Source organism: Protopterus annectens, chromosome 5.part0 (assembly GCF_019279795.1).
Source record: "Protopterus annectens isolate FY-2018-M chromosome 5.part0, PAN1.0, whole genome shotgun sequence".
Classification (NCBI taxonomy): Eukaryota; Metazoa; Chordata; order Ceratodontiformes; family Protopteridae; genus Protopterus; species Protopterus annectens.
This window is the reverse complement of record NC_056735.1, coordinates 1,608,943,769-1,609,015,857: the sequence shown is the minus strand read 5'-3', so window position 1 is coordinate 1,609,015,857 and position 72,089 is coordinate 1,608,943,769.

The following is a 72,089-nucleotide window of genomic DNA, read 5'->3' as shown; positions in this document are numbered from 1 at the left end:
AGCATCATTAAGTGGGGAATCACAGGACAGAGGGTGTAAACATACTTTGTTGTTTGACATAGCTCTATTAGCACAGGTAAACAAAACCCTGATTACAGACAAGAGCTCCATATGGTCACTGAAACTAAAAGAATGAGAGGAATGACAAAGCCTTCTCACTGCTGCAGAGGATAGAGGCATGTGCCACACACATTGTATAGTAGAATTCCCATTGAAGGCCAGGGATCACGCAGAAGAGCTGTTGGGAAGTGGAGAGAGCACTTTGATTACTTGTGTACAGAGGTGTATATCTACATCAAGACACCAGCCATACACCAACCCCTTACATAATTAGTTGTGCACAGACAGAGGTGTATATCTACATCAGGACACCTGCCACACACCAACCCTTTACATAGGTTCATAGGTTCATAGGTGTGTTCTAGGCTAATGGCCCTGGAGCCTTTACAAGCCTAGCCCATAGGATTTCCCTGGCACTGTGCACCTGACCTTAGTTACCAGTGCTTCTGTCGAGTACAGCCACTGGAGTGATACCCGGGGTGAATTTTCTATTTCCTATCCACTCATCAAGATTTCTCTTGAAGAAGGCCAGTGAGGTTCTCTGTTTGAAATGTATGTGAAGTCTATTCCATAGGATGGGCAGTCTCTGTGAGATGAACCTGTCCCTCCAGCACATTCTGTTGATTGTGGTAATGAGATTGAGGTCTCTGGCATGTGTAGTGCGGAGGGATTGGGATTTCTTTAGCTGTAGCATTTCTAACAGAGCTGGTTCAGACATGGCTTTGTAAGTCAAGCAGAGATCGCCTCTAAGTAGGTGATATGAGACAGAGAATAGTTGGAGTTTTTTGAGTCTGTCCATATAGGACAAGTGTTTAAGACCTAGGATCCTCTTTGTGAGGTACTTTTGTGGCCTCTACAGTTATTGCAGGTGTGTAGTGAAGTACATGCCAAATGGGGCATTGTACTCGATGACTGGCCTAATGAGGGAAGAGTAGAGAGAGACAATGACCTCTTTCTTCCTGGATGCAAAACCCTTAGTAATGAGATGTGCCACATAGAAGGACTTATGACCACAGTGGCAATGTGGTGGTTAAAAGAGAGGTTGCTGTCAACCTGTGTTCCCTGATCTCTCATAACACCTTCTGTGCTCAGTGGACTACCATCAATGTGGTAATTCATGGGAACCATTTTTTTCCCAAAGGGGATGACGATACATTTTTTGGAATTAAGCATAAGGCCATGGTTCTGATACCAGTCATTGGTCTCAGTGAGACCTTTCTGTAGGATGTCAATATCACTTGGGAAGTTAATAATAGCTCCCAACTTGCAATCATCTGTGAATTTTGTCAGCAGGAGTCCCTTCGTGTTGGCCTAGACTTCAGAGACATAGATACCAAACAGGAGAGGACCCAGGACTGAACCCTATGGGACTCCACTCTTGACTGGTCAGCAGTCTGACTTGGAGTCATCTACTTTCACACTGTGGGTTCTATCTGTGAGCCAGTTTGCAACCCCCCTGGTGATATAGGGGTTGAAGCCTAGCTTAGTGAGTTTTTCTATGATTCCTGAGTGAGGAATGGTATCAAAGGCCTTGGCCAGATCAAGGTAGGCTGTATGAAGCATCTTGCCTTCATCCACAGCTCTGGTGACTGACTCAAAGAAGTCGACCAAGTTGAGCAGGCATGATCTACCCTTCACAAAACCAAACTGTGTGTGATCCAGAGTTTGGAGATTCCCTATATCCTTGTTTATTAGGTCTATGATGATGCATTCCATAGCTTTGCATATCAGACTAATCAGGCTAATGGGGCGATAGTTCCCAGGGTCTATAGTCACTCCTCCTTTGTGGAGAGGGATGACTGTAGCAGTGCACCATTCAACAGGGACAAAGCCTGAGGTGAGGCTGTGATTGAACAGGTCACACAGGTGAGGTGCCAGCTCACTCTGTAGTTCATGTAGAAGACAGCCAGGGATATTGTCAGGTCCCATATTAGCTGTATTCTTGGCCTTGGACAGTGCTGTTTTAACCTGTGCAGCAGTAATACTGGGTGCCTGGCAATCTACTGGTATTGTGATTGGTCCTTTCAGGGGGGAGAGAGGGGTAAAATTGGCACTGAATCTGTCGGCCACTATACTGACAATATCTGTTGGCTCGGTATAGGGGGTACCATTGCATTGCGCAGTAGCTCACAGCACATCTGGGTACTGCCATGGAGATTCTTTACATAACTATAGAAGGCCTTGTGGTTGTCTATACTATCTGCTGCAATTCTGTTTTAATAGCTAGCTTTAGAGGATTTGATGAGGGATCTCAATTTTTTTGTTGAGGCTAAGAGAGTTTTTCCAGTCTTGGGACTTCACCTTATTCCGCATTAGTTTCCTTCTTTTGTTGTAGAGTTTGTTTATGGCAGGGGACCACCAGATTGGCTTCTTTTTTTTTGGAGGAGAGCGTCTTGCTTGTATTGGGTATGGCGAAATCCATATATTTGTGTACGTGTTCATATAGTGCACTGGTGTATGATGTGGCAGTCATGCAACTATTCTCCATTTGCGTGGGTCCCATGAAGTTAGCCACCTCTGTTTTTAGGAACCCAAAGTTAGCTTTGGAAAAGTTTTTCATAATGGTTACCTTTGTGGGGATGGGTGGGGTGGAGGTGAGGATGTGGATTTTCAAGGTGATTAGTATGTGGTCAGATCTAACCAGGGAGGAGGTGACTATTGGTGTAGAGCAACGGTTGCCCATGTTAGTAATGACCAGGTCAAGGATGTTGCTACCTCTAGTGGGGGTAAGAACGAGCTGGTTCAGGGCACTGGAATTATTGAATTCCAGGAAACGTTGGGCAAGTGTATTGGTACATGAGTAGTTTTCCCAGTTAATGGAGGGGTAGTTGAAGTCACCCAGTATGAGAGTGCTAGGTTGGACCCTAATATTCTGCAGGGTGCTTAGGAATGTGGAGTGTGAGTCATGGGACATGGTTGGGGACCTATAGCAGGCTATGACCTGATCGCTGTCTTACCCAATGTTAGGTGCACCTGAAGTATCTCTGATGCATTATGTTGGGCCACCAGTCTGGAGGTGTGTGCATCCTATATGAATATGGAAACACCACCCCCTTTGGAGCTTTGGTCCAAGTTCTGGGGCCAAAAGGTTTGGAATGAGTTATAGCCTGGTAGTGCAGGGGTTCTTTCTGCTGCCTTGAACCAGGTATCTGTTACAGCACAGATGTCGATGTTCTCCATTTTAAGGCTTGCTTCGAGCGAGTGCATTTTGAGATTTAGACTTCTAGCATTGAGCAGCATGACCCTCAGGGGTGGCAAGAGCCTTGGCTAATATCCGGAAGCCCAGGGATGACAGATGCAGTCCATCTCTGGCAAAGCATCGAGGTCTGTCAGTCATGTCATCCCAGGTAGACAGATACTAGATCACCTTAGAATGACACCAGAAACTTATCCAATTGTTGAAATCAATCATTTTCTGCTTATACTGTGGTATCATTCTGGGTGATGGTAGGATGCTGCTCAGGGCTAGGGTCATACCCGCCTGGGCTACATAATCTGAGAGTTCTTCCATTTCTCTTTTCATGTAGTCCAGAGAGGTGCATCTCAGGTCATTCATGCCCACATGTACAATGACAGAGTCATATTTGTACCTGTTGTTGAGGGACCTGAGTGCATGCATTATGTGGCGGATCCTGGCACCTAATTTAGATGTGCACAGACAGAGGTGTATATCTACATCAGGACACCTGCTGCACACCAAGCCTTTACATAATTTAGGTGTGCACAGACAGAGGTATATATCTATATCAAGACACCTGCCTCACACCAACCCCTTACATAATTTGGTGTGCACAGGGGTTGTTAGGACTTAATATAGAAGTTCCCAATCACTAGGATGATTGCTCCCTTCCTGGCTGGTTTGACTCTTGCCCCCAGGGAATGAATGGTCATGGGGTTGCTGTCTTTATAGAGCAGATGGGTGGGTAAATCTCAATGTTTAGTACAGGATAAAACATAAAAGCTCTTTTAATATTCTGTTTTTTTTTTAAGTGACAGTTAATTTTTCTCAGTTCTTCATGCTTTTTCTAAATTCCTGTAAATATACTGCCACTGTTTTTGCTATGAACTTCTTGAAATGGGAAGATAGCTAAAACACAGCAAAGATCAGTGATGCTATCTATTGTCTGCTAAACTTTGCAAAAACAAAGTTTGCCTTCATCTTAAAATGAGTCAGGACCAACCTGGCCATTCTATACATCAAATCGTAAATAAATGTCAGCTCCGTTGATAAAGCCCTGATTATGAAACAGGCAAGCCTACTTTGATTGGTCTGGAGTGCCTGCTGAAGCTGATATAGGGAGAGGAGAGGAATAACAAGCCTAAGGCATCTTGTTTTCAGAGGAGAGGGGAAGGGGAGTGTCTTACTGCAGTACAATCTCCAGCACAGATCAGGGAGCACACAGAGGTGCATTCTTCAACACAGCAATACAATTTGATTAAATATGCACAGAAGCGTGTATGCACAACGTGGCAGTCCATTGTGCAGGCCAACACCATGTGGATGTGCAAGAGATGCTAGAACCTAATGAAAAACCTTAATTCCTTGTACCCAGCACTAACGATAGCAACACTCTCAGACGGCTTGATCTTCACCTTCACAGAAGCAAATGGGCCATAGGGCTCTCACAAGAATGGAAGCTAGTGGCACAGAAAGTATGGAATAGCAATGAGATTTGAGTGTATAGAGGTACACACACTGGAACACATAATCTTTCCTGTTTCAAATTTATATGCAAAGTGTTTGCTATAAAGGTGAATGAGGGAGGGGAGGTGGTAGAGGATAAACAAAGGGTGTGACTCTACAATATGAGAGCTTAGGTTCTGGCCACTTCAGTGGAAGGGGAAAAAAACAAGAGATTATTATCAGAGAGACTGACGTCTGTGAGCAGGAAATGTAGGATAAAAATGAAACAGAATGGGTCTTAATGGAGGGCTTTACCTATCCAATACTGCCACATCCTCACTTAATTTATACAACTGGAAGTAAGGTCACAACAGATTAAAGAAAAAAAAACTTTATAATTTAACTCTTACTCATTTGATTTAATTCCTTAATTTACAAGAGTTCATATTTTGGATATCTAACTGCAAATTATTTGCTCCCAGGATAGAAAAACATATTAATAAAACTTCACCAAACAAATATCCATTTCCTTCCAGTTTGTTTCAGTGGCATTGCACATTTTTTCAGTAATGAATTAACTAGGCTATATTAGTAAATAATTCAGCATACAGTCTGAAAATCCAAATATCAAAAATTCCTACTTACATTTTTGGTTACACTGAAGATAAACTGCAGAGTTGTTCAAACATTGATCACTAGAGTCAGGAAAAGCACATTGTTAGTTCAGTAATAATTTGCTTATTATTGCAATCCATTGTTTTGCTTTGTAAATATTGTATTTCAACACTGTTTACATTAATTTTTATATCCCCAATTGACAACAGTGAGTGTACCATAACCAAGATGATCAGTAAAACAGTTATAGCATACACACGCCTAATAGCAGCAATAAAATGCATGCTATCCAATGAACACAGTGTTTTTTTTGCATTTTTCTACTATTTTGGTCATTTCAGGTGAATCGCAAATAGTTGTCGTTGTGAGTTCTCCTGCAGACCTTTGACCAAAAGCTTGCTATGTAGGATTCACTTTCTCCTTCCACTTCCTGGCCCACAGATCTGGCTTACCACCAGACTGCGACCATTCCTAAAAGGGATCTAAGAGCAATGATGTCATGCAGGCTGGTCAGCAGGGGACAATATGAATGCCTTGGTGCAATGCCATCTTGGGATGACTGCTGGGGAATGTTGTTTTCCTATTTTTTTCTCATCCATAGTGCCTGTAGCTAGTAATTATGACCATTCCTTTTGACCTCTTTGCCCCGAGTAAAGTGTTTTCCCTTTCATGACAGACAGCATCCTCAGATCTCATAACTTAATGCTATTTCCAGCTGCCCTCTTGCAGCAATCTGGCAGCAGTCTTGCCACTGTTCTTATTTCCAGGTTCCTCTATTCTTCTTCTACCATCCAGGCCCACTGTCTGAACTTGGGGTACTATCAGAATTCTATTGTACTACACACAGAGCTTGCAGGAGAAAAAAAAGTATGTGTGTGTGTGTGTGTGTGTGTGTGTGTGTGTGTGTGTGTGTGTGTGTGTGTGTGTGTGTGCGTGCATGTGACTGTTTAATTCATGCTGATTGTAGTCCTGTTCTACATACATATCCTAGACTCTAGACTTGCCCCGGGATTCATGAAGTTTGCGCCAGGCGCAGGCATAGCGTAGGCGGTATAATGCCAAATATGGCCGTCGAGCGATTCAGGTACGATCCAATTCCACGTGCACTACCGGCGTACACCAGAACTGCGCAGCCCCCGGTGTAGGTATGCTAATCACCCCATGTGCTGTGTCGCACCATGCAAATGAAGGCATATAGCGATTCATGAAGTGGTGCAGGTGTAGCGTAAGCCCACGGAAATGTAAACCAAAAAACACGGTTTACATTTTCCCAAACAGAACATCGGAGCTATGGAAGAGGGCCAGACCCAGGTATCACAACGTTAACATATGCCAATGGCGAAATACACAGCCAATGGCATAAGAAAAGATGCACAACATGTAAATAATAACATTTAATGTCATGTCCACAGTAACGCATAGCACAACTGCAGGGCATGTGTGCGGAAGCTGTAACATAAAGAAATAATATAAAAATGTCATAAAATCGCAACGTAATAGAAATCAGGTTTAGAGCATAGTACACAATGGTAGGCATGGAACACCACAACCGAGGTGCAAGGGTTGCTAAGGGCCTGCAATAGTGTTTGGCACGGTAAATATGAATTAGTAGTCAATGCCATGCAAATGAGGCAGATAATACTGAATCGCAAATGTCCCGCCAGATGAAGGTTATACCATACGGCGCAGCGGTATAACACTGAGGAGTGGCTCAGAGGAGATACATGACATCAGCAGAGGGGTGTGTCACCGTAGCAGTAAGCACATTGGAGCATTGCAAATCTGGCCTGTCCATTGCTAAGCAAAGCTGCAGGACAGAGGTGGGGAGGAATCATTTAGCTGAGAGCACACATGGTGCCCAAAAGCGCATGTGTATGAGGATGAAAACGTGCCCGAAACCCAGTAATCGGACGCACGTGCCGCAAACAATAGCAGAAACAGGAAGGTCAGGGGAAGAAAAGAAGGAAATGCGGAAGTAGGGTAATTGGAGTACTAATGAGCAATCAACACCAATCAACCCACGAAGGCCAGTCGACGGCAGCTGACAAGTCTGCTTGCAGAAACCTGCAAAACAGGATAGGGGAGGCATTGGAATGCAAAGAAAGGAGGCGAGGTATTGGATTGCAAAGATAGGAGACCTGACATAGCAGAGCAAAGCAAACCAACAGCAGACTGGCAGTAGCACACAACACAAAATACACCAGGTCCAGGAAAGTACAAATGAAAGTAGGCTGCAGGATGCACGCCAGAAAATGGCAGGTGCAACGTGCAGAAATGTAAAGGGAAGGTCAAGAGGTAATCCACGGCAGGCAAATGTAATTCAACACCAAAGGCACCACAATAGTAGTTCCGGCAGTAAAACACATAAGATAACCTGTAGCTACGATCGTACATACACACCATATGACATCATCGGTGTTCACAGCACAATAGTATAAAGTGTGAAAGCACCTAACACACACCTTTGTATTCCCAAACACCGCACCATAGGTGTAAACACATGGGGAACTTTTAAAATGTACATGTTGGGAGCTGCCATAGCTGTGATTCATCAGCATGCGTTAGAGACTGACGGTGTTGTGGAGGATGATGCCGACAACCACCGCAGGCCTCGGAGGAGAAGGAGAGTGTTCAGACCAAGGGTAACCTACCAGGGGCTACATGACTTGGAGATAGTAGAGCGTTACAGGGTGGACAGGGACATCTTGCAGCAAATAGTGGAGCTGTGCCAGCCACGCCTGAGAACCAGAAACAACAGAGGGGAACCCATCCCAGTGGACACGAAGGTATGTGTAAGCCTGCGAATACTGGCTACAGGTACCTTTCAAAGGCCAACTGGAGATATAATGGGTATCTCACAGGCATCAGCATCCAGGGTACTACACCAGTTCCTGGATGCCATGTTACCACATGCCAATGAGCAGATATACTTCCACAGAACTCAGGAGGAGTTGGCCAGCAATATACGCCACTTCCACCATGTGGCACAATACCCAGAGGTACTGGGTGCGATAGACTGCACGCACATACAAATCAAGTCACCACCCAGTGAGCAGGGTAGGCGCTACATAAACTGCAAGGGATTCCACTCCATCAACTGCCAGGTCATGTGCAATGCCCAGGGCATTATCATGGATGTGTGTGCTGGCAGCCCTGGAAGCTACCATGACTCCCACATCTGGCATGCCTCACAGCTGTATCAGGTATTTGTCAGGGGGGACATCCCACATGGCCATCTCGTGGGGGATGCTGGCTATGCACTGGAGCCATGGATGATGACTCCCATCAGAAATGCACAAACACCCATGCAAGAATGCAATAATGAGACACACGCACAAACCAGATTCATCATAGAGCGTGTGTTCGGGATGCTGAAATCATGGTTCCGGTGCTTGGATACATCTGGTGGAGCCTTGTAGTACTCTCCAGGCACATGTGCCTACATCGTCATAGTATGTGCCATGCTACATAATATGATCCTGCGGAAGCAGCTGCAGCAGGGACAAAATGGTGAAGGCCCTCATAGCCCACCGCAATTGCCAAGGCCATTACAGGCACAGAGGGATTCAGACCATGAACACACTGTGCCAGCCCCAGTAGGCAGACGGAGGCATGCCCAATATGCCTACGCCTTGGCAAAGAGGGAACGTATAGCACATACTCTGACAGTGTAGGCCCCTACGGACTGACACCTCTCCACCTGCACACACAGTAAAATGGATGGCACACAAACATGACCACCTGTAAATTGTAATGTATAGGTGGCCCAATGTGTGACTCCTACATAGGCAGCCCTCAAACATTGTAAACACAACAGCCAGTGGAACACGGAATGCCAACACCTGAACAGTACATGAGCCTTACAGCATATGGTGGTGCTGTGTGCCTGTCACGTTCCCCGCCAGATATATATATATATATATATATATATATATATATATATATATATATATATATATATATATATGTACACATATGCATATATATAATACAGATAGAAAGGGCAATAGAGGGATATATGGTGATATAGATGGATTCAGCAATATCTGCAAATATAATAGATAGTTCAACGACATTCATAACATCTTGGAGGTACAAATAAATAGGATACCGCCAACCATGGAATGTGTAACATACCGACATGCGTAACCACGAGGCTGAAAGACCGATAGAACACAGTACCGGAACAGTACATCTGCGAGTAATAGTATGATGATATGAAGGGACAGTTAGTCACCGCTGCCGGTGTCACGGTCCACGTAGGTACTGTGTTCAACTGTGTCTGTGAGTGCCGTAGTCTATGTAAGTGTGCATTGAGGGTGCCGTGTGAGTCTCTGTGTGACTGTAATGTGTGTGTGTGTCCGCAACATGTTTGTTAGTGCCAAGTCAGAGGCAGATCAGTATGGTAGGTGTGGGTATAGCTAGCCGTAGGCATACGGTTACTACCTGTCCCACAGTAGGAGGGACAGCCCCACCCTGGGCAGGTGTGTCCTGACATAAAACAGTACAAAGGGCAAATGTCCGAGATGGTAGGACATAAATATGTCCCATATATAATGTAACAGTCGTATTTAATAGTTATGCCTGTATGTAAGAAACTTAAATGTTATATGCAATATAAGTAGCCAAAGTCACACAACAATAGGTATGTAGTGAGGATAAAAGTATGTGCTAACCTGTGTACTGACCGTGGCTACGTGTTGGCCTGTAAACACCGCTTTGTGTCCCGCAAGTGTCCAACAATGACCATATGAAAAGGTGGTAACCCATGGCAAACAGGCTCTCTTAACAACACAACCACAATGACTGCAAATATCTGGGACAGAAATACAAGGGATAGCTGTCACTTACACATATCCCCTGATATATCGCTGCAATTACGGAGGTATACAAGTAGCAAGCTCACCTGCAGATGATATAGAAACCAATTAACAATGGCCCAACGTACAATCCCGTAACATAAGTCTACTAACTGTTAGCTCTCTAATTAGGGACGGAGCCCACACACATATATACGGATTATGTAGAAATGCAAGGCCCACAAACCTGTATATGTTACGTACAACCACCGACACCCCCCACACTAGAAACTAAAGCAATACAGACTGTAATAGCAGCACAAACATCCAGTCAGTCAATTACATCTGCAGAACCCTCAACATACCGTGTGAGAGACACAATTAAAGGCGTCTTGCAAAATTGCAGGCATTGTATAATGGAACAAACAGCCATGTTACAGGTTTTGATTGCAATACTCCGTTATCAGATGTTGGGATGACAGGTACACCCACATGTTGAACCAAATACTCTACCTGTCACACACAATCCACGGGGGACATGAATCCAAACTATACTTGTCTCCATGCATAGCAGTTGCAGTTACACATAACAAAACACAATACAGACCGTCTCCCCGAAGGTAGGGCAAATAGGCAACGCCCAAGTGGAGAATCCAATTATACCCCACTGTCACAGTGTAATTGGCGAATGGAGTAGCTGCACAGCTGATATGCAAGTAATTAGTCACTCAGGAACACCAATTTGTGGGATGAATCCACATGTTTCAGGTATCGACGTATATAAGGATGACTTGCCAGAAATTCAAACCGTATGCTCATACCAAATAACAGTTGAAACACTGTGAGAGAGATAGAAACGAAATGCCATAATGACAACAAGGTATGTAGAACACCCGATATGTAAGGTTATGTATAGCATGATCTGTATTAATTAGTTTTACTGTATGTATAGCCTGGTTTGCATTAATTAAACATGTCCGCAATGCATACAGTGGGGAAAGGTATTTATGTAGTGATGTCTTGCTGAGCATACTAATGCTTGTAGAAACTGTGCGTCCAGCAGTGGGACACAAGGTACACAGCACAGACACCACAAGGGATGCTACATGAGGGCGTTAAACAGAACAATGCCATACAACCCGCTGTCAGTGGTAGGGTATGTCCAACAAGGACGTGCCATAGCAGGGGATAGTATATGTTGATATACTGTCACAGCACGCATGTGTATGGGCATATAACATTAATGACATATGTAAGGTGGTCCCGCTGTGCAAGTATGCTTTGCATTATGGGATACTATGTGAAATATGTGTAATGTATAGTATTATAGGTAGATATAACAGATATTCTACACAGCATAACAGGCATATCATGCATACCACAGGTATCGTCTATTGGTATGTACAATAACAGGATACATATGGCCTGTAGGTATGGGACATAGTAATAGCATGATAGCTAATCTAAATGGAAGGGCTACCAAGTAACCATGCACAAAGGACATGTAATAGCTTCACAGGTGCATAGTGGGGTACTATGCAGTCTGGCAAGTCCATGTGTAAGCACAACTACAGTGTTCACACTAGTGGCACCTCTCTAGGGTAGTGTCCTGTGAACAGCAGAGCCAGGTGTCACCTGCACCTCTACACAGTACAGCCACTGCAGTGATCCCAGGCCTACATGTGTCTCCTAACCACCAAGGGAGGTATCACATGAACAGTACTACTGAGTGTCCCTGCGTGATGTACATAGGACTTATGTTCCACAGCATGGTGAGTGTCTGGTTTGGGAATGTAACCCAGAAGCACATCCCACTCATTGTGGCGTGTGTGCACATATCCATGAGCATGTTGCTCACAGTGGCCTCTGCTTATGTCGTGTATGAGGAGTATATCCAGCAATAATGTTGTGGACATGGGCCTTGTCTGATCAGCAGAGGTCACCCCTGAGTATGTAGTTTGCAAAGGTGTACAGATGTGGTGTCCGTAGTGCAGCCACATATTTAAACTGTTGGAGCTCAGTAAACGTCATGGCGTGTTAATGTTGTGGCATGTAAAGCTGTAGCTGTTGTGTAAGGTACACCCTAAATGGGGTGGTGTACCCTTGAATGTGTGTAGATGTCTTGAGTTCAGAGGTACAATGGGTGCCTATGTACAGATAGGTGTGGCCATGTAGAAGGATATCCATGCCACAGTGGCAATACGGTAACCACAGGAGTGGGTGCGACATTTGTGTGTACTGCAAACATGTACAATGTGAAATGTATGTAGGGGACTACCATCCATGTGATAGTCAGTGGGTGAATGGTGTAATGCAAAGGTGATGTGCATGCACCTTGTGTCATGCATCTTGATGCCATGATAGTCATATTATGTATCTGTCACAGCGACACCCATATGGTTGGAGTCAGTATCAGCTGGAGGAGCAATTATGGCACTTGGTATATAGGGGTTTGAAAGCTAGGCAGGGAAAGTCCCCTGTGCTAGCCTGTTCCACAGGGAAGCATATACTGAACATGAGGGGCCCTATGACTGAGGACCGTGGTATGCCAAATGTACCTGACATGTAGTAGGTACTATGGTATGCTGGCCTCACTGTGTGTCCTGTCCATGAGCCACATAGCATAACATCCTGAGACACAGGGTACGATGTGCAGGTGGATGTGTATATTGTCAATACCAGAATGGGGAATGGTGATGAAAGGCAATGAGAGGACAATGTAGGATGTGTGGACTCCCGTACCATCAGCAACTGCCGTGGTAACTGTATGAAATGAGTCCACCATGTGTAGGGGCCATGCTCTGGCCTTAACAAGCCCAACCCGGGTGGCAGCAAAGGACGGGAGCCCAACAATGTCTCTGTGAATGACGTCCTTGATGATGTGCCCCATAGCCATGCAGAACAGTCCAGTCAGGTGTGTAGGACTATAGTCCCACTCGTGCAATGCGATGCCAACTGTGTGTAGTGTGAGAAATGCTGCTGTGTGCCATTCAGGGGCTACAATGTCTGAAACAAGGCTATTACTGAATATGATGGCCTAGTGGGGAGACATGTAATTCAGAGGTTGGTGGACATCACAGCCTGGGACGTTGGAAGGTGACAATGGGCCAGTGTCCCAGGACATATAGAGTGTAGGTCAGTACTGTGTAGGTGTGACCACAGGGACACCACAATGTTCAGGTATGGATTGCGGCCCTGTAGTGAGTGAGAGGGTGTAATGTCAGCATTGAATCCATCCTCCAGCATGTTGCCAACAACACCTGGGTCTGCAATGTTCCTGAGTGACTGTTGTATGTGACAGCAGATGTGGGTGTTGCCATCGAATACTGACATACCACCATAATGCCAGGTGGTACACCCCAGAATGTGTGGCAGTCATGTTTGCGTAGCTAGTCTTGGAGTATGTGATGAGGGACCCTGTGGCCCCACCACGGCTGACCAGTGAGCCACCCCACACATGGAAATGTACACCACTGTGCAACAGCCTACACCTGTTGTTGTACATCATATGTCCATGGAACATGACCACCAGAGTGGCGTCTGTTATCTGGTGTGTAACATCATGGCTCTGTGTGGAATAGCATGATCCATGCAGTTGTGTACATGCTAATGAAGTGCACTGGGGTATGTGCCAGCATTTGTATGTGCATTGTCCATCTGCATGGGTGTCATGATGTTAACAACCGCTGTCAGCAGACGTCTGTAGTAGGTGTTGTAGTACACATGTACTGTGTATGCTGTGATGGGTGTGTTGCCGGGATGTGGCTAACAAGGTTGATTAGCATATGTTCGGAATCCACCAATGAGGGGATAACCCCAGGTGTGTAACACCAGTCACATGGTGGTAGTGTTCATGCCAAGGGTAGTGTAGGTCTTGGAGGTGGTGTGTATGGGTTGATCCAGCAGAGCGGAGGGTATGACTCATGGATGTGTCGGTACATGAGTGGCTATCCCAGTGAAGTGTGGGGTAGTGTCAGTCACACATCAGTAGTAGCTGTCTGAGGCCCACTGTCCACTATACCAACATAGAAGATATGTTACCCATGGGGTATGATGTTGACTCTGTCGCTTGTTATAGCGGTCCTGGACACAGTTAGTTGCACGTGGAGCACCTCTGATGCATTGTGCTAAGTAACTTGCCAGGATGTGTGCAAAACATAGTGGGATATGGGAACCCCTCAGCTGTGGGTGTGCCGGTCCAGGTATGTGCCTGACAGGTATGGTCTGTCTATAACCTGTCATTGCAGGTGTGCTCTGCAGAGCCTAGAGGCAGGTCCTAGTCACTGCAGAGATGTTTGAGTGGTGCATTATAAGGTGTGCCTTGCCTGCGTGCGTCACAGAGGAAGATGCAAGCTTTGTGTCACATGACCCCATGTCATGCCTGCCAGTTACCGCCCTGCCAGTGACAGTTATTGGAAACTGTGCAAGACAGGCAGTATAGAAGCAGCAAGAGCCTTACATGTGAGCTGTACTCCCAGGGCTGACAGGTGCAAGTCATCTGTGCCTCAGCATTGTGTTTGACCAGGACAGTCATAGCAGACAGATACCACATACCTGTGGAATGACAATAGGAGCATAGGCAACTGTTGAAGTGACACAGTCAGTCATTGTATAGTGGTGTCGTGTCTGGACGAATGCAAAATGCTCCCCAGGGCTAGGCCCACACCCTCAGGGCTATAAGAATGGTGAGCCATTGCATGTCCCTGCACACATAGTCTGTGACGTGGCATCACAGGGCAGTCACACTAACATGGAGAATGACAGTCATATCGTACCTGGTGAGGTGTGGCATGGGTGCATAGGTTATGTTGCAGAAGTAGTTACCCGACAGCAAGATGTAAGCAACTAACGCCTTGTGTAGCCTGCTGTGTGGAACTGCAGTGTGTCTCCCTACAGAGTCAGCTATGACTGGTGTGTTGTGAATGTTATAACTCACTATTGGCTGTATGTGATGGGCACACATGAGTCTGTGGGCTATAAGCTGGTGATGTTGTCTTCCATGCTGGGGGCTACCTCTGGTGACTACAGTGAGTATGGAGACGTACTGCACAAGTTGTCCTCGTAGGTGTGGCTAGTGGTGTAGATCATGTGAGACTATGTGATGGGTGGGGTGTGTTGCGAATGTTACACATCCCCAAATGACTGTCAGGTGCAGTCAGGGTTGGTGACAGCATTACCCCCAGCCATAGCTGTCAACCTCCTGTCCCCAAACTGAGGAACATTAGTCCTCATACTGTGTGACAAATGGGCAAAACGTGGAACACTTACAACTGGCTTACTAACAGCGCCAACTAGGAAGGGCATATGATGGCTAAAATAGGCTGGTCTTACGTATAAAAAAGATATCCCAATGAATTAATATGATTCCCATCTATTTAGCCATGGCTAGCAGGTAAATTATTTACAACAATGAATGTGTGACAGACCCTTCCAATGCGGAACCTTGAGGAACATGCACCTTTTAGAACCCCAAATGAGGTACATTCCTCGTAATGAGGTATACCTGACAGCTATGCCCCCAGCACGGCTGCAGAAGTGCATCCCCCACAGGCTGTAGTGCCGTATGTTGGGAGGTGAGCATTGCATGTGTACATGAGACAATTGCTCTATTGCCACATGTACGACATATCCCTCATATAGACAGGCAGTAGCACTGGTACGTGACAGTTGGACATGCCTGTATATACAACCATGTCCCACAGGATATGTGCGTTACGTGTGTACAACAGCTGTCGTACCTTAAGCAAGCTGGGAAGTGTAGGACAGCCAGTGTACCTGTGGGAAATGGTGTGGAATGGGCGCTATAGTAATCAGTAGCTTATGACATGCTCACAAGTTCTGAACAAGTGCCTAGCATGACCATACAATACAGTTAGGGTGTTGGATAATAACAACCCACAAGTGGTAATGACAATCATTTAGGGTGGCACCGCACTATAACCCTGCTGAGTATGGTGTGCATGTCCATGAACCATTAGTACTGTAGATGTTAGCAGTATAGATGTACAAGACAGCATGGATATTTAATTACAAATACCTTTGCATGTCACAGGAGTGTTCCACCAGTGGCCTGTTGACAGACTCACAACTACAAAAGGTGCAAGAGTGACATGTGCACAGCACACCAGTGCCAGCTACAGTAGAACAGGGTTAATGTGTTGTACCCCACCCTCATTGTAGCCCATACCACACAGACAAATGTTAGGCATCTGTGTATGTAAGGCTGTGAATGGCCATGACCTATCAGTATAGCTGTGTCAGTGTTGTGAACAACATACAGAATGGGCTGAGTGGGTGAGGTGTGTGACATATGTGCACAGTCTGATGGATGATACCAGCAGCGTCACCGCTAGGTTAACATCCCTGTACCCATAAACTACTACCTAGGCTGTGGTCAACATTATGGACACTGTGTAAGGGATGGTGCTGTGCAGTGCACCCCCTGACATGGTGACATCTCCAGGCCCCTTAGGTAGTCATATGAGGTACCCATGTCATGTCAGGGTGCCATCCATGAGCACGGAGATCACTGGACAGGCATATACAGCACTGTGGTGACCAATATTGGATCACATACCACCTGTAAGGGGTAATGGCTATGCATGGATTTGCGATACCAGCCTTTACAATCCACACCTCCACTATGCAGCATGCTGTCTACCTTGCAGAAGGACATTTGCTACACCATGATGATGGACATGTCCATATCCTGATCTATATGACATATGTCATGGACAGCCACCATCCTAATACTAGGATCGCCACAGGCTGGACAGATCCCTGTGTCATATATGTGACATACTCCCACCTACCATGCAACCTTGTCCATCAAAGCTACACATGTCATCCCAGTCATACATGGTGTGATGGCCGCATGGTAGATGTACTATCAACTGACTGGATCAGTAATGTGGCACTGATGCACCTTGCGGTGGCACAATGGCTTCTGTTACAGCTTGGAAACTGTGCCCGCACATGCTATGGTTGATAACCATCCCTGCGAATGTCATCTGACTAGCCATTGTCCCATGTCTATCACATGTGCAATACAGGCGATCCGTGGCAGGATGTTGAACAGTTGTACAGTGCTGTGTAGATGTATATGGCAAAACACATGTATGTACTGGTGTCCATGCGTATGTGTGCATTGTCACTGCTCAAGTCCATTACGGCTGTGTCTGTGTTGATATGTGACATATACACAGCATCCAGGTCAACAGTAGTACCGTGGACACATCGAGGCATGTGCAGATAGGTAAGAATGCAAGTGCAGCCAAATAGACATGCCCACAGCAAGACAGCATTTATATGGAGTATGAACACTGTAATGACGTGACACACATATATGGTGATGATATCCAATGCATAATGGGTGTGACGTGTGACACAAACACGTCAGTCATGTCAGTGTCATGATGCTTTGCAAAGATTACTGTGCAGATGTAGTAGATGTCATAGAAATGTATGTGCAGCAGTATCTCTGTACATCTCTGAAACTGTGACCTGTCACCATCATTATGTCTTACAGATAATGCCCCGTACATGCCTCCCAGCATACACCTGCCAGGAGGATGATGTCCTCATCCCACAGCTCCATGACAACTATGACTTGTTGTTCAGCCATGTGCCACAGCATGACCAGCAGTGGTATGACCTGTGGCAGGATCTACGCAGGAGGGTGAACGATGTGGGTGGCCAAAACCGCACCTACCAGCAGGTGTGCAGACACTGCACAGACCTGATACGACATGCAAAACAGCGTGCCACTGCAATCACCAGGGAACAAGGTGGAACAGGTGGTGGGCCACCAACCCAGCCCATCGTGGAGGTGGGTGTCTCCCAACCAATGAGCCTGGAGTTGCCTGGTAAGTCAGTACTGCACATATGGCTATTATATCCCATGTAGTTGCATGTGTCACTGTACATTATGTAAAGTAACAACACATGCAAGGTGTGTGGACACACATGCTGCATACTACAGTATGCTATGTTGTGTATGCACACATGTACATACTATATGCTATTACACAGGTGAATGTGTTCACATGCACAGTGCAACCTGTGGCTGTCATACAGTCATGGATAATGTTCATACTGGTGTGTCACCCCTATACAGGTACCTGTGGCATGCCGCACAGACATGGGTCAGTTGCAGGTGAGACTGTCATCAGTATCAGGCATGTTACAGTGTAGATCTATTTGCCATGTGGCCAGTTAACACTTGCACACCTGATGTTTGTTCCAGTCACGATATGCAGGTCACACCACCCTTCATTCACACACGCCACCCATGTGCAATATATACAAAAGTAATGATACACCGACTGGAAACCACAGTACTTGTCATTGCAACATGTGTGGTCAGCTGTGCATACAACGGTGGAGGTGTTCTACAATTGAGGCATATGTAGTATGCATTGGAACAACATGTGTGGTACGCACACAGTACCACACAGTGAGCTGTCATATGGGCAGCCCACAGGTGTAACCATTGTGTCATATGACCCTGCATTAGGTGCACACATTGTGATGTGCCACCTGACATGTCCCAGACATGTGGTGTTCTGTCTGCAATATTGTCACACTATCACATGACCTATACCCCACATACCAAACATACAACCCATTGTCTGCATAGCCCTGTGGATTGTGACATATCTGACATCTATGGGTTTATGTCATATGGGACAACACAGACATGTGGAAAAGATGCCCATCACACACAATTGGCCAACATATGTGCACACATGGCCATGGGGGATGGCCAGAGACATGTAGCCACACAGTACTTGGGATGTGTATACACCCTGTTGCACATTGTCCACACATGGTCCAATTATAGCCTTAGTTGACCGACTATACAGTTGATGTGGTACACTGGCCAACCTAAAACCCTGTGCACAGCTACTGGAGGTGTCACCGAAGTCTACTATATATGATCTGTTGAACATCACGACTGTGTTGCAGTTATGGCTATGCAATGTGTACATATTATGCATTCTACAGCAACATAGATGCCTCATGTTGACATGCAATGGCACAGTGTCAGTACTTCACACTGTATAGCAATGTAGATGGCTCACACTACCCTCCCATGCTCATGCACATTTGCTAAACATGCATTCTATCTGTAGGGCATACACACAATACTGCAATGTGAAGCCCATTATGATGCTGTACATGTGTCAGGACACCATTGTGTCAAACATGTATGCATGTTAATGCACATGTCAGCAGATTACATGTCAAGGTCACATCAGCCATGTGTACTGTTATCCTGTTCTGGGCCACATGGTGTATCACTGGGATGCATGCATACTACCATGATTGTGTGAACTGCATGGCTACTGATATGACACCTGCTTGCTGTAGTGAGCACCCCAGGGAGGTATGCCTACTAACACTATAAATGTCTGAGCTGCATGCCCTCTGCTGTATCGCAGGCATGCTGCATGCCATCTAAAAAATCACATGCATGGTGTGTCTGTGTGTGTGTCTGTGTTTGTGTGTCTGTGTCTGTGTGTGTGTGTCTGCGTGTGTCTGTGTGTGTGTGTGTGTCTGTGTGTGTGTGTGTCTGTCTGTGTGTGTCTGTGTGTGTGTGTGTGTGTGTGTGTGTGTGTGTGTGTGTGTGTGTGTCTGTGTCTATTGTAGTTTACAGTATTTCTTTGCATTCACAGGTGATGTAGGTGTGTTACCCTCCTGCGGTCCATCTGATGTTAGTGTCCCCACAGATACTAGCGGTGAGGAACACATGCATGAGGTACAGGCAGGGTTATCAGGGGCTGAATCTGTGCCAATGGTTACCATCCCAGCTATGTCCCCCTCTTCCCCACACACAGTTCAGCTGCCAACACATACCTTATCACCAGTGGCCATAGAGGAAGGACAGTCAGCGCCTGTTAGCGTGGAACAGGAATGTGTGGTGGCTACAGAAGGTGTGTCTACACACCATGGTGTCAGTGTAATGACTGCAGATGTGCCACACAGGCATGTGACCGGTGCTGCCCGTAGGAGGACCTCTGGCAGACATGCACCTGCAGGACAGAGCGCAGCAGCTGGTATCACCAGACGCATGTTCCAGACTGTAATGGCAGCACAGGCACGTGCTGAACGGCAGAACAGAGAAGGGCAGAGGCTGCAGAGGGCTGCTATCCATACCCTAAATGACAAGATCCAGGCATTGGCAAATGCTCAACAGCAGATTGCTAATGTTCTGGATAGGCGATTAGGTAAAATGGTCGGAATCCTTGACCGAGGCATGGCAATCCGCAAGCGGGAGCTGTCTGTGCTGGAACACCTGGTACGAGTGAGGCGTAGGCCACATGGATGTAGGCCAGCAACACCACCTAGTGTAGGTCAACGTGAGCATGCCACCTCACATGCCCGCTCCCATAGTGCCGGTAGCAGTTCCACCTGGTAGTGCCCGTGCAACCCCAGGCAGGCACAGGTTACATGGCCGTGGACGGACACAGTGAGCTGTACAACCTGCTCTGTACAATCTGGGACTGTCAATTATACCCCGTGTAGGCCTCAGAAATGGCAGAACTATGTACACACATACACGCACACAGCAAACACAACTGTAGGGCTCCACAACATCCACATGCATTTTGCACAGACATGTCCATTCAACTCACCGGCCCTTACACACACACATGATGTTATCTATTGGTGCAGCCTATGCCCCTGGCAAACATATCACCCTGTGCATATGATGAAGCCTGTGCCACATCCCTGTCATCCACACCATCGGTGCAGGGTTATGCACAAATATTCTGATGCACAGGGTGAACAGCATAGTGAGAGGTGTATGTAATATTACCTGTGTATGCATAGTGAGGGATGTGTATGTTGCAGTGTTTGTGTGTGAATACTGAGTAAAGTGTATGTGACATAGGTTGTGTACTGTCGACATGCACCAGTCATACCATGTAGTGCAGGTGCAGCATGCATTGTGATGTGTTCACGGTATGTGTCTCGGTTACATCTGTAGCACCATGTTGGTTGTGATACCCTGGTTCCCTCCTATGGTGTACTTGCATGTGCCTACAGGTAGCAGTGTTTGCAGTCCCCCACGTGTAACTGTGGATTACTCACAGGCACGTCTGGCAATATCAGCATGCTACATGTACCCTCAACCTGACTGTTGGACACACCAACATGACACAGATGTCCGCACATATACTGCACTTGACGCACGTGGTCGGTGCCACAGGCTACACTGGACAAAGACATGACATACATAGCAGGACACATTACAGGTATGGTGACATGGTGCAGGGGTTGTACACAGCGGCCTGGCCAATGATGATGTGAGGTGTCACTTGGTAGCTGGAGGCCACACTGTGTAGCAGTAGGACCCTGTAACAGTACGGGAACATGGCCGCATTCACAGGGTGTACACCACTATAACGCACACCCCATAGTGTGCAGGTGGGGACCCTTGCCTGTGTGGTCATCACCCTCACAGTACTATGCACCCACACAACGTGTCACAGAGAAGGGACAGGCACAGGTAGCCAGTATGGCTGGGACCTATGGCGTCAACAGGGTTGTGGAATGTATCACCATTATGGGTTAGTCACCACGTGGGGTTAGTGATCATTTCCCACCGTATATTAGCATACACCCACACACCAAGCCCCAGACATACATACAGACACACACACACACACTGTGGTGACCACACATGTGTATACGGACAGTCGACGTGTGTGATGCACCTCACCGGCCAACGTCATGCTTCTCACACTGATGTATGTACAGATCTCTACAATGGTGTACAGGGATGTGTAGCAACTGGGACATATTCCCTGCGATATGTGGCATCCCTGGTCACACATTCAGACACACATGGTAGTGCTGGGAATGATACACCTGCCATGTGATGACACGTTTGATAGACATGCAGCGGTATTGATTGCATTATGTGTAACAATGCTATATCTGACAAATGTGCTGCTATATGCACACGGGAGGTTGTAGGTGTTACAGGTGCCATGTGACATATAGTTGTTAACACCTGACCGCTGTGTATGCATTATGTCAGCACCGTCACGTAACAGCGACATACAGTACTGTTTGCACATGGCATGATAGGATGGTGTGTGACACAACTGTGAGCCACCTCCTGCACACATACATCTAGACAGGTGGTTCACCATGTTATGTACACACATCCCTCCATACGTGCTGTTTGTATGTCACCGTATACAGGTGTCAATGATGGGTCTGCATTGCGTCTGCATGTTGTAGGTAGGTGCAACTATGTTACGGACATCGGCCACTGCACATGCATGGTTGCTCCATGCACAGTACAGATGTCACATGTGTCTCCTGTTGCCATGCTTGTATGCATTGCTATTGTTGGACATGTGTGTTGACATATATAACACATGGACTGTGGTATGATATCACGGGTGTCACAGGTGACCAGTACACGGGTATGTGTCCGGGTCAACACTGCTACCCCCTGTAGTGTGAGCATTCAACAGACATGGGCCCACCTTCCATTCGCGTATGTAGCATTGATTAGGCCAGTATTATGTGCGAGGTACATCAATGGCTATGTATGTATGTGTTGTGTGTGCAATCCATGCACACATCCACACAATCACATGTATGACATACCCAGACGTGTGTTCATTGGTGTACAGCAACAGTCAGGTGTCACAGCTGTGTAAGGGCCATGGTATGTCTTGAGCCAACCTGTTCATGTATAGTGGTATCATTGCAATGCATAACACCTGTTGGATCCCTGTTGTTACATGTGTACTCTGCACAGCTGTGTAAGGGCCATGGTATGTCTTGAGACGACCTGTTCATGTATACTGGTATCATTGCAATGCCTAACACCTGTTGGATCCCTGTTGGTACATGTGTACTCTGCACAGCTGGTGTACACCGCTGTACAGTCCAGTGGTCATGTGTCACATGGTGTTGTGGGACCGTAAGACTGTGTAGTGCTGCACCGACAACATGGTGCTGACTTGACAGCTACAGTGTACACTGCAGTGTGTACGTGTGTGACCTGCACCTGTGACAGCTGTGGTAGCAGCTGTGTGTGTACAGGTCACTGCATGTGTGACCGCCTTGTGCGTGAGGACAGTTATACCTTATTGTGCCCTTCTGTGTGTACACTCCATCTGCATGCAAGATGGCCCTTTGCAACAGCTGTGTGAGCATGCCCAGTACGCCGTTGTGTAGATGGACACACAGTACATTCCACACTGCGCCCTTCTGTGATTAGACTCCGTGTGCATGCAAGATGGCCCTTTGCAACTGCTAAGTGTGTGAGCATGCCCAGTACGCCGTTGTGTAGATGGACACACAGTACATTCGACACTGCGCCCTTCCATGATTAGACTCCGTGTGCATGCAAGATGGCCCTTTGCAACAGCTAAGTGTGTGAGCATGCCCAGTACGCCGTTGTGTAGATGGACACACAGTACATTCCACACTGTGTCCTTCCATGATTAGACTCCGTGTGCATGCAAGATGGCCCTTTGCAACTGCTAAGTGTGTGAGCATGCCCAGTACGCCGTTGTGTAGATGGACACACAGTACATTGGACACTGTGCCCTTCCATGATTAGACTCCGTGTGCATGCAAGATGGCCCTTTGCAACTGCTAAGTATGTGAGCATGCCCAGTACGCCGTTGTGTAGATGGACACACAGTACATTCCACACTGTGCCCTTCCGTGATTAGACTCCGTGTGCATGCAAGATGGCCCTTTGCAACTGCTAAGTGTGTGAGCATGCCCAGTATGCCGTTGTGTAGATGGACACACAGTACATTCCACACTGCGCCCTTCCGTGATTAGACTCCGTGTGCATGCAAGATGGCCCTTTGCAACTGCTAAGTGTGTGAGCATGCCCAGTATGCCGTTGTGTAGATGGACACACAGTACATTCGACACTGCGCCCTTCCGTGATTAGACTCCGTGTGCATGCAAGATGGCCCTTTGCAACTGCTAAGTGTGTGAGAATGCCCAGTACACCATTGTGTAGATGGACACACAGTACATTCCACACTGCGCCCTTCCCTGATTAGACTCCATGTGCATGCAAGATGGCCCTATGCAACTGCTAAGTGTGTGAGCATGCCCAGTATGCCGTTGTGTCGATGGACACACAGTACATTCCAAACAGACGTGTGATACTAAGCGTGTGGGCATGGCCATTGACATCCTGTATAGCCATGGTGGTCATCCAGGCAACAGATGTCCAATTTCAATGTCACAATGGATGCCTACATTGAACACACTGGTTGCTCTCTCGAAGGGTGTACTGTCTGTGGCGCATCCCATATCTAGTTAGTGTTGTAGTGCTCCGTAGATATATAGTTGGCCCGATGACAGCATTGCCGTGTTTGTGTACGTCTACCTTGGGACAGTAATATGCTTTCAGACCGCTCACTCTCTAAACATTCCCTATCGGCATCTTTGCCTTTGCGGATGATGTCACCCACCTAGAAGTATGCCTCTGGGAGTGCTGTGTTCAGTAATCTCGGTAGCGCGTTCTGTAAATGCATAATGCTGTAGTGTGTTAAATTAGGCAGGTGTATGTTCAACTCCCGGCCCTTCCAAGTGTGTGTGTGTGTGTGTGTGTGTGTGTGTGTGTGTGTGTGTGTGTTTCCAGCTGCCTGGGGACACAGTAATGCTTTTAGATGCTTCACAACACATACATTCCCTATCGGCGTCTTTGCCTTTACGGATGATGTCACCCACCTAGAAATATGCCTCTGGGAGTGCTGTGTTCAGTAATCTTGGTAGCGCGTTCTGAAAATGCATAATGCTGTAGTGTGTTAGAGTAGGTAGGTGTATGTTCAAATCCCTGCCCTTCCAAGTGTGTGTGTGTGTGTGTGTGTGTGTGTGTGTGTGTGTGTGTCTGTGTGTGTGTTTCCAGCTGCCTGGGGACACAGTAATGCTTTTAGATGCCTCACAACACATACATTCCCTATCGTGTGTTTGCCTTTGCGGATGATGTCACCCACCTAGAAGTATGCCTCTGGGAGTGCTGTGTTCAGTAATCTCGGTAGCGCATTCTGTAAATGCGCAATGCTGTAGTGTGTTAGAGTAGGTAGGTGTATGTTCAACTCCCGGCCCTTCCAAGTGTGTGTGTGTGTGTGTGTGTGTGTTTCCAGCTGCCTGGGGACACAGTAATGCTTTTAGATGCCTCACAACACATACATTCCCTATCGGCATCTTTGCCTTTGCGGATGATGTCACCCACCTAGAAGTATGCCTCTGGGAGTGCTGTGTTCAGTAATCTCGGTAGCGTGTTCTGTAAATGCGTAATGCTGTAGTGTGTTAGAGTAGTAGGTGTATGTTCAACTCCCGGCCCTTCCAAGTGTGTGTGTGTGTGTGTGTGTGTGTTTCCAGCTGCCTGGAGACACAGTAATGCTTTTAGATGCCTCACCACATACATTCCCTATCGGCGTCTTTGCCTTTGCGGATGATGTCACCCACCTAGAAGTATGCCTCTGGGGGTGCTGTGTTCAGTAATCTCGGTAGCGCGTTCTGTAAATGCGTCATGCTGTAGTGTGATAGGGTAGTTAGGTGTAAGTTCAATTCCCAGGCCTGCCAAGTGGGTGTGTGTGTGTGCATGCTCCCGTCCACCTGGGGACTCAGGTTATGCTTTTAGATGCTTCACACCACGGATATATCCTGCTGACGTCTTTGCGGATGTTGACACAAACCTAGTAGAATGCCTGTGGGTCTGCTGTGTTTAGTAATCTCGGTAGCGCATTCTGTGGATGCGTCATGCTGTAGTGTGATAGGGTAGTAATGTGTAAGTTCGATTACCAGCCCTGCCACGTGTGTGTGTCTGTGTGTGTATGTCTGTATCTCTCTCTCTCTCTCTCTATACATATATATATATATATATATATATATATATATATATAAAATCTATTTTCTGCCCATAACTCTGCTCTTGCATGGACAGCTGACTGTTTCATGTATCGCATATTTGCATAGCTTTCACATACCAATGGGGTAGGTTGCAAATCCCAACATTGTCCATGCAACGTCCGTGTTACGGGTGGTGTTATACGCCCCTACAGGCGTTTGCTATATATCTTGGCAGACATCTATCCTTGCTGTACTCTCACTGTACTCGTACACGCCGGAGGCTTCATGTATCATGGCCTAGTTTTGCTGTGTGTATGTCTATTTGTGCTGTGTGCATGGCTGTGGGCATGTCCCACTATCATCATTTGTAAAGGTGACAGCCCTATAGGTACTTCATGTAGACTGCTGTGTCATTTGACATGTCAGCACATACCTGCGGACAGTACTGAACGTCCTACTGCAGCGCATTTCATACCTTCTGCGTTATCTTGCAGTCGATAATGCTGTTTCCTCACACATGTATCTGTTTCTGATCATACCACTCCACCTCCTAGAGCAAACTTCTGGACAAGGCCTTATCTGATAGTGGGACACATAGGGGCAGTATTGACATGTTGCTCTTACAAACGTAGATAGTTGACACAATAATAGGTTTTGCATTAGTATGGCTTTTCTGACAGATTTGGTGTCTTAATCACATGTTTGTCATTATTTCATGTCTTCAGTTATCAGGAATGTGCCAGAATGGTACTGATTTTACGTGGAACACACCAAACATATGAGGCAGAACTCTACACATTCTGCGTAGAACTGTACAGTTGCGGAGAATGTGTCTGATACAAGATATCAACTTTCTGACACCAATACACACACTGTACGACGGCATCACAGGCCACATGCCATTACATTTATATTGCAGGACACACCCACCCAGAGAGTTGTATTCCTCACACAGGCCAACAGCTGCTTATCCACACTAATTAGTCTATCATGTACCGTATGTGTGCGCCAGTATTTGCGCTTTCCATCAGTGGCAGAGCTCACGTACGAGTATGGGGGACTGGACATTGTTACGGTGACACTGCATGACACCCTGAGGGACACATTACTTTTGTGTCTATTAACCTTCCACATTGATATTCACAGGGCATACGTTGTCATTCACATTTGTCGGAGTACATGCGTATGACTTGTACATGTTTTCTCATTTGTCCTGATGTCTTTCTTCACACCTGTCCACCTAGTATCACTAGTTCTGTACATGTATTTTGGACAGGTTACCTTCATACCCCTAACCTGTATACATTATGGGTAGATGCCCTGACGTTTGACCTTTGCCCTTGTTACATTTGTCATAGTAATGTGCCTTTCTGGTAAATTGCTGGCAAGGCATTACGAACTGTGCGGTTAGATAATAGTGACTGACATTTCCATTACATGATTAGTAACACTCATAACATTCATATTCCTGGCTACGCCAGTATTCTCACAACGTTCTGACTTTGTCTGGGGTATATCTAATATAGTCCCTATTTGTATTTCATGTACTATGCCTTAGTGCAGCTGTCTTATACTGACAGTTTGCCAGTTATGGTTACCATCTTGGTCGTACGCATGTCCATCCATGATAATCGCCTACATGACACTGATATAGGGCCCTACATATTCCCAAAATGGTTTACGCAATATCCAGTGGATGGTTTGCCCCATTATTGATAATATAGGTGTGTGCTATACCCACATCACTCCCACGGGGCGGGTCTACGAAATCTCTGCCAAACAACACCTAGGCCCATTTCTGCATACCCATGATTCCCATACCTGACAACCCTCTACAGTACCCATTACACATGTTTAATGTGAGCGGTACTGAGGTGTGGAGACACTTATATGCACTCCCCACTCTCCGGATATCAGTTCGTACGTCATACATTCTATCGACACGTGTCATCACCCTTGCACCTGCTACTGTTGCATGTACGGCTATATCGTATTTGCTGAGGTCACTTATTTTGCGTCAATGTCGGTTGACACTACGTATGGATCAATTTTTGGGTCCTGCAAAGGACACCTATATGCATGTTTAAAGTGTAGAACTTGCTGGACTGTCACTTTCTGGCCAATGGTTTGGAAGGCAGCGGTTTATTCACCTTTCGTGCATGTCTGTTTGTCTACCCATATTGGCTATAACGTGGCCTATTTATGTACATATGTCATATCTACGGGACATATGTCTGTTGTGTATACATATATACATGTACAATCCTCATTTCATAACTTGCTTTGGTTTACGTCTGTGGACTATGTGTATACACATATATCTATATCCATACCATACCTTTCCACTGTACAGATTGTCGCAGAGTGTACAGCTAGTTGCCTCTTTATCTTCGGTATATTTTACATAAACCTGTGTCTATCTGGCAATGTAGTGGCATTTCATTTGAGACTTACGGTGGGAAATACTGGCACGCAGTTCAGGTTACGACTGCATACCCTTCAGAGAATCCATGCTACTGACACACCCGTTATTCTATCCACTTTCTATGTTTGTTCTGGCACATATCTGAGGTTTGTCCCTATTTGTACCGGTAGTTTGCATGCCTTTGTCCGGTTTCATACTTTACGGGGTTAAGAGGTTTGAGAAATGTATATCTAACGTGGGGGAAACAGCATTCATTTACTATGCTGTGAGCGGATCACACACGCACAGGCGCACTTGCATTTCCTTATTGTGGGTTACGTGCAGGCACACATGCATATCCTTATTGTGGGTTACATATGTTTACTTAGTCTTTGTGCTTACGTGGGCTTTATTACTTGTGACAGTACCAGTAAATTATCTGTAATCCGGTTAATGGACGTATGCGAAACACACGTTCACCTTTACATATTTAACTGTCTGTACAGCACAGACGCATTCATTACACTTTCACATTATATGTGCTGTAGTTGTAGTTGAACAGGGACTGCATTCACATTGGCCGGATGCTGTAACCACTATACTTTTGGTGTTCTGACTCATTTATATGCATACCCATAGTACATATCTACATTAACATATCCCTCACCGCTTCACTTATGACACAGGCATCCATTCTCCTGCTGGGAAAAATGCGGTACTACATGTTACACATTCCCTATTCCCTACTGCTCTGGACCCAAGCTGCATATTTAATCACTGCAGGGATATTCAGAACCCCAAGGCTTATAGTCCTGACACATACAGGTCTTTAATCGTCAGGGTGTTCATGTGGTGATCTGGGTTTAGGCTTGTCCGCCTGGTGAACGGAACTGCCCTGACTGTGTTCATATGTCAGACAAAGCACATGGACAGGGTTTGTCCATTTTAAACATTTTATCTGTGTTTACATTCACAGGTGTTTGGGCACCTGTCAGCAGCTTTTAATGTTGGCAATACATAATATGGGTGGGGGTGGTTACAATACATAATTCACGGTGAGTGGTGTTCCCATTCACATTTGACTATTTCCTGTATTCATTCATACAAGGATTATTATTTTGCACATGACTTAACTATGAATTAACTACAGGTATGCAGTAGTACAGTCAACATATGTGAAGGTTTGTTACAGTATAAATGTATGGACCTCTGTAATACTCGGAGACTACCCCACATCCTTCACAACATTTCATGCTAATGTACATACTATTATTCTGTGAACTTTTGAAGTTTGTGAGAGCAGTAATTACATCTGTCCCTATTTGTCCACCCATCCTTTTAGGCTTTGTCCAGATTTTGTTGCTGTAATAGGTTGAGAGGTGGTGTCGGTATGTGATTGAGTTGAATATATACTGTCGATAATTCAGTGGGGAGTAGGGTTACCACCTGTTCCTCTTTGCGAAGGGAAGTCCCACTTTGGACAGTTGTGTCCTGCAACGAAACCTAAGACATGGCAAATGTCCTGTGATTTTAAGACAACACTATATTTCTTATTTTCTTTACTAGTTGCATGATACAGGTATTTTGTATCTGGAACACATAACTATTATTTGGGATAGCATAAGCTATTCAAATGCTATGAAATAAGCTTTTATCTTGGCATACAAGTGTAATTCTTTCCTTTGCACTGGCCGGGGGTATGTTTTATCCTGCAAATTCTCACTTTTCTACAACGGATGTCCCACCCTGGGCATCTGAACAGGTGGCAACCCTTGTGGGGAGACCTGCATGGTGGACAGCTGTTCCATCCTGCGTAGTATGTTTTGCATGTCTGTCTAGAAACTGAACTGTACCATGACTATACATACATGTTTTGTCCAGATGTGTACAGTCCTAGACACCGTGGCGTGTAAACAACTTTGAGGTTTCAACAGGTTACTTATCCCACGCGGGATGTACACACATTTGGCCGAAACTTGAACGCGTGGGCATTTGGATTTACATGACTGTGATGGGATGTTTACAAAAGTGGGATACATATTTGCAATCCTGACACTGCCTAGGACGATACTTCCTACTACATATGGGGAATACTCGCTATGTGTAGGTGTACGGATGTGCAAGGCTGGTAGCTGGATTTGGTGGACATTCGGACATGGGTGCGGGTTATGTGCTATACAGGGGTTGTTGTGTATTGCATTTGCATGCATGGGTTCTGCTTTTGGATATCCCAGTTCCGCATATAGCATCCTATGTGTATGTGCCAGTTACGTTCCTGTTCATGTGTATAGCACATTTTAATATACATATGTTTGTGTGTGTTTGGTATACAATTTGGACTGTCAGGTTTCTTTACGGTTGTTTTATAGCCACAACTGCCCAGCTGTGTACTATCACTACCACTGTGGGACTGCTGGTGACCCTGCCCATGGGGCTAGACGTGTGTATTGGCGGCGCGATGACATGATGTGCTTCACTTCCACTGGGTATACCTACTTACAGTGCAGTACATTATGGACACACGATTTTAAATATCATTTGTTCCATGGACGGGAACTCATATTGTGTTGCGTGCATTTCTGTTTGGTTCTCCATTTTGTGTGGCCGGGAACTGTCTTGCATGCTTTGCATACGTTTCATTATCCACGAACATTGATAGGTGCGATTACTATTGCAGGCGGACTATAATATTCAGCAGTTTAGGTTGCTCATCGACAGCCGACATTGACACGCCTCCGGGCGCAGCTTAGTAATGCCCCATGCACTTGCGCACGTGTCCTATGCACGTGGATGTGGTGGCAGCGCACCTTCATTAATATGCATATGGTGCTACTACACCATATATATGCCACACGGCCGGCGCAGGCCTTACGCCGGCCTTGCGCCGAGTTTCATGAATCCGGGGGTTGATTTATACTCAGGCTATGCTAGTTAACTTGTGTTTGAAGTCATATTGTCAGCATATTATCTAAAAATTGCATATATGATAACCTATTCAACTCCAGCATAAGAATGAATATTGAAGATATTCTTCCATTAAAACATACATATGCAAGAAAAAGTTTTTAAAAAATCTGTGAAACATAAAAAGATGTAGACCAAAACATGAAAACTCGTAAATAAAAAAACAACGGTCAGCTTCCCCAAATGTCACCAAAAACACAATGTATAGAAGCCAGGAAGGATAAGGAACAAACGTATCCAGTATTTTTGTCTGTATGAACGCTTTATTGAAAACTGCGTTTTCGTCTAGTAATAGACTTCGTCAGATAAAACAACCTTAGTCACCACTTTCCTTTTCTTTTTATACTGATTAATTATTCTAAATCCAATCATAGCTCTCCATCCTTTTAAAAATTGACAAATCAAATTCCAAGTTTCTTAAAACCTCATTAATATATCTATACATAAAAACACATGTTCCTTAGTTTGAATGAATCTGATAAAAGACATTTTCTCCATGAACACTTTAAAAACAATATTACATAGATATTATCCATTGGTTTTAAATGTGTTTTTAACCATTTATACTTTCAATACAGATGCATATATTGAATTTGACTCCATGATGTTATGTGGAAACATGAATATCCATTCTTGTGGGGTTGGCGCCATCTATTGGTCATTTGTAATAACACTTTTACTATTTTACTCTGGCTGCTTTGAGTTTTAACAGTGGTAGGATAGAGATGTATTCATTCAAAACATTTCAAAACATGAAAACTACTTTTCTTTTTGTTGTATATAATCACTTAACATATTTTTCTACAGCACAAACTTCTGTGAAGAGGATTTTTCTTAAAACAGAGCTCCATTTTGTGCAACCACTTTTTGTGTGGTAGTTTGCATGGGATATATGGCTGCTTTAATTTTTTAGCCTTTAATGGGGGTTTTGTAGTCATAGCTGCTTTGAGGAGTAGTTAGCTATGTAGTTATTTTAGTGCCTGGTGCCATCTTCCAATCTGTTGTGCCCTCAGTAGTAAGCTCCTCCAGAGTTAGGGAGAAAAAAAAACACTTCTTTTTCTTTTAAACATTTGCAGCAAGCAGCTGGCACAGTTTATGACATGCAAGGAACAATAAGAGCTTCCTTTCCTTTTAAATTGTAATAAACTTCTTACTACATTTGCATCAAACAGCTACATAGTTTATCTTACACATAGAACAGTAAAACTTTTCAGTTCTAACAGAAAAAAAAATTCTATTATTTTAAACTGTAGCAAGCAGCTGCCACGGTTTATGTGACACATGGAGCACTAAGTGCTTCAGTTCTCACCACAAATGTAATATCAGCATATAAATGCCAGTAATGTAACACTTTGTACCTGGGACGGCTGCTCTCTTTGCACCACCTTAGTTATACTAAACTACTCATTGTTTCAAACTTGATTTTGGACAGTTTTTCAAGAATGAGCAATTACTGTCAGTGTAGAACAAATTAATAAAACAGATCAGAAGAGTGAAGAGAAAAAAAAAATCTCTGATACAAGACATTCTCTAAGTTTTGTTTGGGTGTGAATGATGTTCATTTAATTGCATTGCTTTTTAATATGATATCTGGAATGTATAATACCAGAACAATATTTTTTCTTTCTACTGGTGCCCAAGAGTCATTAGTAACCACACAAAATTCTTCATTCTTGTTATACAAAGTGAGTGTAAATATCTTCTTGTATTGCTTACACTTTGATTAGTAGTGCTTCTGTTCATAGAGTACCATAAGATGTAGATGGTTCATTAATGTGGTATTTTATTGATTTTAAGAATGAGTAGAAAGATAGCACCAGTTGCATTGCATAAAATGAATAATGTTTTTAGAACTTTTCTTAAACAGACTTTAGAAAAGCAATGCTATTTTTTACACTTATCTTTATGCCCTCACATATCAGGGATCATGAGAATGTTGGCCAAGTCTGTCTTATTCAAAAATGTAGGCATTCACAAATAGTATGACAATAAATGATGACCTCAGTGCCCGAAATAATCATGTACTGGCAGCAGTAGCATCACAGAGGTGTTAGTGTGCAAACCTCCCAGTGCCTTGTATTATTTGATACATCAGACATGGAAACATACAGAAGCATACTCACAGTGAAACAGACACAGAGACATGCAGATACACAGACACTTACACACATACACACACACACACACACACACACACACACACACACACACACACACACACACACACTCACACACACACACACACACACATGCTTCATCTACAACTTTGCAGATGTAGCCATTACAAAAGGAAAATGCTGTGAAAAGCACTGGAAGTGTCATGCTGATATACATCAAAGCACTGCTTGTGGGGCTTCCATATTTTATATGCTTGTGCATCTATGTGAATTATACTATCTAAAATATAAGCAATGAAATAGAGACAGCACTATCCTAAAAGGAACATGAAAGAATAGTCAGCATGTGAGCTGCTGGTGGAGTGCAGACAAGTAGTAGCACAGATCATTAGATGTTTGTGTTGATTATTTCTGCTCATGTTTATTGGCATCCTATAGGGTGCCATAGGCAATCTGCATGCAGCAGAGATACCTCCCCCCAGGATAAATCCATGGAGACATATTTTATGGTCCTTAAAACAGTAGAAGGCAGCACAATATCATACTATACACATTACATGCATCATACAGTATGTTGGAGAAGCACCTCTCAGGCACATTCAAACCGACAACTTTAAGATGCACACAGATGTGTGCAGTGCCATTACTGGATCCTATACAGGCTGAGATAACATGCACTCTGGGGGGCTAAGTTAAAGTATGTTTAAAGGCTGAAGTTATACTTCCTGAAATCAAAATGTCTAAGAAATGAACAAGAGGGCAGTTGCAGGCTGTAGATGTGCTGAGCACATACAGTGATTGTTAGAAAAATATGAAGTTACAATGCACCTCATCATAAAGGCAATACCGCCTAATTATCCAAATGCAGCAATACTGGCATACTGTGCTGTGACATACAGTATAACTGAGCATAAGGGTTCATTTCATATGTATAATAACAGACAACTGATACAAATGGAAAGGGTGCAGAGAGCATTTACTAGAAGAAAAGACAGGATGACATGGAAAGATTATGACTCTAGAAGGGGAGACATGGAAAGGTTATGACTCTAGCCTGAGAACCTGAGCTTAGTTCTCAGTAAGATACCATCAGTTGTGCAGTGATCTGTGCACTGCATATAAAATGACCACAGACTGGGAAACAATGTAGCCTATAAATAGTAGGACTAGGTGCACTGAACTCTACTGTCAAAAGATATATTTTTTTTTTGACCGGACTACTTATTCAAATGAATCATTTCACTTTAAAAGTACAATGAAGCTCAATACTGATATTGTTTAAGTTAGTTCTGGTCAAATAAAAGGATGCATGAAAGAATATGAAGGGAACAATGGAAGCCAGGATCTTAGATGGCAAATGCTATCAGGATATCAGTTTCTATGGATGTAGAAATATCAGCATCTGTTTATATCAATAGAGGTGTGGACTTTATAATGGTTATTTTTAACAATATGGAATTGTTTACTGTTTTAAAATAACTGCTTCCTATCAGCAGATGCATTCCTCATCTTGGAATGGAACACTCTGAATTTTCAAATACCCGGCTTTAAAACATAGATTATTTTGTTTGCTTTTGAAGTAAAACTAACCACCTAGTAATACTAAACTAGGGTTGTTGTTTGGATTTGAGATACTTCTATTTTCCAAAGAAAACTGAATCAAGAGTCCTGCATTTTTCTTCTCCATTCTTGACTATGGACTTAATGAACTCATTTTCAAACCTGAGTAGCAAATAATTTTTACAAGGACTAGACAATGGAAAATGTAGGCTCCTTTCATAAATATTGCAAGCTAAACAAGTGATAACTTGCTTGCGAGTCATTTGCAGTCACTGGATATTTGTTACCGACATATTAGTAGTTAGACAACAGTCTTTCTGCCTGGCCCCTGGAACATAGGGCTGGAAACCTTACTCCAACCCAGATGACAAGGGTTCACATAGTGTCTCTGGCTCTGGAGGAGCCAAGCAGAGAGGGAGAGAAATGATCCATGGTGGATGAGGAGGGTTGCTGCCACTTGGAGAGCACATAGGGAATATGTCCATTAAAACGACAAAACAAGTCATGGGCATTTAGATTCGCCAATTAGCTGAAACACCTGATGTCCATAGGGGTCATTTGCATATATCCCATGTGCCTCTGATACAAGAGGTTTGGGAGGATGCTCAGTGGAAGTTCTAGTTTTGCTGGAGTTTTCATTTTATTTTTACTGATTGATTTTTCAGTGACCTTCTCACTCATTGTTTTAGTTTGTTGTTTGGGATATTTTTGCAGTGACCCCAATGATAATGGACATCAGCTGGGTATAACAGCCCTGTGTTTCTTATGCTTAGTCAATCATTCTACTTCTGCTTTGCTGATGAGGTCCTAACAGAGCAGAAATATGCATATGCACAGCTAGTGGGGTTTGGCTTTATTGGCTTGAATATATCCATTAAAACAGTGAAACAAGTAATGGGCATTCAGATTTGCAAGTTAGCTGAAACACCTGATGTTCATAAGGGTCATTTGTATATATCCCATGTGCCTCTGATACAAGAGGTTTGGGAGGTCACTCAGTGGAAGTTCTAGCTTTGCTGGAGTTTTCATTTTGGTTTGACTGATTGATTTTCTCCAAGATAAGGCAATCCTAGAGTTGGTATATTTATTTTATTTAACATTTGTTAACCGGGAAAGTCCAACTTGGAACAAAGTCAATTTTCAGCGGAGGCCCAGAGAGAAATGCTCCAGATGCATTTCTTTGTAACATGCATATATGTAAGTTTGGGGGGAAGGTGCAAAAAGAAGTTTTATGGAGAAGAGCTATTTTCAAAATTCACTATTCTCCCTTGTTTTCAGTCTTTTTTTTGCTTTTTGGCACTCAGCATTCAGAGTGCCGCATCTCAATATGGAGCCATTGTTATGTCATCATTTATCTGTCCTTGATTTCTTTTCTAAGCAGTTAGTTTTTTATTATTTTTTTTTCTTTCACTTGATTTTTTTTTTGTTACATAAAGTGATTTCATTCATTGATTTACAAAATATTTCTGATTCATTATGTCTTATTTATTATTTTAAAAACAGTAACCTCAAAGCATTGCTGTCATTGTTGGTAGTACACTGTTTTTGAATAGAGTCTGGTCAGTGTCCTTAATATCAGACTGGTCTATTTGGTAGAAGCATATACCATGGCCATAGGAAATAGTTGCTGTCACTGATGAGGTATCTATAGCCCCTTCTATGAAATATTATGTGTAATTAAAAATAGTTTAACTAAGTTTCATTACATCGGCAAGATTAAACTAAAACGCACTGGGCTGAGGCTGAGTGAAATTCTTTGGGAACTAGTGATTATAACCTTGTTCTGTTGCAATACAGTGTACATCTCATTTGGATGTGGCAGGTGTCTTTCATAACCAGATTTAGTAGTGTGTGTATTTGTCATAAGCGCTAAAGGTTAATATCCTCCTTGCATTTGGTATTGGGGGCAGTGGTATAGGACTGAAGGTCTACACTCCCTGCATCTTTCATATTTAGTATTTAGTGACAGTGGTGTGAATGTAAATTCCATAACTCTATCACACTGTAGCATTATTTGGTGACAGTGATGTATCATTTATCATTCTAATCATTGTGCAGCTGACAGAAGCCATTAGATTTTGCTTGGTGAGAGAATGTAGGAAATACAATAGCATGGAAAAGACTGGAAGCAAGACTTGCAGGCATGCAGGATGATGTGTGAGGCACCAAGAGCTTTAGCCCAGATGATGCATTTCATGCAAGTCTATACTACTGTCTAACACTAAATGACTCCTTTAAATGCACTGTACTGTACATCGTATCTTTCAGAGAAAACAATGTGTAATTGTATATGACTTTGCCACAAGCACAGATCCCTACCGAGCTGTATAGTCAAGTTCAGCTTCAACTTTTACTTTATTAAACTGTCCTAGAACAAATCACTTGTTCACTATTAGGTAATCTTCTTCTTTCGGCTTTTTCCCGGTTAGGGGTCGCCACAGCAGATCACCTGTCTGCTCATGATTGGCAGTGGAGTTTTACGGTGTCGAGTTGCCAGCCCGGCACCCAACCTTCCACAGAAGGCACACACATGCACCCATGTCTAGGGCCAATTTAAAGTGTCCAGTCCACCTACAGCATGTCTTTGTGATGTGGGAGGTAACCGGAGCACCCAGAGAAAACCAACGCGACCACAGGGAGGACATGCAGACTCTGCAGAGAAGGCACCCTAGTACCTGTTCACTATTGGGTAATAAACAAACAAAAAATGCACATACAAGGCAAAAAGACAAATAGTAAAAACATGAAAAGAACCATTCAGAAGGGGTGCCACTGTCCTACCATTCCTGATAGTTTGGAAGATTTTCCATAGCTGGATAACAATACACCCAGGCACAGTTTTAGCATATTTGAAAAGTGGATTAATGTCTATAGTGTGTTCGAGGTGTTCTCTATAGGTTTAGTATCTAGGCTGTATAGTGTGTTCTGCTTTTTATTGAGATAAACATGAACTCCTTCCAGTTTCTGACACATGTCATAGTATGCTAGATCTTTTCCCAAAGCAGAGTGTGCTTCTGAGGTAATTACTGAATCATAAGTAAAACTTATGTGAAGGCATTTGTGGAATAAATAAGGGAGAGCATATCTGCACCATGGGCAGACCCGTAGACTAGCCTCCCTTAACCCAAACTTGAGGAAAGCTTATTTAACGTTTCATATTTTCAGCCGGGGCAGAATAAATGAATTTAAATGAATGCATGGCGATATTGCTAATGAATAATTACTAAACCATGTGGGCAGTTTTAAGGCTGAAGTATATAATAACATTAGCCAGTAGGTTAACAGTGGTTGCTTACCATCATAGTGGTTCTTAATGCTATAGGGAAAAGCTGGTGGCTGTGGTTCATATCCAGCTGAATTTCTTTTAATACTGTTACTTTATGTGCAATCCTATTCAATATCATACCAGACTAAGGCCTCTATTTATTCACTTAACCAGGATATTTATTTATTTTGTTTAGTGCCAGACTTTGGTGTTCAATAAAGGCTTCCTGCACTGAATCCCTCACCTAATGAATCCTTTCCCAAGCTGCATAGTGCAGCCGTTATGTACTCCACCATTTCTTTTGATGTTCTGTCTTTTACAATTTTGTAGAGTCATTGATTTGGATAGTCAGCATACTCTATATGAACAAAAGCCAACTAAAGTTAAATGCTTTGATCTAAAGTTAGGAAATCTATATATTCATACACATAATGTCATGACACTGATATTACACACTCTCCTTACAAATATATTGTCTCTCAGATGTTGTACAGCTTTGAAGTAAAGGGGAATACATGGGTGTCTAAACTCATGTATTATGCCTTTTTCCATGAATGTGTGAACACAAAGAAAAAAAATACAACTATATGGTGGAGATAGGGCAGAAGGTATGTGGCTGAAGGTGCTTGACGTAATACAAAAATATGTCAAATTTACATTATTGTGAATTTTCAAAAAAATGTATTTTCTGTCATTTGGCATCCAGCCATCTGTCATTCAACATTGTGACATGAATCCACTAGACTATTAGCAAGGTATTTATTTTACGAATTAATTTTACTAGCTATTTGCTGTTAATTTTCATTGCATATGTTTATAATGCTAATTTTAAAACATGTTGTATCACTTGGCACCTAGAACTTCTAAGAATGCATTCATTCATTAAGCTTTATTTTTATTTTTCTTACACTGAAACAATCATTGTAAGATTAAAAAACAGGCACTGTATGGATTATTTCAGTTATTTAGACAATATTGGTAATCAGCCAGTAATGGAGAACAGTGAATAAACAGATTGTAGTGTTTAGAATTTCAAATAATACATAACACATGACAACAAATATTTTCTACAAGATAACATGCAGAATGTACAGACTGATGTTCATATATTTACAGAGAATGTGTTAGTTTCATTATGAAACAAAATGCATACCCTCTAGACTTGATATAAAAGAAATATAGAGTTGCCTCTTGGAAAATAATTAAGTAAATGAATTCATACAATTTCCCCAAACAGATCAAAAAGCCAGTAGCTTTCCATTAGTTTTTTTGTCTGTACAGTATTCTCTGGTTGAAGCTAGGGATAACATGAAAATTAAACATATTGCAGCCAAAGTGACAGATTTGTGCAGCGGGCCATGTGCTTGAGCCTGCAGTAACGTCACTGAATGCACTGCATGTCATATATTAGGTGTGCTACAATGCAATTTGTGTCAGATAAAATATCTAATTCCCAGAAAAGTATCTAAGTCATTGTACATGATAAGATGCCTGAAGTCATCAAAAGAAACTCACATGACCCCCCCCCCAAAAAAAAACAAATTGTCTTTCATTTTTCTGTAATCAAATATTTTATGTTTTGAATATTTTAAAGGTTACCATCATTTTATAACAAGTATTTATTTAATGTTTTGAAAATTTCGATAGTTACCTTTGGATAAGTTTCAAAGTCCCATTGTTCGTTTCTTCAACCTTAACAAATGGGCCATGTCCTTCAGAAACGGAGACAAGTGTTGTCATGTTGCTCCTACAAATGAAGCCAAGCGTTCATTGAATAAGTAATGCAAGAAATCAGATTACCTAATTAACTAAAAAGATCTGAAATGTTTAACAGTGGCCTTAAGCTATTAAACTTTTTTTTAGTCACAATTATGGGGACAGTCATGTCCATTCCTTCAGAAACATGTTCCTGTGACGATAGTTAACAGAAAAGTAGAAGGACACTTTGGAGTATAACCTGTACTCACCCTCGCCAGTGCTGTTTGAGGAGTGGATACTGTTAGAAAACCCCAGCTGCTGAATATTTGAAATTTACAGTAACAATGTGGGTCTGCTTATGCAGAGTTAGCAATGCTGAGGAATAATTATAAATGCAACTACATTATTTTTCTGCAATCCAATAGTGCAGTGAAGCTTAAGGGTCAAGTATACACACTGATTAACTACTGTAGCACTAATACTGATAAAATATTTAACTGGTTTCCAATGGAATTGGTAATTCTTAGATTGAAGCTGCTGTTTATTCCTTTTCAACACCACTTATATTCTACTTCTATCAATTTTAGAATTGCTAATGAGATGCATGCAGTTTCATATAGCCATACACATAGCTGCAGTTTTACTTTTCACGGACTTATATCTCATGCTTAGACTGCATTTCTAAAAATGGCAGTGTATATGGACATTATGGTGCAAATTCAATAAAGCTTACACAGTCATGTTATCTGTGTGTGCATCACTACACCATGTGAACACAGGCACAGCAAGTTTTAGATTCAGTAAACTCTGTGTAGCGGGATGCATTCATGAGCAATAACAGAAACTTTTGTGGGATGCAAATTTCAGCAGAAGTAGCTGAAAGTTATGTTAATGAAGTGAAACACGGTGGAGTGATCCAACAACCGTCAACAGAACCGTGTAGACTCAGTGTCCATGTTGGTAGTGTACAGGGAAATGTTCCATGTACAGGAGTCTACATGGAAGCAAGGGCATGTGAAAGCCCAGAAATATGGACAGAATGCTCATGAAAAGATAACAACACACATGTAATGGCCGATGTATACACTGTGGATGCCCAAAAGCATCGGGGAGGGGGTCAAAATACTATACGTTTAAAATATTTTTTTACCACATGTTTGCCCACTGCACCACTTGCCAAAAACAGTTTTAAATATGAATAACAGAAATGTCATTGAAAAAAGAAGTATAATGTGTCACAATAGGTACAATAATACCCTTCCCTATGTCTTTAAGTAGTGCTCCTGTGCTGTTGCCAAGATTACGTGGCTACTGACTGTGTAGTTTCCAGGCTTTCAGCATGGATAATATGCAAATGAGTGCAAAACTCAGTGGATTTGTTGAATTACAAAAAGCAGGAACTGTGTAGGGCTGTTCACTTTGTGTAAGCTCTTACATGGTGTTTATGTTTCCCATGGATGTCGATGACATCAGCGGGGGGGTGTCAGGAAACTTTTTGTTATTTTTTGGGTGTTGTGCATGTGCCTGCACAGTGCGCAAATGGTTATAGTGATGCATACCTTATTTTCATGACCAGAACACCCACTTATCAGACATGAGCTAGACATCCAAAAATAGAAACCGGATGGATTCAATCAATATTGCTGAGCACTGCTGGGCATCACTCAAACTCTGTAAGTGGTGCTGCACTCTGCTTATAGCCTCCGGTTATAGCACTTTGTATTATTACTGCTGTGGCGCCAGGTGCTAGGTGTTGGACTGGAGTGCAGATGGTCCTGGGGTCAAGTACAGAGGATGGCAACATTTCCCATACTGTTCTGACATTGCAGCTTATAGAAATAAAGTGTAAGTACCATTAATTACCATTTTCTGTATGTTCCATGACAACAGGGATGAAAATATAAACTTTTTACATTCCTTACCTTAGTTATGCACAGCTGTGCTCTGCTACACATCAGTGCACACAGAGCACTATTACACACTGAAGCAGTACCTTTAAATAATGTTAGTTATATCTTAAGCAGGTGAATTCCATCTTAATTAGCCAAACACACATTGTGGACTTACCCAAGAAATGTATAAAGTATGCATACAGCCTACATTCTGATTTTCCCTTGATAATTCATGACTATTGGAGTAGAGACTTTGAATTTTAACTGAGATAATCCTAGGGGCTGCTGCAGCTATTCTACATCTGCATGTACTAGAGGCTGATGTCAGTGCTTCCAATGCTGCTGACAATAGACCTAGGCCGAGAAGGAGAAGAGCATTCAGTCTCAGGGTAACCTTCCAGGTGTTACATGAGCTGGAAATTGTATAGCACTACAGGGTAGACAGGGACATATTACAGAAACTATGTGAGCTCTTCCACTCACTACTCAGAGCCAGAGCCAACCAAGGGGAATCCATCCCAGTGGAAACTATGGTATGTGTAGCCCTTAAGATATTAGCTACAGGTACTTTTTAAAGACCAACTGGGGACACGATGGGGGTGTCACAGTCATCAGCATCCAGGATATTCCACCAGTTCCTGGATGCTATGCTCCTACATGTCAGTGAACACATATCATTTCCTCTTACCCCTGAAGAAAGGGCAATCAGTATGCAATGGTTCTACCATGTAGAGCACTACCCTGAAGTATTGCATGGCATAGACTGAATTTATGTACACATCAAGGCACCATCTGGTGAGCAGGATAGAATCTACATTAACTGCAAGGTATACTACTCAATAAACTGCCAAGTCATGTGCAATACCCAGGCGATTATCTTGAATATGTGTACTGGCAACCCTAGCAATTATCACAACTCCCATATCTGGCACACATCACAGCTATACCAGATGTTGGCTAGGGGGGACATCCCACAGGGCCATTTACTGGAGAATGCTGGCTACACCCTGGAACCATGGATAATGACACCCATCAGAAATGCACACACACTCATGGAAGAATGCCATAATCACACACACACACACACACACACACACACACACACACACACACACACACACACACACACACACACACACACACACACACACACTAGGAACATCATAGAGTATGTGCCTGGGCTTCTGAAATCACAGTTCCAGTGCCTAGATATATCTGGGGAGCCTTGCAGTAGACTCCACACACATGTACATAAATATTTACAGTACGTGCTCTGTTCCATAATCTGATCCTGTGGAAACAGGTGCAGCAGGATCAGTAAAGGGAAGGGACATACATCCCCCTACCAACACCTAGGTCACCACAGTCACAGTCACAGGAGGACTTGGAGGAGGACCCCCCAACTGCCGTCTATACCCTTGCTTGGCTAGGAGCAATATGTAGCACATTCACCGACCACTGAGGGACCTAGGGACTAATACCTCTCTCCTACTCATATACATACATTAAAAATGATACCAGGCAACTCACGCAACCTGTACCTATCCATGTATTGGCTGTGTAGTGCTTGCATCAGACAGAGTCAGCCCTGAACTACAGTTGTGTCTACCACTGCATTTGCAAGATATGTCCTTAACCTACACTGTAGTCTTGTGAAGTATTATGACATATCCTTTTTATCTATGAACTTGGTACGGTATGCAAGTAAATATTGACGCATTTCTATATAAAATTAACATGTGACTACTGACACTGTTTTACTAGTATCTGTCCATTTGTAAGTAGTAGGCCTCATCATACCTCTCAACCTCTTAGAGCAAGAAATCTGAACAAAGCCACAAATAGAAGTGGGACAAAGGCAAAAATTAGCAAACATGTTTAAATCTTGCTTTTACAAGCTAAGCAATTTGATAGAATAACAGGGTTTGTATTAGCATGAATTTTCTGAAGGATATGAAGTCTGAAACTCAAATATCTGTCATTATTTTCTAACTTCAATCTTTAATGATTTACCACGAATTTGTCAGAACCACAATGTTATGAAAATGGACTAAAAATATGAGGCCAAAATCTGGACATTCTGCAAAAATCTGTACAGTTGAGAGGTATGAGCCTCATGCATCGGTTCATAGGTTCATAGGTGTTTACTAGGCCAATGACCACAAGGGCATTTTTAAGCCTAGCCATGCATCCCAAATCTCTGACAAGTTCTGGAACCCTTGATAAGTGTAAGCATGGGCCTGGGGGATGAACCATTTACAGGTTACCTGTGTCCATTAGAGACATAGGTGCCAATTCAGGGATGAATTTCCGGTTTCCCATCCAATTATCCAAGCTGCACTTGAATTGGGTTAGGTAGGAACTCTGCTTCACATGGATGGGAAGCCTGTTTCATAGACAGGGTATTCTCTGGGATACATAGCTGTCTCTCCAACAGGTCCTATTTATATCACAGGCAAGGTTTAAGCCTTTAGAATGGGTAATTCTGCTTCATAGGTTCATATACGTTGGTACTAGGCTATTGGCTCCTAGGGTCTATACAAGCCTAGCCATAACAATTCCCTGGATATTTCTTCCCACAATATTTACTTCCCTGGACCCCTGTCTAGCAGGGTGACTGACATGATCCCCGGGGTGAATTTCCTATCTCCCATCCAATCATCAAGGTTCCTTTTGAGGAGGGCCAAGGAGGAGCTCTGCTTGACATGTATGGGTAGTCTATTCCAGCATATGGGAATTCCCTGGGTCAGGAACCTATCCCTCCCCAGCATGTTTTGTTTATTGTGATGACAAGGTTTAGATCCCTGGAGCATGTGGCTCGGAGGGATTGGGATTTCTTTAAATGGAGCATGTCTAACAGCTCAGGGTTTGACATGGCCTTGTATGTTAAGCAGAAATCCCCTCTGAGTAGACGATATGCCACAGAGTATATCTGGAGTTTTTTAGATGGGCAGCATATGGCATCTGCTTTAGGTCTGTTATTCTTTTAGTGAGGTATTTCTGCGGCCTTTCCAGCTGTTGCAGATGTCTTGTGAAGTACATACCAAATGGGGCGTTATACTCTATAATGGGTCTAATGAGGGATGAGTACAGTGGGACAATGACCTCCTTTTTTCTGGATGAAAAGCCCTTAGTGATGAGGTGTGCCACATAGAAGGATTTCCTGACTGTTGTGGCGATATGGTTATCAAAGGTGAGACCACTGTCCACCTGTGTCCCCAAGTCTCTCATCACACTTTCGATGTTTAGTGTACTGCCACCTATGTGGTAATTCATGGGTACATGTTTTTTTCCAAAGGGGATAACTATACATTTCTTGGAATTAAGCTTGAGCCCATGGCTTTAGCACCAGGTATCTGTTTCTGTAAGGCCCTTTTGTAGAATATCCACATCATTTGGGGATTCAATAATGGCTCCCAGTTTGCAGTCATCTGCAAATTTTGTTAGCCAGAGTACCTTAGTGTTGGCCTGTACGTCAGAGAAGTAGATGCCAAACAAGAGTGGTCCCAGGACTGAACCCTGAGGTACTCCACTTGTCACTCATCTAGAGCTGGATTTGGAGTTGGCTACTTTTACAGTTTGGGTTCTGTCAGTAAACCACTTGGCAACCCATTGAGTGACATAGGGATTTATGCCCAGCTTAGTAAGTTTATCTATGATTCCAGAATGGGGGATGGTGTCGAAGGCCTTGGCGAGGTCCAGATATGCTGTGTGGACCGCCTTACCTTCGTCCACAGCTCTGGAGACTGATTTGAAGAAGTCAATCAGGTTTAGGAGACAAGATCGGCCCTTCACGATCCCAAACTGGGTGGGGTCCAGTGTTTGAAGGTTGCCAATGTCTTTGTTTATAAGTTCCATGATAATGCATTCCATGCCCTTGCAGATCAGACTTGTCGGACTGATGGGATGGTAGTTCCCAGGATCCAAGGTGGATCCCCCCTTGTGGAGTGGGATAACTGTAGCTGTGCACCACTCAGTGGGCATGAAGCCTGAGGTGAGGCTATGATTAAACATGACACTTAGGTGAGTTGCCAGTTCATTTTGTAGTTCATGTAGTACACAGCCCGGGATGTCATCTGGTCCCATGGATGCTGTATTCTTAGCTTTGGAGAGTGCAGCTTCTAGCTGTGTGGCTGTGATTACCGGAATTTGGTAATCTTTTGGTATTGAAATGGACTCTTTAGGGGTTGAGAGGGGGTGAAGTTGGCACTAAATCGATCTGCCAGGATATTGGCAATATCCTTGGGATCAGTATATTTAATGCCATTCTGTTGCAGCTCAGAGCATATATGAGCATTGCCATTTAGATTCTTGACATTATAGAATGCCTTGTGGTTGTCTTTGGAATCTTTGACAATTTTGAGGATTTTATGAGGGATCTCAGCTTCTTACTGAGGCTGATGAGGGAGTTTTTTGCATCCTGGGATTTTCCCCTTTTCTGCAACAGTTTCTTCCTTCTGTTGTATAGTTTGCTTATAGCAGGGGACCACCAGATTGGCTTCCTTTTTTTGGAGGAGAACATCTTGGTTCTATTTGGGATGACACGATTCATGCACAAGTGGATGTGCTCATACAGTGTGCCTTAGTGTACGATTCAGCAGTCAAACTTTCAGTTCCCGTCTGCATGGATGTCGTGAAGTTTGTCACTTCTGACTTCAGTAGCATGAAGTTGGCTTTGGAGAAGTTTTTTTATGGAGGTTTCCTTACTGGGGGGTGGGGGTGGGATGTGGATTCAAGGGTGATTTGCTTATGGTCAGACCTGACCAATGAGGGGTGACCACTGGTGTGGAGCACCTATCTCCCATGATGGTAATGACCAGGTCTAGGATATTGGAGCCCCTGGTGGGACAATGGATTAGTTGATCCAGGGCGTTGGAATTTATGAGTTCCAAGAACTATTGGGAAAAGGTGTTGGTACCCAAGTAGTTTTCCCAGTTAATGGCAGGGTAGTTGAAATCACCTAGTATTAGGGTGTTGGGTTGTATCTTAATATTTTCCAGTATGTTTAGAAAGGTGTAGTGAGAATCTTGGGGAATGGTGGGGGATCTGTAGCAAGCTACAATTTGGATTGCAGTCTTACCTAGTGTTAGCTGCACCTGGGGAATTTCAGATGCATTGTGTTGGGCAACTAGCCTGGAGGTGTGAATATCCTTGGTGAATATGGACACTCCTCCACCTTTAGTGTTTCGGTCTTGGTTTTGTGGCTGAAAAGTGTGGTAAGAGTTGTAGCCTGGTATTGCAGGGGCGCTCTCTGGAGCCTTGAATCAGGTCTCAGTTACTGCACAGATATCGATGTTCTCCATTTTTAGGAGTGCCTCAAGAGAGTGCATTTTGAGGTTTAGACTTCTAACATTGAGTAGCATTAACTTCAGATTTTGCATGCTTGTATCTGTTACGGTGGTGGTTTTGTCCTTTGAACCGTGCCTAAAAAAGGCACTATATGGGTGGCAAGAGCAACCTGAATCCCAGGGGTGACAGGTGCAGACCATCTCTGGCAAAGCATCGTGGTTTGTTGATCATGTCTTCCCAGGCAGACAGATACTGGATCCCCTTTGTATGACACCAGAAGCTTAGCCAATTGTTGAGGTCAACCAATTTGTCCTTATACTGTGGTATCATTCTGGGTGAAGGTAGGATGCCACTCAAGGCTAGGGTCATACCTGCCTGGGCCACATGATCCGAGAGCTCTTCCATGTCTCTTTTCATGTATTCCAGGGAGGTACGTCTCAAGTCATTCACTCCAACATGGACAATGACAGAGTCGTATTTGTACTTGCTGTGGAGTGACTTGAGTGCATGCATTATATGGCGGATCCTGGCACCCGAAAGGCAGCTGACTGTAATTTTCTCCTTGTTCAGCCTGGTGAGTGGGACATCAGTGTGCCTGACTATAGAGTCACCTATGACTAAAGTGTTGGGTACATTGTCTTGCCTTAGGGGCTGTTGTTTGGTGGAACACTGGTGTTGTGAGCTATGTGTCACTCTGGTTGTGACTGGTGTTTGTTTACATTTCAGTTTCGGAGGTCCTTGTTGCTTGGGCAGGTTAATGTTAAGGGCCTCCGCATATGTGGGTTTAGTGTTGCTATGTTTGGGTGTTGATGGTGTGGGTTTTGAAGAGCTATGAGTTGCTTGAGGTGTAGTACAGGTGTTAACCTTTTCCTCTTGACTGTCTAGCACAATCTTGGCCAGAGAGAGCTTTGCTTCCAGCTTGGCTATGTAAGTGCATCTCTCGCAGGTTGTAGTGTTGGGTGGTAGGAGGAGAGGGTTGTCTGTGTTCATGAGGCAGTTGCCGCATTGCCCCAGTATGCCCTGATTCAACAGGTGGACAGGAGAAATCACCGGAAGCTGACCCTTGGACATGCCTGTTTAGCTGCTTTTTTTGTAAAGTTTAAGAGCTGTTTTCCCTTACCTTTGCAACATACTTTGCAATTATAGGCTGTTTAGTGCCTACAATTAATTTATCCTTATTGACAAGGAGAGTTGAGTTCTTGTATCAGTTTCAGGCTTCCTAGTGCTTTCCAGCAGGTTCTAGAGCAAGTGCTTGTCACAGGGGTTCAGATTTTAGTGCTACTACTGATAAACTAGCTAGTTTTAAGGGAAAATTTGAAGAGCAGACTTTCTGACACCTGGAATAGTTTAACTGTAACCCCGCGGTGATGCACAATGTGAAAAATGCGCAAACACACACGTTTTTAAGCCAGAAAGTTGAACTGTATAGAAATAAGCCCCAAAAGGCTAATAAAATTACAATTTCAGAGCTGGAAACCACTCCTCTAGTGTTAGACAGGCAGTACAATGCTCACCACTCCCATTGGCAATCAGTAGGACTTCCCTCCACTACAGCAAGGTCTGGACAACTCTGAACACAGAAAATAAAGTCCTGAGACAAGCAAATCATGGGATCTGGACTATACCAGCTAGAAAAGGTGGGAAATGAGCAAACAAGATAGTATTTTTTTTTTGTTAAAGCAGGCTAAATAATGCAATAATACAGTAAATAAATACAGTAAATGCTAACGCACTTGAGTGTGTAGTCCTAAACAGTAAATGGTACTGTTTGTTTTGTGGATAAGCATGGTCCATCAAATTGGGGTCTGACAATGCCCTGTATAGCAGGCATAGATCTCCCCTCAAAAGCCTGTAGTAGACAGAACACAGGGATAGGGCCTTGAGTCAGTCTACATAGGACATATTACTTATGCCCTATATTCTTTTAGTGAGGAACGTCTGTGGATGTTCCAGTTGTTGGATATGCCTGCTTAGGTACAAACCAAAGGGAGCATTGTACTCAATGACAGGTCTGATGAATGCTGAATACAGTGGAACAATGACTTCCTTGGACTTAGATGCCATCATTTTGTTTAAAAGTTGTGAAACATAGAATGATTTCCTCACCACTGTAAACAAGTGATGATCAAAGGCTAGATTACTATATATGTGTGCCCCTAAGTCCCTGACTACTGGGTCATCTCTAATGGGTGTGTTGTAAATATGATAGTTATCAGGGATGGATGACTTTCCAAAGGATACTATTATGTATTTCTTGGCATTTAGTTTTAGTCCATGACTCTGACACCAGTTGTTTGTCTGTGTCAGCCCCCCCCTGGAGAACATTTATGTCAGTATGAGATTCAATTACAGCTCCTAATTTGCAATCATTTGCAAATTTAGTCAACCAGACACCACTTACATTGGCCTTGACTTCTGAGAAGTAAATGCCAAAAATGATCCATCCAAGGACTGATCCCTGGGAGACTCCACTTGTGACTGGCCTCTTTGCCTCACCAATTCTAACTTCATGGTTCCTGTCTGTTAGACAGTTGGCTATCCATTTGGGTGACATACGGGTCTGTACCTAACCTTTTGAGTTTGTCAACAATGCCCGACTGGGGTATTGTGTCAAATGCCTTGGCAAGGTCAAGGTAGGCAGTGTGAACAATTTTGCCCTCATCCATGTCTTTGGTGACCTTCTCAAAGATGTCCACCAGGTTGAGTAGGCATGATCTGCTCTTTGAGAAACCAAACTGGGTTGGGTCCAGTGTCTAGAGGTTTACTATACCTCTATTGATCATCTCCATGAGAATTCTTTCCATGGCTTTACATATAAGACTAGTGAGACTTATGGGTCTGTAGTTTCCAGGGACTGTAGATTGCCCACCTTTGTGCAGAGGGATGACTGTTGCCTTTCTCCATTCATGAGGCATGAAGCCTGTTTGTAGGCTACAGTTAAATAGTAATTCCAGAGGCCCTGATAGGTCATGTTTCATGCTATTTAAAAGGCATCCTGGGATATCGTCTGGGCCCATTAATGCAGTGCTCTTGGTCTTAGAGAGAGCATTAAGGACCTGTTCCCTAGAGATAGTAGGGGGGGTTATATTTGATGATATTTCCTTAGGGAAGGTTGAAGGGGAGAGAGGAGTAAAGTTGGAGCTGAATTTATCAGCCAGGAAGTTTTCTATATCTTCTGCCTCAGTATAGGTAGCTCCATTTACAATGAACTCTGCACACAATTGTGTATTGCCTTTGAGGTTACGGACATAGCAAAAAAATTCTTTGTGGTTGTCCTTGGCCTGGGAGGCCAAACGTACCTCAAATTTGGCTTTGGTAGACTTTATTTGTCCTCTGAGTCATACAGTCCAGCTGCAGCAGATTACCTGTACACCATTCAAGATAGAAGTTAGAAACTGAGGCTACACATTGCATTTTCTGACTTCAGACTTCTCTGTATCCCAACAGTAGATGTGGTTTGTTCCCCCAGCCCCCAAAACAGGGGTGTACCCTTGTAAACGGCATAACAGTAACTCATCTATGCTGCCCACAAACCCAAGGTAAATGGGTGTTTGTCATAATTATTATCCCCCACAATTCAAGGAGAATACTGTAGATTTGATCATACATTGTATGTATTAGGTAACTCATGTATAGCAGTGTACATTATTATTTGGGTGGTTGTATAACGATTGACCCCTGTTCTGGCAAGCTGCTTCTGTGGCTAAAAGGACTAAGGCAGCCATCCTACCTGATGAAGCTATAATGCTGTTGATGGCTCAAATCCTGATAGAGGTAGAGGTTTTGGATGTGTACCAACAATAGGTTGTGTTTTACAGAGTGTCACTCTGTGTTCCATACTGGTATCAATGTTCTATTGTATTAATTCCACATTTGTGTGATGTGCCGTATGTTTAGAACCTTTCTGAGAAGGTTTAGTCAGTTTGTCTGGCATGCAGCACTGCAGAAGCAGTGAAAGAGGAAATAGGATTTATGTCTGACCGCCAACTACACACATTGGATACATTCAATCAATGCCTATAGTAACTGGGAAATCCCAGCCTGGATTAGGGATAGGAGTGGGCTGTAGTAGCAAGTATATATAACATAATAGTAAAACTCAGATGTGAGGAATGTGCCTCACATTTGCACACTGCTTACTGATTGAAAAACAGTATAAAAAAGGCAAAGGCGCATGGCTGTATACTTAATTAGCCATAGCACAAATACGATGCTTCTCATGCTATAGCAATCTCTCTGTCACTTTCTCTATATCTCTCTGTCTCTATTGTCTCTATATATACATATATATATATATATATATATATATATATATATATATAATATGGTTTACTATCATATTTTCGAAGCAAACTCTGTCGACTGCACTTTTGTCGAACACGGAAATTCGAAAATGGTAATGTCGAACACCAAAAGCCAACCTAGGAATGGTTGTAACATGGGTCGAGATAGATGTTCACTGTTATTGCTGAACTAAAAACCTCTCCTCTGTCTCGACCCATGTTAAAACTCGTTCCTAGATTGGCTTTTGGTGTTCGACATTACCGTTTTCGAATTTCCGTGTTCGACAAAAGTGCAGTCGATGGAGTTCACTTTGTAAATATGATAGTAAACCATATATATATATATATATATATATATATATATATATATATATATATATATTAGATATATGTGTGTGTGTGTGTGTGTGTGTGTGTGTGTGTGTGTGTGTGTGTCCATAGTGCCCTACATACTTATCAAGCTCTTAGAGTAGGAAATCAGGACAAGGCAACAAATAATGGTGGGACAAAGGCTCAAAAATATGGACATTTTTCAGATATTGCACATACAAACTTAGAAAGGTGATAGATTAATAGGTGTTCTATTTCCATGAATTGTCTGAAGGATATGATGCGTGAAATTCAGATGTCTGCCGTTATTTACTGACCTCATTTTTCAATGATTTGTCACAGATGTTCCAGAAAACCACAATATTGTGTGAAACAGACTACAAATGTGAATCAAACATCTGGATATTATGTGAAAATCTGGACAGTTGAGAGGTATGGTATCATGTCATTCTCAGACACCATGTCTCCCCTAAGACTACATGTGGAAACACTGCAAATTGAGGACACAATACAAGTATATATACATATATTGATAAGCCATCCCTTTGTTTCCCCACCAGCAATAACATCAACAAGCACAACAACTTTGGGTCACCTTGAATTTTCCACACATATATCACACCCTATACAAGTTGTAATATATGATGTTCTGTTCTCCATCATGTAGTGGGCCAGTCTATGGTTCTCACAGTCTTGCTTATCCAAATGCAAATAGATAAATGGGGTCAATAAGAGTACTGTTGTCACATAACTAGTCTACTAAACAGTCTTCATCTGCCAAGCTACTGGCCTCAGAGAACACTACGAGGCAATGTGACTATGCAGGCCTCTGAAGCTGTTGTCAAACACATGGCTTGGTTATGTCATGTAGCATAAGTTCACCTGCAGTCCTACATAAATCAGACTTGTGCTGTGGTGCATGCATTAAGTACTCTGATCTGTAGCCTACAAACTTAAATAGGTAGGGGTTGTAGTCTCACTGCGCTCAACTGTGCGTGTGTGCAAACAAAAGTGGAAGTGTGTATCCCAATCCAATTTCACAAATGGCATGGTGTCCATTGTTTTGGTGCTTCCACAAATATCCAGTCGAGGCAGGTCTCCAAACTCGTCCCCCACATGATCTGCTAATGTCATCTACCATAAAAAAATCTCACCCAGACTATGCCACAGCCAACTGTGAGGTAAAGGTTAGTTTGCTTTTTTATTTCTTTTATTTTGTATTACTTTATTGCCTTTTTCTATTTTATATGCTGTGATTTGTTTTCTTTACTCTGTGTTTTACTTGTATTCTGCTTTTAATTGCATATTAAAAATTGGAAAGAGATTAGAGATGTGTCTCTTGTGAGTCAGACAGAAATTAGAACAGGTCAATTAAGGAGTCACACAGAAGGTAGAACAGGTCAGTTAAGGCTAATTATCTTTGAACTGAGGGGGTGGAGCTAGGAAATAAACCTTCTATTTAATGGGTAAAATACATTTTAAAGCTTTACTGGAAAAGCTCATCCAGACTCACCCACAGCGTGCTATGAGGGAAAGGTTAGCTTGTTTTTGATTTCTTGTATTTTGTATTATTTCATTGCTTTTTTCTATTTTGCACACTGTGATTTGTTTTCTTTACACTGTGTTTTACTTATATTCTGCTTTTTTGTATATTAAAACTTGAAAAGAGACCACATTTATGTCTCTTGTGAGTCAGACATAATTTTTTCACACACCCCCCCCATCCTAACACAGCTGTCCTGCAAGCTGCCTGCCCCTTATGCCAATTTTACCAGATATCTCCTTCCCTCTCCCCTTTCACTGGTTGGTGTTAATAAGCAGAAAATTATCATTTTGTGAAATCACTCACCTCAGCTATTTAAATTTATTGGCCATCCCACTGTATTTCATAGAACCAGAACACAAAAGTGCCTACCCCTTTGAATCTATCTTGCTGTTTTAAAATTAGTGGCTCTGCACTTAGACAGCTAAAATGTAAGTTACCCCCTTTCATATCTAACTGTTTAGTGCAAACTACAGGGTTTAGGATATTAACCCATTTTTTCATCTAACCTTTAAACATCTATTGCAAGACCACCAGTTATTGGAGAGACTACATTCTGCCTCTCAGTAGTCATCTTGGGATTAGTGATACTGTTTTCTCCTAATGAGAGAAAGAGCACATGGACATTATTTTCTGGAAACTGTTGATCATAGGTTCATAGGTTCATAGGTAGGTACTAGGCTATCTGCCCGAGGGCATTTATAAGCCTAGCCAGAGTGTGTCAGCTTTTGCCGCCCCATTGATTAATTAACTGAGCCTCTGTCAAGAAGAGCCAATGAAGTGATCCCAGGGTTGTATTTTCTGTTACCCATCCACTCATCAATGTTTCTCTTGAAGAGTGTTAGTGAGGGGCTCTGCCTAATGTAGTTAGGAATTTTGTTCCAAAGCATGGGGAGTCTCTGTGACAGGAATCTATCCCTCCAGCATGTTCTATTTATTGTTGTGGTGAGGTTTAGCTCACTAGAGCGAGTAGCATGCAGTGACTTGGATTTCTTTAGGTGGAGCATGTCCATCAATTCTGAGTTAGACATGGCTTTGTAAGTCAGACAGAGATCACCTCTGAGTAAGCGATATGCCACTGAGTACAGCCGGAGATTTTCCAGTCGGGCTGCATAGGACATATGTTTGAGGCCAGTAATCCTCTTGGTGAGGTACTTTTGTGGTCTTTCCAGCTGTTGGAAGTGTCTTGTGAGGTACATCCCAAATGGGGCATTGTACTCTATGATGGGTCTGATGAGTAACGTGTAGAGTGGCACTATAACCTCTTTATTTCTAGATGCGAACCCTTTAGTAATTAGATGGGCTACATAGAAGGATTTCCTAACTACTTTGGCAATATGATTGTCAAAGGAGAGATTACTATCTACCTGGGACCCCTGATCTCTTATTACCACTTCTGCATTAAGGGGGCTGCCACCTATGTGGTAATTAATGGGTGTTTTGTTTTTCTCAAATGGGATGACTATGCATTTTTTGGCAGTTAGCTTGAGACCATGACTTTGACACCAGGTGTCCATCTCAGTAAGGCCCTTTTGGAGAATGTCCATGTCAACCAGAGAGTCAGTTATGTCTCCCAGTTTGCAGTCATTGGCGAACTTGGTTAGCCATAGTCCTTCTGTGTTTGCCTGTACATCTGAGAAGTATATGCCAAACAGTAGGGGTCCCAGGACCGAGCCTAGTGGGACACCACTTGTGACTGATTTAGAGTCGGACCTGGATCCCGCTATTCTTACCGTGCGAGTTCTGTCTGTAAGCCAGTTGGCAACCCATATTGTGACATAGGGGTTTATGTTCAGGCTGGTGAGTTTTTCTATAATTCCTGAGTGGAGAATGGTGTCAAAAGCCTTGGTGAGGTCCAGATAGGCTGTGTGAACCACCTTCCCCTCATCTATGGCCTTGGTGACTGTCTCGAAGAAGTCAACAGGTTTATTCGGCATGATCTGCCCTTAACAATGCCAAACTGGGTCAGGTCAAGTGTTTGGAGGTTCCCAATGTCTTTGTTAATGAGTTCCAAAACGATGCGCTCCATAACCTTGCAGACCAGGCTAGTCAGGCTTATGGGGCGATAGTTACCAGGGTCAGTTGTGGCCCCTCCTTTGTGGAGCAGAATAACTGCTGCTGTGTGCCATTCTATGGGCATGTAGCCTGTGGAGAGGCTGAGGCTGAACATTGTGTTTAGGTGGGGGGTTAGTTAATTCTGTAGTTCATGCAAGATGCAGCCTGGGACACCATCTGGCCCCAATGACACTGTGCTTTTGGCTTTTGAAAGGGCTGCTTTCACCTGTGCATCTGTGATTTCTGGAACACTACACTTTTCTGGTATTGATGTGGGCCCTTTTGGGGGTGAGAGGCGGGTGAAGTTTACACTGAATCTATCTACCAGGAAGTTGGCAATATCAGTAGGTTCAGTATATTTTGTGCTATTTTGCACTAGCTCAGAGCATATCTTCGAGTTGCCACTTAGATTCTTGACATAGCTAAAGAAGGCTATGTCAGAAACTAATATCTGCTTTATAAGTGACACCTTGGAATTTGCATTTATATTCTGTTCCTTGTGAGAGAAGGAGTAGAGTGCATTGATTCCTGACTGTTTCTGGTTGGATAGTGAGTGTCTGTGCTTAACGTTCCTGATGGTTTGGTTGGTATTCAAGGCATCTACCAGGAAAAGGCTACAACAAGCCTACAGACCCTTGCATCATCTGGGACAATACTGTGGATCACCAAACAGGCTGTGGCCTGCTTCTTATCTTGGGATTGGTGCTAAAGCTTTGATTCTAGTTAAGGTAGAAGCAAAGGAGCTTTGTATCCCAGCAGAGCCATTCATGCAACTCCGTTTTCATCATTCTAGGCAAGCTAATTCTTTGTTTTCAGTAAGTACTGCTTGATTTGTTTCTAACTTCAGAATATCTGCCTAAATACTTCATCCTTGAATTTTCAGGGTCTATGTATTATTTTTCCTTCAAGTGTTTGGCAGTGCTCTGTACAGACTCTGACACCTTGAGTGACATTTTTCTTGTAAAAACATCGTTGAAATTTCTCCCATACCTAGTTTCACACAGGACAACTACAAAAAGCAAAAATACACAGGAACAGGTGAAAGGTGCAGTACAAGAAAACTGTGTAAACTTGAAGTAAAAAACAAGTACTGAACCAACATGGCTGGACAAAAAAAAGTAATAAAAGTGAGCTCTTTCGCGATAATACTATCGTTTCTTCAGACTAATAAACAAGTAGAAAGATACGATTTTAAAAAGAAAGCAAAACCAATCAACTATCATATGCAAATCTAATGAATTAACTAAAAGGTACATGGACACAAGCAGTGCAAGAATTGTTATAAATACAAGAGAAACAATACAAATAAAATCTTAGTTTAAAAACAACATTAATGTTTAAGTGGGCATGTTTTCAAGAATGGTTTAAGGCTAGAAACGCCATTTAAACCAGGCAGTTTCTCTGCATTCAAGAGCAAGATCCATTTCTGTTCAGCCCTTTCTGTTTTATTAGATGTATCACCTCCTTTAATACTAACGTCCAAAACCTGGAGTACAAAGAACTTAAAAATGTGCTCTGATCCATGCAAACCAATGTGTTGTGCTAAGGCATTTGTGTCTTTCTGGTTCCTAATGTCACTATAGTTTTTGAGAATCCTGTCCTTCAGTAATCTGTTAGTTTTGCCTATGTAAAAGTCATGACAGACTTGGCAGCTTGCAAAATAAACAATATTTGGAGTTCTGCAATCAGCATAAAAATCAAGTTTGATTTTAAAGTTAACATGAGGATGTCTGTAGGCTGAGCCCATAAGTATATACTTACAGGCCAAACATGATCTACAGGAAAAAGTCCCATATCTGGTAGACTGAGGCTCTTTGACACAGAGTTGTGAATTTTAGCACAAATATTTCTTCAAGGACTTATTGTTTTTAAATGCAGTGTGGTGTGCTGTCTATAGTCCCTTTCAATTCATCTGTTGTGTGTAGGATATTTCAATTCTGTTTAAAGAACTCACAATATTTATTGATGTCACTAGAGTAAGGTAGAGAGACTCTAGAAGTATCTCTTACAGCTACAGTTGCTTGTGGAGCATCAGGTGGAGTATGGTTGCCAAAATAGGCTCTACATTTCCCTTCCATTTCTTCCCATGCAGCATTAATCTGAGAGTCAATCTCTGCCTCTTTGTAGCCTCGACATAATGATAATGATGAATGATATTCTCACTCCAACTGTCTAGTTAATAAAAAAGGGTCTGTTGCCATGGATATGAACTTTCCCACTGTCTCTGTTACCAGCTTAGTGGGTATGGGCATCCTGAGGCAATGTAGACATTGCCTCAGGTTTACTGACAACCAGTTAATTCTCAAACAAAGTGATATGGTATGTGAGAGATGTATTTACACAATGTCACTGAAAGCAAAACTCTCACATAAAAGTACTCCTAATGTCAATAAGGTTTATTTATTTATTGATATTTAATAAACAAATATAGACGAAAAGCCACCAGCTAGATGATAAATATTGTTTAATAACAAACAAAACTTGTACAGCTAAAACGTACTTCGAACAAACTTGCAACAAACTTAAAACGCCAAATAGAAACACTTAAAAAACAAGAATAGAATTCAATGCGAGCGCTTTCGTTTAAATATTTTAAACTTCCTCAGACAAAAACCATCTATTACATCACTTCCTTTTACAACCTTCACAGAAAATTGCGCCAAAATCAAATTCAAATTGGAGCATGCTCAGTAGCTAAAAAATGGGAAATAGAATTTCTAAATACAATTCAAGGAATGCTTAAACAACAGCAATTGAATACTAAAAAAACAATAATAATACATTATATTATATAAAAATTTAAAAACTCATAATTTAGATCATTCTTTTTATATAAATCATGAAATCACAACTTCTCCAACCCTTAACATTTATAAATTATTAAATATTAAATATAAAATAATAAAATGTCACAACTAATATATTCCATATAGTAAATTATCATATAACATATATTATTATTACATAGCTTCCTCCATATACACTCAAAATTATTAAAATACTTAAAATCAAATATTAAATTAATCTTGAATTTTATTACGAGTCAATGCTTTTAATTTTAAAATTGGCCCTATAGAACTTCTTTCATTTAAGCCTGGCATACAATCAGCTTGTAATTTAATTTCCCAGGTAAGTTCTCTTTCTTCTAAAATTAAGTTCCACAGGGTTCTTTCTTCTATTTCCACTTGATCTATTACCATATAATTAAAATTATGATTATTACATTCATTTATATGTTTTGCTAGCGCGTTGTTTCATTTTTTATTTTTTATGGCATATTCATGCTCATAAATTCTCTGAGTGAATGTTCTCTCAGTTTTTCCTACGTAAAAGGAGAAACAAGAATTACAACTTGCAAGGTAAACAACTGCTTTAGATTTACAGTTAAACTACTTTTTAATATAATACTTCTTATCACGTATAGTGAAACTATCTCCTTCTTGAATTTTAAAGCACCATTTACATGCTCCACATCTATAGTTTCCACTCTTCACTTTTTTACACATTCCTATATTATTATTAGATTTTAATAAATCTTTAAAACATTTCCCTTTCCTATAAACTATATTTGGAGATTGACCTATATGTTTTTTATATTGGGCATCTCCAAATACGGTTTCCCAATTATTATGAAATACTTCTTTTAATATTTGATAATCTTGTGAAAAAGTGATAACTAAGGCTTTTGAAAATTATTTTACTCTAGTATTCTTATTTTTACTAGATGGATCTAAACTTATGGTAGTCTCTCTATCGTCGAACCTCCTTAAATCTCGATTACTTGCAGCATCAGTGACAACTTCACTTTTACCTTGCAAAATTGGTTTAAAATGACCATTTTCTCTTTTTTCAATAACTTCTAAAATTAATTTGTTTATCAACCACATTGGATATTCCTTATTAATAAACATTCTCCTTAAATATTCACATTCATTTAAGAAATCTGAATATCTTGTAATAATTCACGCAGCTCTCACCAATAGACCTTTAATTACAGATCTTTTTTGGTGCTCAGGGTGTGCACTAGTATAATGAAGGAAGCCATTAGAATATGTTTTTTTCCTATAAATCAAGGAAATATACACTTTTGCCTCATAATCTTTCATCAAATTAATGTCTAAATAATTAATTTTATCCAAATTAATATTCCACGTAAATTTGAAAAAGTTTGTGGTTTCATTCATATAACTTAAAAATTCATTTAAAATATCTATATTCTCTCTGCAGACTAAACATATATCATCCTGAAACCGATGATATGATGTAATATAATTATTATATTTACTATTAAAAATAAATGTCTGTTCCAAGGACATCATAACTAAATTTGCATAAGTTCTACCACATGATGATCCCATAGCGACCCCTTTCTTTTGGATATAATATTGATTATTAAATTTTAAATAATTATATAATACTAATTCAATTAATTCAATTATAAGATTATTTAAGTCCTGTTGAACAGAAGACTTAAACAAAACTTCACTAATCCATTGAAGCCCAATATCATGGGGAATAACTGTATATAGATTGCATACGTCTATTGTTACCAAAACATCTTTGGCATCAAACGATATATGGTTCATGTGCTCTAAGAATTTCCAGGAATCCTTACAGATATATTCTTCTTTCATCATAACTTTTTTTAATTCATAATCAACATACTTAGCACATGCTGACATGATGGAATCTCTCCCATCCACCAGAGGCCGCATGGGGGGATCTTCTATATTTTTATGCATTTTTGGATTACCAAAAAACACCGGAATCCTCGGTGTTAGAATATTAAGATAATTAAATAAATTAATATCTATTAGTTTATCTAAAAACATATCATTAATCTGTAAAAAAAATCTTTCTATAAGCACAATTCAACTCATTTAAGGATACCTTTTCGTAAGTGTCCGTATTTAGTATCAACTCCATTTTGTTATTATAAAAATCTACATCCATAATCACTGCCCCTCCCCCTTTATTTGGTTTCATAACTCTTATATTCCCTTTCTGTAAACATTTTAAAATTTCTAATTCATCTTTACTTACATTTGAGGGATAATTTGTTTTTTTATTAATTCTATCTAAATTCCTTAACTGACTTTCACACATTTTTTCGTACATTAAAAGTTTAGGATGCAAGGGGGTATTATATATACTTGATATATTAAATTTATGTGATGCATTATACATTGAATCCTGAAACATAAATGAAAAGTTAATCTTTCTTAAAAACAATTTCATATCAATGATAGTTGAAGTAACATCAAATGTATTAGAAGGAACAAATGAAAAGCCTTTTGACAGTAAATTCACAACTTCCTGATTAAAATCAATTTGAGTAAAATTATAAACTTTAAAGTCACCAGATTTATTCATAATGACTTGTCGTAACTTGTTATGTAGGCTCTTACTACATTGTTGCATAATCGTTTTATGTCCATTCTCGTCAATATCCGAACCATTATGCATTCTTATGTTCTCCATTTTTTGTCTTTGGGCCTGGCCCCTTGAAACCCCGCCGATTGTTGGTTACAATAAGGAATTTTATTTTTAAGCCTTTCAGAGCGTCTTAATTCAGGGTATTCATCATCATATACCAAATCATTATGTAGATTCCCTTCATATTGGCCTTCTCTTGCAGGGTCAGCTCTATAAGCTTGATTTAAATAGGTTTTGGTTTTCTTATTAAATCCACCTGGAGGTCTGGGATATGCTATCCCATTTGCGTATTGTTTAATGTCTCTTTCAATTTTTTCTGTTTTAGCATTCTTTAATTTGATAATGTATTGATCAATACTATTATATATTCTAATCATGTCATATTGAACTGTATCAAAAGAAACATCTGCTGTAATTATTTTATCAAGTTCATCAAGTTCAGATATCAGATTATCAATTTCTATCTGATTATATTTAATCAGCATGTTCAAAAGATCTTTGCCACATCGATCGAACAACTGCAACAGTTCCATATGCATAGGTGAATTATAAACCAATCCCATAGGGTATTGCCATAAGCGCAACCCTTTAGGGATAATATTAAGTCTGATGCACTCTTTCAGATATGCACTTTCAAGTTGCAATTTCCTACATTTCATTAATTTAATATCAAAGTCATTTAATTTATGATCAATATCATTAATAGCATTATTACCTCCTTTAGATTGTCCAGAAAAAACAAACGATGATTCCAACCACTCATTTAGCATTGGAAAAGATTTTCTTTGTCCATCTCTGTGCATACGTCCAAAGTTACTCAACTGCATTCCTTGAATAACAGAAAAATCTTTCTCTTTTTCACCATTGTCCAAACCTGTGAATTCCTTCCTGCCCATCTGGTTATTAAAACAAACTGGAGTGATGTTGAAATCAAAACTAGTCTGTGAAGGTTGCATTGGTGCTTCTTTTCCACGCCTATTCATACGACCATTGTCGTTTTTGTTTAGTTTCTCATACAAAATATCCACATGCTGCATTAATTTAAAAATCAAAGCTGTTAAATTCCCAATCGACCCTTCGGTACCTTCGATGGAGTCATCTAGCTGTATGGCTGCTTCGTCTAAGCAAACTGTAGACATGATAAACAACGACCAAACTAATAAACAAATATAGATGAAAAGCTACCAGCTAGACGATAAATATTGTTTAATAAAAAACAAAACTTGTACAGCTAAAACGTACTTCGAACAAACTTGCGACAAACTTAAAATGCCAAATAGAAACACTTAAAAAACAAGAATAGAATTCAATGTGAGCGCTTTCGTTTAAATATTTTAAACTTCCTCAGACAAAAAACATCTATTACATCACTTCCTTTTATAACCTTCACAGAAAATTGCGCCAAAATCAAATTCAAATTGGAGCACGCTCAGTAGCTAAAAAATGGGAAATAGAATTTCTAAATACAATTCAAGCAATGCTTAAACAACAACAATTGAATACTAAAAAAAAACAATAATAATACATTATATTATATAAAAATTTAAAAACTATTAATTTAGATCATTCTTTTTATATAAATCATGAAATCACAACTTTTCCAACCCTTAACATTTATAAATTATTAAATATTAAATATTAAATAATAAAATGTCACAACTAATATATTCCATATAGTAAATTATCATTTAACATATATTATTATTACATAGCTTCCTCCATATACACTCAAAATTATTAAAATACTTAAAATCAAATATTAAATTAATCTTGAATTTTATTACGAGTCAATGCTTTTAATTTTAAAATTGGCCCTATAGAACTTCTTTCCTTTAAGCCTAGCATACAATCAGCTTGTAATTTAATTTCCCAGGTAAGTTCTCTTTCTTCTAAAATTAAGTTCCACGCGGTTCTTTCTTCTATTTCCATTTGCTCTATTACCATATAATTAAAATTATGATTATTACATTCATGTATATGTTTTGCTAGCGCGTTGCTTAATTTTTTATTTTTTATGGCATATTCATGCTCATAAATTCTCTGAGTGAATGTTCTCTCAGTTTTTCTTACGTAAAAGGAGAAACAAGAATTACAACTTGCAAGGTAAACAACTGCTTTAGATTTACAGTTAAACTTCTTTTTAATATAATACTTCTTATCACGTATAGTGAAACTATATCCTTCTTGAATTTTAAAGCACCATTTACATGCTCCACATCTATAGTTTCCACTCTTCACTTTTTTACACATTCCTATATTATTATTAGATTTTAATAAATCTTTAAAACATTTCCCTTTCCTATAAACTATTTTTGTAGATTGACCTATATGGTTTTTATATTGGGCATCTCCAAATACGGTTTCCCAATTATTATGAAAGACTTCTTTTAATATTTGATAATCTTGTGAAAAAGTGATAACTAAGGCTTTTGAAAATTCTTCTACTCTAGTATTCTTATTTTTACTAGATGTATCTAAACTTATGGTAGTCTCTCTATCGTCAAACCTACTTAAATCTCCATTACTTGCAGCATCAGTGACAACTTCACTTTTACCTTGCAAAATTGGTTTAAAATGACCATTTTCTCTTTTTTCAATAACTTCTAAAATTAATTTGTTTATTAACCACATTGGTAGACACTAGACACTAGTCTGGAGAGAGACTATAGATATTTTAAATGAATTTTTAAGTTATATCAATGAAACCACAAACTTTTTCAAATTTACGTGGAATATTAATTTGGATAAAATTAATTATTTAGACATTAATTTGATGAAAGATTATGAGGCAAAAGTGTATATTTCCTTGATTTATAGGAAAAAAAACATATTCTAATGGCTTCCTTCATTATACTAGTGCACACCCTGAGCACCAAAAAAGATCTGTAAATAAAGGTCAATTGGTGAGAGCTGCGCAAATTATTACAAGATATTCAGATTTCTTAAATGAATGTGAATATTTAAGGAGAATGTTTATTAATAAGGAATATCCAATGTGGTTAATAAACAAATTAATTTTAGAAGTTATTGAAAAAAAGAGAAAATGGTCATTTTAAACCAGTTTTGCAAGGTAAAAGTGAAGTTGTCACTGATGCTGCAAGTAATGGAGATTTAAGTAGGTTTGACGATAGAGAGACTACCATAAGTTTAGATACATCTAGTAAAATTAAGAATACTGGAGTAGAAGAATTTTCAAAAGCCTTAGTTATCACTTTTTCACAAGATTATCAAATATTAAAAGAAGTCTTTCATAATAATTGGGAAATCGTATTTGGAGATGCCCAATATAAAAACCATATAGGTCAATCTACAAAAATAGTTTATAGGAAAGGGAAATGTTTTAAAGATTTATTAAAATCTAATAATAATATAGGAATGTGTAAAAAAGTGAAGAGTGGAAACTATAGATATGGAGCATGTAAATGGTGCTTTAAAATTCAAGAAGGAGATAGTTTCACTATACATGATAAGAAGTATTATATTAAAAAGAAGTTTAACTGTAAATCTAAAGCAGTTGTTTACCTTGCAAGTTGTAATTCTTGTTTCTCCTTTTACATAGGAAAAACTGACAGAACATTCACTCAGAGAGTTTATGAGCATGAATATGCTATAAAAAATAAAAAATTAAACAATGCACTAGCAAAACATATAAATGAATGTAATAATCATAATTTTAATTATATGGTAATAAATCAAGTGGAAATAGAAGAAAGAACCCCCTGGAACTTAATTTTAGAAGAAAGAGAACTTACCTGGGAAATTAAATTACAAGCTGATTGTATGCCAGGCTTAAATGAAAGAAGTTCTATAGGGCCAATTTTAAAATTAAAAGCATTGACTCGTAATAAAATTCAAGATTAATTTAATATTTGATTTTAAGTATTTTAATAATTTTGAGTGTATATGGAGGAAGCTATGTAATAATAATATATATTATATGATAATTTACTATATGGAATATATTAGTTGTGACATTTTATTATTTAATATTTAATATTTAATAATTTATAAATGTTAAGGGTTGGAGAAGTTGTGATTTCATGATTTATATAAAAAGAATGATCTAAATTATTAGTTTTTAAATTTTTATATAATATAATGTATTATTATTGTTTTTTTAGTATTCAATTGCTGTTGTTTAAGCATTGCTTGAATTGTATTTAGAAATTCTATTTCCCATTTTTTAGCTACTGAGCATGCTCCAATTTGAATTTGATTTTGGCACAATTTTCTGTGAAGGTTATAAAAGGAAGTGATGTAATAGATGTTTTTTGTCTGTGGAAGTTTAAAATATTTAAACGAAAGCGCTCACATTGAATTCTATTCTTGTTTTTTAAGTGTTTCTATTTGGCGTTTAAGTTTGTCGCAAGTTTGTTCGAAGTACGTTTTAGCTGTACAAGTTTTGTTTGTTATTAAACAATATTTATCGTCTAGCTGGTGGCTTTTCGTCTATATTTGTTTATTAGTTTGGTCGTTGTTTATCATGTCTACAGTTTGCTTAGACGAAGCAGCCGTACAGCTAGATGACTCCATCGAAGGTACCGAAGGGTCGATTGGGAATTTAACAGCTTTGATTTTGAAATTAACGCAGCGTGTGGATATTTTGTATGAAAAACTAAACAAAAATGATGTTGGTCGTATGAATAGGCATGGAAAAGAAGCACCAATGCAACCTTCACAGACTAGTTTTGATTTTAACATCACTCCAGTTTGTTTTAATAACCAGATGGGTAGGAAGGAAGCCACAGGTTTGGACAATGGTGAAAAAGAGAAAGATGTTTCTGTTAATCAAGGAATGCAGTCGAGTAACTTTGGACTTATGCACAGAGATGGACAGAGAAAATCTGTTCCAATGCTAAATGAGTGGTTGGAATCATCGTTTGTTTTTTCTGGACAATCTAAAGGAGGTAATAATGCTAATAACGATATTGATCATAAATTAAATGACTTTGATATTAAATTAATGAAATGTAGGAAATTGCAACTTGAAAGTGCATATCTGAAAGAGTGCATCAGACTTAATATTATCCCTAAAAGGTTGCGCTTTTGGTGATACCCTATGGGATTGGTTTATAATTCACCTATGCATATGGAACTGTTGCAGTTGTTCGAATGATGTGGCAAAGATCTTTTGAACATGCTGATTAAATATAATCAGATAGAAATTGATAATCTGATATCTGAACTTGATGAACTTGATAAAATAATTAGAGCATCTGTTTCTTTTTATACAGTTCAATATGACATGATTAGAATATATAATAGTATTGATCAATACATTATCAAATTAAAAAATGCTAAAACAGAAAAAATTGAAAGAGGCATTAAACAATACGCAAATGGGATAGGATATTCAGACCTCCAGGTGGATTTAATAAGAAAACCAAAACCTATTCTTCAAATCAAGCTTATAGATCTGACCCTGCAAGAGAAGGCTAATATGAAGGGAATCTACATAATGATTTGGTATATGATGATGAATACCCTGAATTAAGACACTCTGAAAGGCTTAAAAATAAAATTCCTTATGGTAACCAACAATTGGCGGGGTTTCAAGGTGCCAGGCCCAAAGACAAAAAATGGAGAACATAAGAATGCATAATGGTTCAGATATTGATGAGAATGGACATGAAACGATTATGCAACAATGTAGTAAGAGCCTACATAACAAGTTACGACAGGTCATTATGAATAAATCTGGTGACTTTAAAGTTTATAATTTTACTCAAATTGATTTTAATCAGGAAGTTGCAAATTTACTGTCAAAAGGCTTTTCATTTGTTCCTTCTAATACATTTGATGTTACTTCAACTATCATTGATATGAAATTGTTTTTAAGAAAGATTAACTTTTCATTTATGTTTCAGGATTCAATGTATAATGCATCACATAAATTTAATATATCAAGTATATATAATCCCCCCTTGCATCCTAAACTTTTAATGTACAAAAAAATGTGTGAAAGTCAGTTAAGGAATTTAGATAGAATTAATAAAAAAACAAATTATCCCTCAAATGTAAGTAAAGATGAATTAGAAATTTTAAAATGTTTACAGAAAGGGAATATAAGAGTTATAAAACCAGATAAAGGGGGAGGGGCAGTGATTATGGATGTAGATTTTTATAATAACAAAATGGAGTTGATCCTAAATATGGACACTTACAAAAAGGTATCCTTAAATGAGTTGAATTGTGCTTATACAAAGATTTTTTTACAGATTAATGATATATTTTTAGATAAACTAATAGATATTAATTTATTTAATTATCTTGATATTCTAACACCCAGGATTCCGGTGTTTTTTGGTAATCCGAAAATGCATAAAAATATAGAAGATCCCCCCATGTGACCTCTGGTGGATTTGAGAGATTCCATTACGTCAGCATGTGCTAAGTATGTTGATTATGAATTAAAAAAAGTTATGATGAAAGAAGAATATATCTGTAAGGATTCCTGGACATTCTTAGAGCACATGAATCATATATCGTTTGATGCCAAAGATGTTTTGGTAACAATAGACGTATGCGATCTCTATACAGTTATTCCCCATGATATTGGGCTTCAATGGATTAGTGAAGTTTTGTTTAAGTCTTCTGTTCAACAGGACTTAAATAATCTTATAATTGAATTAATTAAATTAGTATTATATAATAATTATTTAAAATTTAATAATCAATATTATATCCAAAAGAAAGGGGTCGCTATGGGATCATCATGTGGTGGAACTTATGCAAATTTAGTTATGATGTCCTGGGAACAGACATTTATTTTAATAGTAAATATAATAATTATATTAAATCATATCATCGGTTTCAGGATGATATATGTTTAGTCTGGAGAGAGAATATAGATATTTTAAATGAATTTTTAAGTTATATCAATGAAACCACAAACTTTTTCAAATTTACGTGGAATATTAATTTGGATAAAATTAATTATTTAGACATTAATTTGATGAAAGATTATGAGGCAAAAGTGTATATTTCCTTGATTTATAGGAAAAAACATATTCTAATGGCTTCCTTCATTATACTAGTGCACACCCTGAGCACCAAAAAAGATCTGTAATTAAAGGTCAATTGGTGAGAGCTGCGCAAATTATTACAAGATATTCAGATTTCTTAAATGAATGTGAATATTTAAGTAGAATGTTTATTAATAAGGAATATCCAATGTGGTTAAAAAACAAATTAATTTTAGAAGTTATTGAAAAAAGAGAAAATGGTCCTTTTAAACCAATTTTGCAAGGTAAAAGTGAAGTTGTCACTGATGCTGCAAGTAATGGAGATTTAAGTAGGTTTGACGATAGAGAGACTACCATAAGGTTAGATACATCTAGTAAAAATAAGAATACTAGAGTAGAAGAATTTTCAAAAGCCTTAGTTATCACTTTTTCACAAGATTATCAAATATTAAAAGAAGTCTTTCATAATAATTGGGAAACCGTATTTGGAGATGCCCAATTTAAAAACCATATAGGTCAATCTCCAAAAATAGTTTATAGGAAAGGGAAATGTTTTAAAGATTTATTAAAATCTAATAATAATATAGGAATGTGTAAAAAAGTGAAGAGTGGAAACTATAGATGTGGAGCATGTAAATGGTGCTTTAAAATTCAAGAAGGAGATAGTTTCATTATACGTGATAAGAAGTATTATATTAAAAAGAAGTTTAACTGTAAATCTAAAGCAGTTGTTTACCTTGCAAGTTGTAATTCTTGTTTCTCCTTTTACGTAGGAAAAACTGAGAGAACATTCACTCAGAGAGTTTATGAGCATGAATATGCCATAAAAAATAAAAAATTAAACAATGCGCTAGCAAAACATATAAATGAATGTAATAATCATAATTTTAATTATATGGTAATAGATCAAGTGGAAATAGAAGAAAGAACCCCGTGGAACTTAATTTTAGAAGAAAGAGAACTTACCTGGCAAATTAAATTACAAGCTGATTGTATGCCAGGCTTAAATGAAAGAAGTTCTATAGGGCCAATTTTAAAATTAAAAGCACTGACTCGTAATAAAATTCAAGATTAATTTAATATTTGATTTTAAGTATTTTAATAATTTTGAGAGTATATGGAGGAAGCTATGTAATAATAATATATGTTATATGATAATTTACTATATGGAATATATTAGTTGTGACATTTTATTATTTAATATTTAATATTTAATAATTTATAAATGTTAAGGGTTGGAGAAGTTGTGATTTCATGATTTATATAAAAAGAATGATCTAAATTATTAGTTTTTAAATTTTTATATAATATAATGTATTATTATTGTTTTTTTATTATTCAATTGCTGTTGTTTAAGCATTCCTTGAATTGTATTTAGAAATTCTATTTCCCATTTTTTAGCTACTGAGCATGCTCCAATTTGAATTTGATTTTGGCGCAATTTTCTGTGAAGGTTATAAAAGGAAGTGATTTAATAGATGTTTTTTGTCTGAGGAAGTTTAAAATATTTAAACAAAAGCGCTCACATTGAATTCTATTCTTGTTTTTTAAGTCTTTCTATTTGGCGTTTTAAGTTTGTTGGAAGTTTGTTCGAAGTACGTTTTAGCTGTACAAGTTTTGTTTGTTATTAAACAATATTTATCGTCTAGCTGGTGGATTTTCGTCTATATTTGCTTATTTATTGATATTTGTTAACTGGGTTGGTCCAGCTGGACCTATGGCCCATTTTCAGTGGAGACCTGAGGAAGAAAAAAAAACACGAGCAGTTTACAGAGAGTCAAATGTTCCTGTCAAAAATATGGTCAAAATCAGTTATAGAAGAATGTTAGAGAGACAAAGCAGAAATCCAAACACATGATATATGCATATCAATATTTTTACAGACTAAAAAACTATATTTGCATATTTACAAAGAGTTAAGCCCAACAGAAACGATTGTAGAGTTTAATAAGTATCCACAGTAGTCGAGTGCTTAGCTGCATGTAGAGGAACTGAAAAGATATATGGTAGGGTTGTGGGAAGCTTAAGTAGGGGCTTACCAAGGACATATTTTGGAGTTAAGTAGATGAAGTTTGAGTTTTTCTTTAAAGTTGGATGGGTGAATGATGGAACAAATGTCTCTTGGGAGTTTGTTCCAGGCTTGGATGACAGAGTGTTTATATAGGAGTTTGCCAGCTATTTTTTGGGGTTGGTAGATTTGTAGTAGTTGCTGATTAGAGGTACAGAGAGTCCATGGAGGAGTGTAGCTAGAGATGAAGGAAGAGAGAGCAGGGCAGGATGAAGGTTTGTATAGAATGAAGTGTAACATTTGAAGTTGTGACAGCTGTAGAAGATGGGGGAATTCTAACCAGTGGAGAGTATTTAGGGCAAGGCAGTGATGTGTATTGTATGGAGAGTTTGAGATAAATCTAGCTATCTTATGGTAAGTTTGTTGGAGTTTATTTAAAGTAGTAGTTTGGATGTTGGTGAGTACTGGGGCTGCATATAGAAGGGTGGGGAGGAGAAGAGCTTTTGCAAGGGAGAGTCTGGCATTTGTAGGTAGACTTTTTTTGTTGCAATACAGTAAACCAAGTTTCTGGTGAGTCTTTTGTTATGCTTTGGAGGATGTGCAAGTTGAATTTGAGTTCATCATCTATGATGACCCCAAGGAGTTTAGTGTGAGCTTCAGGTTGGATAACAGTGTTATTAGAGGAAGTAATAGTAAAGGTGGATTGGTGATGAGAGAGAGATTGGGGGAAAAATAATAAGAGTTTGGTCTTTTTAGGGTTGGGAATTAGTACATTCCTGGACAACCACTGTTCAGTGGATAGGAAGGTCTGTTGAGTAAGAGTGTGGAGACTGGAGATATTGTCTGAGATGGAGATGAGAGTCGAGTTGTCTGCATATTAGATGAGGGAGGATTCTTTACAAGAAGTATAGAGATCATTGTTAAATACATTAAATAGGAGGGGACACAGGATGGAACCTTGTGGTGCCTTGGTTGGGATAGGTATGAATGGAGAAGTGGAAGAGAGCCATTTAACAGGTTGCTGCCTTCAGGATATGTAACTGAAGAACCAGGCAAGGGAGGAAGAACATAGATTGAGATCTGCAAGTTTAGATAGCAGTAGGGGATGGGAGACTGTATCAAAGGCTTTGGAAAGGTTAAGGAAGGGCATGATATGAGTTTGTTATTGTCTAGGGCCTCGGCAATGGTCATGGGCACTGAAACCATAGAGCCAGGGGGAGGGGGAGTCCTCCCCACTTTTACAGCTGCAAGACCTGTCGGGAAAAATTAATAATGTGGAGTTTTCATGCTAATGTGGATTCACATGTGGAAGTTAAACTAACTAAACTAGCTGCTCTTGTTCTCTTATTGCTCTGTGTTACATGAGTTATGCTGCCACTGTTCTGTTGGTGCTGCCAGAGCCAGAGTCATGCCAGTGAAGGAGAGGGTTTTGTTATTTTATTTTCAGGAGTTATGGTGTGTGTGTGTGTGTGTGTGTGTGTGTGTGTGTGTGTGTGTGTGTGTGTGTGTGTGTGTGTGTGTGTGTGTGTGTGTGTGTGTGTGTGTGTGTGTGTGTGTGTGTGTGTGTGTGTGTGTGTGTGTGTGTAAAATGCCCCAGTTAGGTATACCTGGTGGTAAGTGTTACTCAGGCTCAAACAAGAGCCTGAATTATCTAACCATACCACCCTTGTGATTCAGGGAGTTGAGTTCATAGCTCTCAACTGTCCAGATTTTCACAGAATATTTGGCTCATACTTTTAGACTGTTCCTCTTAAATTTTGTGGTTTTCTAACAAATCAGTGAGAACTGAATTCCCTAAATAATGATAGCCCTTTAAGTTTCAGTCTTCCTAATTTTCAGGAAACACATGGTAACAGAAAATACTTTATTTCAGCAACTTTCTAAGATTATACAAGCAATATTTAAAATGTGTCCCTGATTTTGGGCCTTTGCCCTCCCAAATAAATTTTGGCTTTTTCCAGATTTCTTGTTCTGTGAAGCTGAGAGATTTAGTTAAGTGTCTCACTAGCACTGATTTTACAAGGAGCTGAGAGCTTCAGGGTAAGAGAAGTTTAGTGCTACTTATGCTAATTTGTTTGCATTGTTAATAGGTAGTATACTTGCTTTTGATGCAGAAGGCTGTGGTTTCTACTCCCACACTTTACAGATGGATCGCTGATACTGCACTGTGCTGTACTTTAAAGGGAGAGGAAGCTGCAGTCCTATGAATGTCCTCCTTTGGAGGAGTTACCTAGTAACTATGTTTCTGTTATCAGTTTGCCATTCATTCCCCTTTCCAAAATTACTAGCTTATTATTTTTTTAATGTAGCATAAGCAATTTATTCTT